The sequence below is a fragment of the Hordeum vulgare genome, chromosome 3H, assembly GCF_904849725.1.
Source record: "Hordeum vulgare subsp. vulgare chromosome 3H, MorexV3_pseudomolecules_assembly, whole genome shotgun sequence".
NCBI lineage: Eukaryota > Viridiplantae > Streptophyta > Magnoliopsida > Poales > Poaceae > Hordeum > Hordeum vulgare.
The window spans coordinates 179,663,541-179,735,629 of NC_058520.1; the positions used below are offsets into that span (position 1 = coordinate 179,663,541).

Consider the following 72,089-nt stretch of genomic DNA (forward strand, 5'->3'; position numbering starts at 1 on the left):
TCGATAAGTAAGAGTGTCGAACCCAACGAGGAGCAGAAGGATCTGACAAGTGGTTTTCAGCAAGGTAAAATCTGCAGGCACTGAAATTGTCGGTAACAAGTGATTGTGTGGTGAGATGATTCGTAGCAAGCAACAAGTAACAAAAGTAGAAACGGTGCAGCAAAGTCTAACCATAGCATTAAACTAGTGGATCCAAATCAGCCCCTTACGAAGCAACGCATAAACTAGGGTTTAAGCTTCTATCACTCTAGCAACCCATCATCTACTTACTACTTCCCAATGCCTTCCTCTAGGCCCAAATAATGGTGAAGTTTTATGTAGTAGACGTTCACATAACACCACTAGAGGAAAAACAACATACAACACATCAAAATACCGAACGAATACCAAATTCACATGACTACTATTAGCATGTCTTATCCCATGTCCTCAGGAACAAAAGTAACTACTCACAAAGCATAATCATATTCATGACCAGAGAGGTAATGAGTAGCATCAAGGATCTGAACATAAACTCTTCCACCAAATAATCCAACTAGCATCAACTACAAAGAGTAATTAACACTACTAGCAACCTTACAAGTACCAATCGGAGTCGCAGACGAAGATTGGTTACAAGTGATGAACTAGGGTTTGGAGATGAGATGGTGCTGATGAAGATGTTGATGGTGACGAGTCGCCTCCGATGAGAGGAGTGTTGGTGATGACAATGGCGATGATTTCCCCCTCCGGGAGGAAAGTTTCCCCGGCAGGATCGTCCTGCCGGAGCTCTAGATTGGTTCTGCTCAAGTTCCGCCTCGTGGCGGCGACGAATCCACGAAAAAGCTCCTCCTTGATTTTTTTTCTGGACGAAACCCTTCATATAGCAGAAGAGGGGGGCTAGTGGGCCAGCAGGCTGCCCACAAGCCCTCATGGCGCGGCCTGGGGGGTGGCCGCGCCGTGCAGGCTTGTGGCCACCTGCACGCGCCCCTCTGGCACTTCTTCGGCCCAGTATTTTTAATAAATCCGGAAAAAAATCCTCGTTGATTTTTACGGTGTTTGGAGTTGTGTAGAATAGGTATCTCAACTTAGCTCCACTTTCAGGCCAGAATTCCAGTTGCCGGCATTCTCCCTCTTCATGTAAACCTTGCAAAATAAGAGAGAAAAGGCATAAGTATTGTATCGTGAAGTGAAATAACAGCCCAAGAAGCGATAAATATCAACATGAAAACATGATGCAAAATGGACGTATCAGGCCCCTGACGCACCCTGGTGGGTAATGGGGGGCCTCACACACCTCCTCCACTGCCTCTGAGCTCAATAAATACCCAAGTATTCCCGAAACACTGAGGGAGTCAACAAAAAATTGTTTCAGTCGCTGAAAGTTCTAGAAGCCACGAGAACCAACCTAGAGCCCGTTCCGGCACCCTACCGGGGGGGACACGCTCACGTAGGGGTTCATCATCCTCATTGGTGCTCCTCCAATGATGTGTGAGTAGTTTATATCATGCCTACGGGTCCGTAGGTAGTAGCTAGATGGCTTTCTCTCTCGTTTTGCTTCTCAATACAATGGTCTCTTGGATATCTATTTGATGTAACTCTTTCTTTTGTGGTGTGTTTCTTGGGATCCTATGAACAGTGAGTTTATGGTCAGATCTTTGAAATTATATCCATGCTTGATTATTATAGCCCCGTATTTCTTATGTGATATTTGGGTTTTGTTTGGCCAACTTGATCTTTTTATCTTGCAATGGGAAGAGGTGCTTTGTGATGAGTTCGATCTTGCAGTGCTCAATCTTAGTGACAGAAAGAGCCATGACACGCGTGTATTATTGCTATTAAGGATAAAACAATCTGCATCTATTCCTACATGAATAGATCTTGTCTACATCATGTCATCGTTCATATAGCATTACTCGGTTTCTCCATGAACTTAATACACTAGATGCATGCTAGATAGCGGTCGATGTGTGGAGTAATAGTGGTACATGTTGGCAGGAGTCAGTCTACTTGTCTTGGACGTGATGCCTATATACATGACCATTGTCTTGGACATCGTCATAATTATTCGCTCTTCTATCAATTGCCCAACAGTAATTTGCCTAACCATCGTTTGTTATTTTCTCGAGAGAAGCCACTAGTGAAACCTACAACCCCCGGGTGTGCTTTTGTCACGCCCAAGATGCGACCCTATCCTCAATTTGGCATGGGGGCCTCGTTAGGGATAGAAGCGCATCTCGTAGTGTCGCAAGAATGGATATCGTTACAAGTACATGTACTGAAAAGAAGAGATATATAATAGAATTGGCTTACACTCGCCACAAGCTACATCAGAGTCACATCAGTACATTACATAATCACCAAGAGTAAGAGCAGGGTCCGACTACGGACGAAAACAAACGACAAAAGAAGAGCGACATCCATCCTTGCTATCCCAGGCTGCCGGCCTGGAACCCATCCTAGATCGATGAAGAAGAAGAAGCAACTCCAAATGAACAATCAATGCGCTCACGTCAAGTAACCTTTAACTATACCTGCAACTGGTGTTGTAGTAATCTGTGAGCCACAGGGGACTGAACAATCTCATTTCCAAAGGTATCAAGACTAGCAAAGCTTAATGGGTGAGGCATGGTTAAGTGGTGAGGTTGCAGCAGCGGCTAAGCATATGTATGAGGTGGCTAAATTACGAGTACAAGAAATAAGAGGGGGAAGATCTACGCATAATGGATGAGAACTACTGATGATCAGAAGAATGATCCTGAACACCTACCTACGTCAGACATAACCCCACCGTGTCCTCAATCGAAGAAGGAACTCACGAAAGAGACAGTCACGGTTACGCACACAGTTGGCATATTTTAATTAAGTTAACTTCAAGTTATCTAGAACCAGTGTTAAACAAAGTTTCCACGTTGCCACATAACTGCGGGCACGGCTTACCGAAATATTTAACCCTGCAGGGGTGCTCCAACTAGTCCATCACAAATTACCACAAGCCGCATAGAAATCCTCAATCACGAAGCTCGCGATCTCGTCGGATTCCCTAGTGGAAAAACATCAACTCTGAGATTACCCAAAGCATCACCGGAATCCCGATGCACAAGATATTTCGTCAAAGGTAAAACTAATCCAGCAAGGCCACCCGACATGTCGACAATCCCGATAGGAGTCGCGTACCTCGTTCTCATGACACGACGGATAAGTGACGCGTATGGTGGCCTGATAGAAATCACCCAAGTTGCCCTGGGTTGGCCCCGCACAGTGCTCTGGGTTCGACCAACACTCATGAAAAGCACTGGCCCGGGGGTTGATTAAATTTCCTCGGGTTAATTACTCCCTATGCAGTTCATTAGTTGCTAGGCAAATGTAGTACCAAAGTTGGGCCTTGCCAGACCAGCTTTAATCTAAAACGAATTATCAAGGGGGTCCCCATAACAACCCCAATCGTGTTAGGAGCGCTCATTTATGGAACATAACACCGGTAGCCGAAAACTAAGGGGGCAAAGGTGGAACAAAACACATGGCTAGAAAGGCTGAGCCTTCCACCTTTTACCAAGTATATAGGTGCATTAAATTAAATAGCATAAATATGGTGATATGACAAGGGACCCATGTTATCACATGGAAGCAACTACACCTGCAACTAGCAACGCTAACAACTTGGTTAAGCAAGCAGTACATAGCCAATCAGTGGTTTGCTAGGTTGAACAGGTTGAAGGTTTTCATAGCATTCTTGAGAGGCTCATATATAACATGTGGTAGGCAACGAGACATAAGCGATAGAAGCGATAAAACTAGCATGGCAATGATAGTAATGGTATCTGGGGAAATGGTCAACTTGCCTGAGATCCCGCTTGGAAGAAGAACAACTCCATGAAGTCGGCGAACCACGTAGTCGAACGGGTCCTCACATTCCGACACGCTTGCGGAACTCTATCGAGACAGAGCAAACCGAAAACAAACATCAACACAAATATTCACCACATGATGCACAACCTAATATGATGCATGAACAGATCACTCATGCAGGCATGGCATGGCAATTTACCTCACACAAACACTACACATTAAGTGAAGCTCGATATGCAACGAGTTTCATATCGACGAAACTCCACGATTAATTATTTATGTTCACTCCCGGTTATTTACACGGCAATATTAAATGTGGTTAACATGGCAAGGGGTGGAGCGAAGATCCCATATGACATCCTAGTCGGTTAACACGCGAAACATAGATTGGAGCTACGGCACAAGAGACATGCAACACTAGATAATATGCCATGAATGCGTCATGCATGCAAGATCATCAACATCACGGCAAGAAGAGAAAGAAACAGGTTTCGCCACGGCGAGCGAGAGGGAACCATGGAGGCAAGTTGGAAACGATGCCACGGCAACATTCCTATCCCGATAACTCAACGGGGTATCGGAGCCAAGGAATAGGGAGCGTGTGCGGGAACGCTAAATAAACAATGGGGTGATCCCGGTTACCGGGTTCCCATGTGTCGGGGCACAACAAAAGAGGGACAACGTGCAATGGTCAAACATATGGTGCAAACATACATTCAACTCATACATCACATTCGTTCGGTTCACGACAACGTCCCATCGGTATACCTCCGAGGCGTGCGAATCGGAGAGGATCGGTTCGTAGCGGACGTCGTGGAAGTCGTGGTACTCGGGTCTTGTCAACGGTAGTCGTTATATTGCATCAGTAGACGATCTTCGGCGTCGGGAGTCGAACACGGTTTTCGAAGATGGTCGGGGTCATCGAGGACGTCGTGGCACTCGCGGCGAACTTGTCTGTTCCATGAAGGAGGGGGGTTGGTGCACGCGGCGATGGCAAGCGGCAGCAACACGGCTAGCAAAAGCGGGCAAACCGCAAGCCACTAGCAACCTAGACTAGCATCTAACAACAAAAGCTACTAGCAGTGGCAATGCAAAATACGGCAAGCAGCGGCTATGGCACAACAAGCAACCTAGCACTAAGCAGCAGCTAGCTTGCAACAAGAGCAGCACCAGGCAAGCAGACATCAGGCACACAGCCGCACAAACAACAGCAACTACAGCAGCCTAGCCGCAGCTACACGGCATGGCCAGCAACAGTCTCGGCAAGCAAGCAATGCCTAGCTTCAGGCAGCAGCAATGGCACGCACCTGCATCTACCAGCAGCAAAACGCAACAGCAACAGGAGCAGCGAGGCAGCACAAGCAGGCAAGAGCGACAGGCAGCAGCAGCTAATCGGCGACAGCAACAGCAACGACACGCACCAGGCAGGCAGCATGCCGACAGGCAGGGGAGCTGCTGCAGGCGGCCGGGGCGAATCTCCGGCGAGAGGAGCTCCTGCAGCAGGCGGCGGGCGGCCATGGCGAGCAAAGCGGCCGGCGCGGGGAGGCGAGGAGAACAGCCAGCGCCATGGCGGAGGTCACGCGGAGGAGTGGGAGGCCGTGGCACAGGGGCGGCTCGGTGCTGGGCATCTTGGGCAGAGCTCCTTCGCGTCCATGGCGGCCATGCTCGAGGGAGAGGAGAGGCGAGGACGAGGGGAGCACGGCGGGGCGCGGCGAGGGTCTGGCTGTCACAGCCCTAGTTTTCATTTGTTTGCCAAGCATTCATGCATGCATTATAAAAACTTTGATGCTTGAAATAGGAAGTGATCAAAATCCCAATGATTTGAAAAATTGACAACAAGGCAATAAAATTAATACCTTAAAAGGGACCAAGAAAATGTTCCAATTACTTGGCAAAATAGTGACATAAAATAAATTTGTCAAACCAAAATTCTAGGTCATAGGAACTTTTGAAAAAGGATTTTTGAGTTGACCAAATAGCTAATTGGAATGGAATTATTTTGATTCCTTCGATTTTAAAGTTTCAAAAATGTTGAAACTTTTATGTGGCATTGGATATTATTATCTGTGTCACATAACACTATTTTAGGGTTTTATAAAATAGTTAAACATTTTATTTAAAACCTAAATCTAAATGCCAAAAAGAAAAAAAAGAAAAAAAACACAGGGAAGACTTACCTGTCGCCTACCTGGTCGGCCCAGCCCACCAGGGGCACCCGTGTCTTCTACTTCTTGCCAGAAGGCAGAGGAGAAGCAGGGGACGGCGAGCTCGCGAGAGCGCCACGCCTCCTGCCTGCCTGGCCTCCCCGCCGACTTGGTGAGTGGGATAGGCTCAGAAGAGTCGTCCCGATCTCCTCCTCCTCTCCATTTCTCCCTCTCTTCTCTGTTCCCTCTCTTCTCTCCCTGCCATGGCCGAGCTCGGCTTGAGCAGGCCGTCGCCGTCCGCGCAGCTCCGGCCACCCCTCGCCTCCCTGACGTGCTCTTCACCTCCGCCTCCACGAGCAGCCCCTGTTGACCAAGAGAATCGAGCCGAAGCCCTTGAATCGAGCAGCCACCGCCGTCTTCCCCATCTCCGGTCACCGAGATCAGCCGCCGTCGATCCGCTGCCAGAGAGCCCCTCCAACCTCGCCGATGCCAGGAATGGAACCCCTGTGAGCCTCCGATGCTTTCCCCTCTCTCTCCCGCTCGATATCCCCCTCCAGAGCATCTCACCGATGAGCTCCACTTCCGGCCACCGCGCACGCTCGTCGCCGGCACCTCTCCCGGCCACCCTAGCCCTCTTGCTACCCCCTGCGAGAACGGCCGCTTCGCCAGCGTCCCGTAGCCGCAAGCCGCGTCGCAAATGGACCCCTGTAGCGCGTTCTAGCACAACAACGGCGAGCCTCCGCCACGCCCGTGGTCGCCGCCGGCCAGGCTTCGGCAGCCCCTGACGTGGCCAGCCTAATTAACCTACTAACCCCCCCAGAGCCACTGACAGAGAGCCCCACGCATGGGTCAAACCTCGCTTAGTGCGGGTCAACGCGGGATTAGCCCCTGGTTCACTGACCAGTGGACCCCACTGGTCAGGTTTGACCTGGCCCAGGCGCTGTTGACTGCTGACGCAGTGATGACATCACAGTGACGCGGTAATAGCTTCTGATTTTATTTAAATATAGGAAATTGCTAAAACTTGTAAAAATCATAGAAATTAAAATATAACTCGAATGAAAATAATTTATATATGAAAAAGGATTATAAAAATCCAAAGAATCTTATTATGGCATTTTCATGCTGGTTTGAGAAAGTGAACAACACCAAATAGGCAAAATGATGAATAGGGTAAATTTAATAAATAGTTTGGAGTTGGAATTTGATACCTATTTGAATTCCACTTCAATTACTATGATCAAACATTCAGCTAGCAAAACCAGTACCTCAAATTGCCATATTCATGCATATTAAAACAAGTTTACCTGAGCATCAGGTCGAATCAATTAAAAGGGTATCCAGGGAAACTACCTTGCTTGAAGTGATATTTGAATTCTAATTCAAATCCAGCTTCAACCTAAGAATTGGTAGCTATTTTAGCCCTGCCACATTTCATCTCCATTTCTTGATCATGCATCATAGTGTTGCATTTCCGTGAAGTAATTATTGTTCCTTTCTTGTTTGCCGGTGTTGTTCCCTCTCGATAGACGATGGTTCCGACGATGTGATCGTTGACATTGATGAAGGCTCATTGCTATCTTCAGACGTGTCAGGCAAGCAAACCCCCTTGAGTATATTGATATAAACCCACTCCCTCGCTCCTGCTCTCTTTTACTGCATTAGGACAAACACGATTCAACTGTACATGTTATCGGTAGTTGAACCCATTTCTCTGCATGACCTGATTTTGTCATAGTAAATAGTTGAAACCACTTAGCATGAGTAGCAACTGCTTGAGCCTTGTTGTGCTTACTCATCCATGCTTGCTTACAATGTCTGCTATGATTAGAGTCGTGTCGGGTCTGATCCATCTGGATGATGAATCAGAATGGTTGTGTTCATGTCCTATAGTGTGAGAGTAAAAGTGTGAATCCGATTTGGTAAAGGTAGCGATGAGAGGCCATGTAGGAGTACATGGTGGGTTGTCCCATTGGGACCGTTCTTAAGAACTGAGTTATGTGTATGTTATCCAAGACAAGATACTACCACACATTGGGATACTTAATTGACCCTCTTGGCTTATTAATCGCCTAGATCTCTGTCCAGGAGTTGCAACTAGTTTCTGGTGTTTGTAGGAAAAGTGTTGGCGGCCGTGTTTAGCTCTGCCCGACGGGGTAGGCTTCTCTACGGTAGATACACAGTGGCTTGGTGTACCAAGTGGCACCCGGATGGTGGGCTTGGGAACCCTGCGCACATCGTTTGGGGCCGTAGAGGAAACCTCGGCCGGACTTCCTTGCGGGTTCAGCCTCAAATAGGCGATAAACCTGGACTAGGGTCTTGTGTGGTTAACGGTCGTGGCCGACACCCACGCCAGTGCTTCCGCTTGAAGGTTGCCGAGATGCATGACGTGCACATGGTGATAAGTGGTGGGAGCGTGTGTGAAGAAGTATACCCCTGCAGGGTGAATCAATCTGTTCGAATAGCCACGTCCTCGGATATGGACTACTTGGGAACATTACGTGGTACATAGACAATTTAAATGGATACTCTAAAACATGCAAGATAAGTGTGAGTGCTATGGAAGGCTTTCTCGTAGGGAGACGAGAGTGGATCCATAGTGGTGTATTGCATTGGTGAATATGTGGACTCGTGTGCGCTATCCCACCTCCAAGAAAGAACTTGTAGTCGTAGTACAGGTTAGCCAAGAGTCAAAGCTGGCTTACTGCAATCAAACCCCACAATTCTTTCATTGGTACATGATGCATATGTAGATAGTTCTGATGTAAGTCTTGTTGAGTACCTTTGTACTCACGGTTGCTTTATTTATGTTTTGCAGAGTCTCTTTAAAAGGTTCTACGCGATGTGTTCAATGTTGACCGGAATAGCTTGGGAATCCCAGACAGAGGTCTGGCTCCTTTGGTAGGGTCGTAGTAGCTTTTCAGGCTCTTCCAGCCACTTTTAGTAGATGTGTGTACCCAGACATGTTTTGCTTTCGCTTGATGTTTGTATGACTTGAGTGACGGGTCACGAGACCCCTGTTTGTAATATCATACTATATTGATTCTTATGAGTCCTTAATAAAAGCTTGAGTCATAGAGTTATGTTGTGATGCCATGTTGTATCTACACATATCGTGCATATTGTGTGTATGTTATGAAATGCATTATATGTGTGGGATTCGACACCTAGTTGTGTGCCTTTAGTAGTACTCTTTACAGGGAAATGTCTCTTTGTGCTTCTATCGAGCCTTGGTAGCTTGCTACTGCTCTAGACACATTGATTGACCGGCATGTATCCTTCTTTGATGTTGTGTCTGTCCCCTCGGGGAAATGTCACGCGGTGTAATGGAGTCCTTGTAGCTTGCTACGACTCGTCTACACACGCTGATGACTGACACCTGCTTTGTTGGGTTATGTATGCATGTCCCTGTACGGATGTACCACTTGCCTTTATAACTAGCCATGTCGACCCGGGTTCTTTGTCGTTTGAATGCTAGCGACACATTCATATACGTGAGCCAAAAGACGCAAACGGTCCCGACCAAGGTAAGGTGGCAGCCGTGGAGTTTACCGTGCATGAGGCCGCAAAGTGATGTGATGTGTTACAAGTTGGGTTCTTATGATTCAGGATCGGGGCCCGACAGCTTTGGTATCAGAGCTTGACTGCATGTAGGATAACCAAGCCAAACTGGTCGATGTTGAGTCTAGCAACTCTTTAGTTATATAAGGGAATTGTTTGTAGAAGGGAACATAAGGCTCCTTTTACTCCTTTCCTTCTGTCATTCTTATTCTGAGTCACCCTCTTCTTTATTCTACGGGGTTTAAGAATTAGGCTTTCTCATCTATTCATTAGGATGACGAGTTACTATGCGGGAGACTTATAGAAAAGTTGTTGTCTTCCTGGATCAGTGTCTCCATAAGAATTCAATTGTTATGTTGTTAGTTTTCTTGCAGGTTGCCTCATATTTCATGGCCATACAGCTGTTATGCTGTCCGAGTTTTCCAAAGTTCCCAAATAATCTGATGCAATTGCAAATTCCTTCCTCTTATTTCCAATGTCTTTGGACAGACCAAGCACACTAATCATCGTGACGAGGTACTCTATTACCTCGATGTTTTGTTGAAGTATTAGGAAAACATTTTACTCCGAAAATTACCCAATAGTTTAGATGTGTGCTATGTCTTCCATTGCGATAGTTCTCTCCATCATTTCGGAAACATCTCGTGATGTTATTTAGTTTTCAGGTATTCTATTTCTGGGTCTTTGAATCCAAGGATCATTCTGCTCATCTCTGTTGATAGTGTTGCTAGTTCCTTTACAATGATTAGTAACCTTGTTGTAGCTCCCAAGGTTCATGGTATATCATTCTTCCAACACCATGAATCATCTTTGGCAGAAGTTCTCCGTGAACTAAAGATCATAACAAGAGTGCTCGTGATGAGTTCTCTACTCCATATCGTGATTCTGCCTACTTCGCCCTTCTGCATGGGTTATCTGGAAGAATTATGTTGAACCCGTTTGACATGCTAATCCATGCATCCACAACTCAAGAAACCATGTGCTCCTAAGTTGGCCCTACCTAGTTGTATTCTGACCTTCATTTATGAAAGGATAGTCAAGAGTAGTTGTGCATTCATGTCATCGATGTCTTCTATTTCGTGGTCTCTCAAGTTGTTCTATTCTCGAATGACTGGGAGAAGCAAAATCTAGTACCACATCCATTTCTTGGATTGGGTCAAAGTAGTTGTATTCCGCATATCGAAATGCTAACCCAGCTTTTGTTCTATTCTATCTTGGAGTATTACCTTCTTGTTGTCAAGAATGTCATGAGAATTGCACCATCTCTTATGAGCTCTTGATGTAGTGATACTTTTCGCTATCATTTTTCATTCCTCGGTTTTCGTGTTGGTTGTAACCGGAATATCGACAAGTGAACCATGATGTGTGAAATCAATACTCCTAGCAATGTTATTGCTTGGTAGCTAATGGACAATAATTTCACTCTTATGGTGATGGTGATTGAATCGTCATCCTAAGATTGAGCGTGCTACCTAGTCCATGTTTCATGGTGCACTTTTCGATCAATGAGTTAGGATTTTGTCAATCCCTCGCTCTATTGATCACATCATCTTGCCCTGAAAAGAAAGATTGTTCCCGAGCTTAATAATATATCGGTGGTTCGTGATTTTCCGAATATCTTATCGGAAGTATTACCAGGTTGTTTCCTGACTGTTATGATAGAGATCGTGATCAAGTTGGTTTCTCTATAAGCCATCTTCTCCAAGAATCCGTATTGGATACCCCGAGCTAGTTGGTTAAGCTAAATAACAACTTGGAGAGTTGGAAGATAAAAGCTTCGCCCAAACTTAGCTCATTTAAAAAGGATATTTTCCTGTTGTGGGAGTCTTGAAGAAAGATGATATTGTCATCGGTTGATCCGTGTGATCAATTGGTGCATATATTATCTTGTCCAATCTTGATTTGAGTATGGGCTATTGTCAAATCAAACTCAGAACCAAAGATTTTCGTAACGGTGTCTTACTCATGGATTTCCTTGAGCCTACACTATTGTATTCTTTGATCTGACCAATGTTATTATCTTGCTCACATAGTTGTGGAAATCCATTTATATGGGTATCTTGATGAATTGTTGTTGAGCCCATCGGCAACATTCTCATTTGTTCCATGATCTATGTTGGACATTAAGCTAGTGCTGGAAACTTTGTAGACATTGTCTTCGTGTCTCGAGCACGAGGTATATGTTAGGTGTAAGAAGTGACTTCCTCTAATTCATGTGCATCCTATGCAAGTTGCCGCCGTGAATTCGAGAAAAGTTAATTTGTTTCTTCGGAATCATCCCAAGTCAATCATGCAAGTGGGAACTATTCTATGGTTTGATGGACTGATCATCTTCACTCCATATGTACCTCCTAGCACACCAAGCCACTGATTGATTTGTTCAAGGAAAAGAACTCAGGTGTTATTCCCGAAGGGCCCAGACGGACTTGCACATAGCTTCGATATCCGCAATGATGGTTCCCAAACCAAAACGGGGTAGTGTTTGTTGTAAGACTTTTTATGTGCTCATCATTGTCTTGGGCAGTGTGCTCACATGTGTCTTGCAATCCAGCTCACGTTTTGAGTTGTCTTCCATAGTTCATTTCCTGAGAATCTCGCAACATTATCTCGTCAATTTGTGTTGCAAACCTTCTTTTCACACGTGCTGAGTCTGAAGCATCGTGTCACCTACCGGAGCTGAATCTCGGGCAGTTATAATGGTTGGAACTTTCCCCAAGAATTATAATATTGGTCTCTATGTAACCCTAGTTTCTTTCCAACCCGAGTATGCCATTCTTTCAATTCCTTCAAACAATCATTTGTGAATTGCCTTCCTTGGTATGAGGAGTTTCAATGATCTTAGGATCAAAAGTAATTCTTTTTGCCACTTAAGGGAATAATTCTACGAGTCACCCTCCTATGGTGCCCCGTTATGGTACGAATAATTGCCTTCCTTGTTTGCTGTTGTGCCTGTCCCCTCGGGGAAATGTCACGCGGTGTAATGGAGTCCTTGTAGCTTGCTACGACTCGTCTACACACGCTGATGACTGACACCTGCTTTGTTGGGTTATGTATGCCTGTATGGATGTACCACTTGGGTTTATAACTGGCCATGTCGACCCGGGTTCTTTGTCGTTTGAATGCTAGCGACACATTCATATACGTGAGCCAAAAGACGCAAGCGGTCCCGGCCAAGGTAAGGTGGCAGCCGTGTAGTTTACCGTGCATGAGGCCGCAAAGTGATGTGATGTGTTACAGGCTGGGTTCTTATGATTCAGGATCGGGGTCCCAACACTGGCGGGCGGCACGACGCGCAGGGGAAGAGAGGGGATCGGGCGAGGGGCTAGGGCGCAGGGGAGGAACGGGGAGAAGAGGGGTCGAGAGGATGGGGATGACGCGCAGGGAGGAGGAGAGGGGATCGGGACTGGGCTCCCTCGCGCTAGGTCTAGTGGGGGTCCGGCTGGGCCTTGGGTTGGCTCCTCTCATTCCCTCCTCTCTTTTTTTTATAAATAAAAACAGAGAAAAAACATCAAAGGAAAATATGTTTTAACAAAACAAAAACAAATAAAAAAATGCCTTTTACTCCTTTAAAAAATATACCCCAACTTTAAAAATAGATTGGGCCTTTTAAACAAATAAAAATAAAACCCTTTTGAAGAATAACATAAAACCTCTTTTGTTTAAAGAATAAAATAAAAGCTCTTTAAAAGAGAAAAGAAAATGAGACGGTTTTAAAATAAAACAAAAGGAGAAATAAAATACAAACCCAAGGGTTGCCCCCACATTTAATAAAAGGACTTTTATTTAAAAGAAGACGAACCCTTTTTAAAAGAGGTTAAAACGGAAACTTTTACGCAACCCCAAAACAAATAAAAGAGAAGAGAGGAGGGGAGTTAATATCGCACCACGACTCGGTGAGCACTCGAAGCACACACACTCAAACACCACACGCGACAGACGATGCAAGATGCCATGCATGATGCGATGATGCAAACTAAATGATGATGCAACAAATAAAACTAACCAAACGACGGAAACGGAAATAAAGGGGGAATCTTCTGGAACGTCGGTCTCGGGCTGTCACAGCTTTACATCATCTATTTGCAAGATCTATGTTGCTATTCGCGTTTCCAATTTATTTGCTCTTTTATTTTTAGATCTATATTACCAAAAACCCAAAAATACCTTGTTGTGTTTTATTTACCATAAATTTATTTGCATCTATCAATTTATCGTTTTACTGTTTTGTTTTACCCACGAGGGATTGAAAACCCCTACACGCGTTGGGGTGCGAGGATTTGTTATTTGTGTGCAGTTACTGCTTAAATAGTCTTGTGGATCTTCCTACTAAATTGGTACCTTGGTTTTGTAACTCAGGGAAATAATTGTTGTCGCTGTGCTACATCACCCTTTAAGCTTGGAGGGAAACCAATGCAATTAGCGAGGAGTCAAGATTTATGGAGCCGTTGTCGGGGAAGATGAAGTCAAGATCTATCTGGTTCCCACACATAAACTCTCATCTCCTTGCAATTACATTATTTGCCATTTGCCTCTCGTTTTCCTCTAACCCACTTCTAAAACATTTTCAGAAAAACATAAAACTATTTTCCTTTTTTTTTGCCTTCTTTCTGTTTGCCCTTTTCTTGCTTGCTTGCTTCTATTGCCTTCATGTCAGCACTTGAAAACAGAAAAACAAACAGGAAAATTAATGACTTATGGATCCTCTTCCACTTGCTAATCATTCAAATGATCTAATTGTCTTGAACCAATTGCTAGTGAGTTGAGTGATGTTGATTATTTTTTTGAAGTTTTGCTTGAAAATCATGAATCTGAATATTGTGATGAAGTGTTAAAAGAACAAATTTATAAAGTGATTCATGATATCTCCTTGAATGAAAAGCATGATTGCAATGATGTTATTATAAGTTCTATTATTGTCAATCATGCTAATAATATGCAAAACTACAAGATTGGGGATGGCGATTTTTTCATGTCCACTACTCACTGTAATGATCATGATTGGGGTGATGCTTCTTATTATCTTGAAAATTTATTTAATCCTCGTGATGAATACGACAATGATAATAATGTTTGCAATAGTATTGAAAGTGGGTTTGATAAAATGTCAACTTCACGTAATAATGATCCCGCCATTTTGGAGAATTATCTCTTGTGATTTTTTTTGATAAAAGTGGGTTTGGAGTGGTCATGATTTTAGTTAATGTTAATTCCAGTACCTTGGAAGATTATAAGACTTTTATGCATGTTGATCATGAAGAGAATATTTTATGTGATAGTTATATTGTTGAATTTGAATATGATCCTATATGTAATTATTATGAGAGAGGGAAATATGTTTATAGTAATATTCAATATACTAAAGTATCTCTCTTCATGTTGAGATTGCTATTGTTTCTTTCTTCTTCCATGCATATGTTAGATATTTCTTTACTTGATAATTTGTTTGCTTATGAAATGTCTACGCATACGAAGTATGTTAGACCTAAATGTCTTTGTCTTATGCTACATGATGCTCTCTTTGTGTTTCAACTACTATCTTTCATGTGAGCATCAATAAAATCTCAAGCCTATCTTAGTGCTATAAAGAAAGAGCTTGTTGGAAGGCAACCCAAGGAATAAATTTTATTTTTCACTTTTTATTTATGTTCTTGAGTGTTTGCACAATTATGCTACTATTATGATTGTCTTTTTCGTGTTTTAATTAGTGTTTGTGCCAAGTAAAGCCTTTAGGATCATGTTGGGTGATAGTTGCTTTGATCTTGTTGGAAAACAGAAACTTTTGCATCGATTAGCAGAATTTAAAAAAATCACAGAAGCGACGAAAGTGTCTTAATTATTTTACAAAATATTAATATACAAATTGCCTACGTTGTCATAATTTTTGAGAACTTTTAGAGTAACATAAGTATGAGTAAAATTCAAGTCTTTACAAACTGTTCTGTTTTTGACAAATTTTGTTTTCTTTGTGTTTTGTGCTTATTTTGATGAATCTATGGATTGTATCGGGGGGTATAAGCCATGGTAAAGTTAGAATATAGTAGGTATAATGCAAAAACAAAATTGGAATGGGTTTTCCAAAGTACCTAAAGCAAAGATTGGTTTTCTTATGCTAACGGATCTCGCGAAGGTTTTATTGACTTTTGTGTGATTGAAGTTTTCAAGTTTTTGGTGAGATCACGATGGATGAAGGAATAAGGAGTGATAAAATCCTAAGCTTGGGTATGCCCCATGGAAGTCAAAGGTAATATCCAAAGAGTACCAAGCAACTAAGCTTGGGGATGCCCCGGAAGGCATCCCCTCTTTCTTCTAACAACCATCGGTAATTTTACTTGGAGTTATATTTTTATTCGTCACATATCATGAGTTTTTCTTGGAGCGTATTGTATTATATGAGTCTTTGCTTGATTTGCTTATTAGTTTGTCATAATAAACCTTGCTGGACACACCTATTTGAGAGAGCCAAATTATACTATGATTTGTTAGAATCGCTCTTTATGCTTTACTTAAATTTTTTAGAGCCATGGAATTGCTCTAGTGCTTCACTTATATCTTTTCGAGAACGGTGGTGCTGTTATTTTGAAGAAATTTGATCTAATGCTTCACTTAGATTATTTTGGGAGTTAGTAGAAATTTTGAAGAAATCCTCTCTTGCTTCACTTATATTATTTTGACAGTTGAAAATTTTATAGAAACTTGTGCTCTCGTTCTTCACTTATATTTGTTTGAGAGCTTGTTATTTACAATGACAATTTGCTTTAAATGAAATTAGTCCCAAAGTGATTGATATCCAAGGGAGATATAATAAAAACTTTCATGAAGATCATTGGATTTTCAACTTGATTATTTTCAATAGTTTTGCGATATGAAAATAGTGATATGTGAGTTATGTTGATAAGTAATTATTCTTTACTAAGAATATTGCTGTTAAGGTTTGTGATTCCCTATGCATGCACATGAAGTCAATAGTTATGCTATGAAATAACATCCTACTTTTGTTGCATTATTTGGTGTTTGTTATGTTTAATGTTGGCTTATGATGGTTTTCGTTCCATGGTGGGGCACTTCTCAATCTATTTGCTAGCCTTCACTTGTACTAAGAGGGAATACTGCTTGTGCATCCAAATCCTAAACCCAAAGTTGTGCCAAATGAGTCCACTATACCTACCTATATGTGGTATTTCAATGTTGTTCTAAGTAAATTTGCAAGTGTCAACTCTAATGTTCAAAATAAACTTCTGTTTTGTGTGCATGTACCGCTCATGAAGCGGCGAGTGGTGGCCGATATCTTCCATGTTAAATAGGTTATTCTAAAGATGGGTGTTTATTCACTTGTCATTTCACAAGAGAATGGTGGTAATAGGGATGCCCAGTCCCGAAATGCAAATAAAATTTATTTTATGTTGTCATTTAATAAATTCCTTGGAAAGTGTTGGTATGGACGGTACTCGTGGATGCGGCTAACCATGGAGTGTGAAAGAATGGTGGTGACGGGGATCTAGCCCTAGGGTAGGGTCATAGGTCTGACCAATATGTCCTACCCAAGGGCACCTCATTATTAGTCTAAGGACTACAAAGGAAATTCCTACTGGATCGTGACAACATCTAATCCACTCGGTACGGATCCACTCACACAAGTACATTCCATCCACTCGGATGACAGTCAACCACTCGGTCGTATGACTCACTCGGTCATGCAAATACCAACAGTCGGCAAGACATCTATAGTGGGCTGACATTATGGCACTAATGCTCCATCTTGTAACATAGGAGCTGAGGGGGTGACGCACTCTATATAAGCCACCTCCACCATGTAGCTTAGGATATAGTTTTTCTTCTCCCCCGGCGGGCTCATTCTTTCCCTCGAGCTCTGGCTCTCTCTATACCATGTAACTCATGTCCATGACAGATAAAACAAAGCCTCTCCGGAGCACGAGACGTAGGGTTGTTATCTCCACTATGAGAGGCCCGAACTCGCTAAAACCACCGTGTCACCCATGTGCATCTTGATAGATCATGCTCCGTTATCCTACCCCCTTTCTATTGTCGGAATCGTTACCACGACATTTGGCGCCCACCGTGGGGCATGGCGTCTATTCAGCCATGATGCACATGGTTTTTTCTTCAATCTCCGGCAACAAGCTCTTTTGGATGATCACCCAAAGATCAACAATTATTGCTGGAAATCTTGGCATCGGTTTTGTCTACGACGACGCCGTCAAGCCACCACACATATACAGCGACGCCGTTGCCCCGTCATTGTCACGCACGTTGAGGAGGCCGCCTTCGTCCGCCGTCGTCGTCATCGAATTGGGCACAGTCGACTACGCCTCATCTGCGCCTTCGCTGTTAAGCCGCCAAGCACAGCTACCGGCATCTCCCGCCACATCGTCATCACGCATGGCCACCGGCGTCCGCCTCAACATCGTCTCCAATCACGTCGGTGAGCACTTGAACCCCATGCACGGAAGCCGACATCATTTGCCTTGTCGTTGGCTCCAGCCTCGGGTTCTCGGCCGCTTGGCAGTAACCTCCGTGGTGGATGCGTGGGCCCGACATGGCGCAGGCATGTAGTGCTCCTTCCTCTGGCGCCGGTCGCTGGCAAGGGTCTCCTCAGTCGAGGCATGCTGTGATGACGAACTACGAATCAACCTCAACCCGTAACGGGTGGTCGTTCAATGCATCGTAAGTGTATGCATTACGTGGGTCTTTTCCTTGATTTATTAACCGCATGCAGGAAAAACAATAACGGAAGGACGTGGCCCTCATCATCCTTCGTGGGGTGGTCTGACCGTTTTCTTAAGGTAATGGCCTCATTAAATGGATCATAAGGTGAGGTATAATCACATTAGTTTCTTAATTACTGCAAGCAAAAATTCCGTCACACTGTTCTCACAGATGGTTAATATTGCATCCATGCAAGTATAACCATCTGTGGTCTTTATTCCTTGAAATTTAACATCCGTACATGACACTTAGTCCACCCAAAAATATTCGTAGCTATGCTTTCTACTAACTGGCAGGGTCACTCGTTCGTCATCGTCCCCGAACAACGGTTTATTCGAACGGACTGTCTATTTGAGTCAGACGCGTCATCATCACTCAGTCGCCTTGCATGCTGTCGCTCAGTCAAAAGCATCGTCATCACTCGGTCGCTCTGCGCGTCGTCACTCGGTCGGACGCGCATTGTTGCTCGGTCGGACGCGCGTCGTCATCACTCGGCCGCCCTGCACATCGTCATTGAGTTAGACGTGTGCCGTCATCACTCGGCAGCTCCGCGCATCGCCACTCGTCCGGACGCTCCATCGTCACTCGGCCACTCCGCGCGCCGTCACTCTACTGGACACGTCGTCATCACTCGGCAGCTCCGCGCATCGCCACTCAGCCAGACGCTCCATCGTCACTCGGCCACTCCGTGCGCTATCACTCTACTGGACACATCATCGTCACTCGGCCACTCCGCGCGCCATCACTCTACTGGACGCGTCGTCATCACTCGGCAACTCCGCGCATCGCCACTCAGTCGGACGCTCCATTCTCACTCGACCGCTCCGCGCGTCGTCACTCTACTGGACGCACCGTCATCACTCGACTGGACGCACCGTCATCACTCGACTGCTCTGCGCGTTGGCGCTCGGTCGAACACGCGTCATCATCACTCAGCTGCCCTGCATGCTGTCACTCAGTCGGACGCGTCGTCAGCGCTCGGCTGCCCTGCGCGCCGTCCCTCACTCGGATCCGTCATCAGCACTCGGTAGCTTCGCGCATCGACAGTCAGCAAGACAAGCCATCCTCACTCGGTTGGAGACTCCTTCGTCACTCGGCAGCTTCGCGTGTCGTCAATCGGCTGGAGGCTCCTTCGTCACCTGGTTGCTCTGCGCGTCGTCACTCGGCCGCCCCGCGCATCGCCACTCAGCTAGACGCGTCTTCATCGTTTGACCGCCCAACACGTCGCCACTCAGCCGGACGTGTCTACTTCGCTCGACCGCCCCGCGCGTCGTCAGGCAGGTAAGTCATTTTTCACAGACTGCATTCTATTAAATAATCGTTTCTACATTACCGAGTGTCGAGGAAGTGGCACATGACGTTCACTCGGAGGCCACGCCACTGAGTGTACCTCTGCACTCGGTTGTTTATTGTTATGTGGAACACTTCACTTCCGCTTCGTTTGGGTCCAGTACTCAAACGAGTTCAGCCAGATCCTTCACTCTTTTAGACTCTTGCTGGTTCCGAACCAGCAATCACGTGACACACCCAGTGGGTGTCTATGGGTGCAATTTACACGAACTATTACAGAAAAGATCATATTACTTTGATAATTTTTTATGCTGTCTTGTGCTATTTTTCATACACAAGTTACTCGACGCATCCGTGCGCCATCCTCGTCGCTGCTCAGGCTCAGTCGCCGCAACGATCATTCATGCGTTTTCACGTGTTTTTCGGAAGCCCCCGCAATGACGTAGTGGACACGGCCGCCCCGCGTCCCGTCAGTGGGTCGGACGCCTCCTCGACATACATCACTTGGCCGCCCCGCGCGTTGCCACTCAGCCAGAATAGTCTACCTCACTCGGATGCCATGCGCATCGCCACTCCGTGTGGCATGTCTTCATCGTTCGGCTGCCCCGCGCGCCACCGCTCAGCTTAGCTGCGACTCTGTGTCGCCTAAGTTAAAACTACTCCGAGTGCGGACACGCTCCACACTCGGGGGCTTAGCTGCGACTCCGTATCGCCTAAGTTCAAAACTACTCCGAGTGCGGACATGCTCCACACTCGGGGGCTTAGCTGCGACTCTGTATCGCCTAAGTTAAAAACTACTCTGAGTGCGGACATGCTCCACACTCGGGGGCTTAGCTGCGATTCCGTATCGCCTAAGTACAAAACTACTCCGAGTGCGGACATGCTCCACACTCGGGGACTTAGCTGCGACTCCGTGTCGCCTAAGTTAAAACTACTTCGAGTACGGACACGCTCCACACTCGGGGGCTTAGCTGCGACTCCGTATCGCCTAAGTTCAAAACTACTTCGAGTGCGGACATGCTCCACACTCGGGAACTTAGCTGCGACTCCGTGTCTCCTAAGTTAAAACTACTCTAAGTGCGGACATGCTCCGCACTCGGGAACTTAGCTGCGACTCTGTATCGCCTAAGTTAAAAACAACTCTGAGTGCGGACATGCTCCACACTCAGGGGCTTAGCTGCGACTCCGTATCGCCTAAGTTAAAAACTACTCTGAGTGCGGACATGCTCCACACTCGGGGGCTTAGCTACGACTCCGTATCGCCTAAGTTAAAAACAACTCTGAGTGTGGACATGCTCCACACTCGGGGGCTTAGCTGCGACTCTGTATCGCCTAAGTTAAAAACTACTCCGAGTGCGGACATGCTCCACACTCGGGGGCTTAGCTGTGACTCCGTATCGCCTAAATTAAAAACAACTCTGAGTGCGGACATGCTCCGCACTCGGGGGCTTCACTGCGACTCTGTATCGCCTAAGTTAAAACTACTCCGAGTACAGACACGCTCCACACTCGGGAACTTAGCTGCGACCTCGTATCGCCTAAGTTAAAAAATACACTCGGAGACTTGACTTTGATCCAGAAATCATATAATGCAGATTCAACAAACATTCAACATGACAAGCACTCGAAGTCTTAAACCCTCTGCCAGACTCATCTAGTCCGACAGAGGCTCGGGGACTACACCCAGTGGGTGCACTGAGCGTGCCCCCACAAAGAGAAATACAAAAAGAAACATTCTGCTTGGTCAGGTCCACCAACAACATCCAAGTTCAACAGATTCAACAGATTCCAACCGACTACCAGCAGTCAGTCAGAGTCTCAAGATCCTGTTGGTCACTCGGATCTACTTCAATTCTTAAGTTCACTCGGACGTACTACTCAGCGGAATCGATCAGGGCGAATGATGAAGACTTCAATCAACGCATAATTTTGCAAGGCCCTGAAGCACGTTCAAGTTCGGTCTGCTGCTACAAGATTTACATCGATACCTTCACCACTCGGACCCTGATCTCGGGGGCTAATGATGGGGATATAGCCCTAGGGTAGGGTCATAGGTCTGACCAATACGTCCTACCCAAGGGCACCTCATTATTAGTTTAAGGACTACAAGGGAAATTCCTACTGGATCGTGACAACATCTAATCCACTCGATACGGATCCACTCAGACAAGTGCATTCCATCCACTTGGATGACAGTCAACCACTCGGTCGTATGACTCACTCGGTCATGCAAATACCAACAGTCGGCAAGACATCTGTAGTGGGCTGACATTATGGCATTAATGCTCCATCTTGTAACATAGGAGGTGAGGGGTGACGCACTCTATATAAGCCACCCCCACCACGTAGCTTAGGATATAGTTTTTCTTCTCCCCCGGTGGGCTCATTCTTTCCCTCGAGCTTTGGCTCTCTCTATACCATGTAACTCATGTCCATGACAGATAAAACAAAGCCTCTCCAGAGCACGAGACGTAGGGTTGTTATCTCCACTATGAGAGGCCCGAACTCGCTAAAACCACTGTGTCACCCATGTGCATCTTGATAGATCATGCTCCGTTATCCTACCTTCTTTCTATTGTCGGAACCGTTACCACGACAGGTGGAAAAAGGAATAAACTTTATTTTTAGTTTGGGAACCGCCTATGATTTGTTTAGCATGGAAGATATTGGGAACTCTTAGTCGTTTTCGTTGAAAGGAAAAGCATACCACAAAAAATATTTTGTCTCTAATTGTTTTTTGCTTTGAGCTGTGGCACGACTACAAATCTCTACTTCCCTTTGCGAGGGGACCATCTATTTACTTTATGCAATTTTTATTTTGAATTAGAGTCGCCATCTTCTCTTATAAAGCACCAACTGAGGAACACTGTTATCATACTTGAGCATTGGATGTAGCTAATGTTTGGTGTGTTGCATGAATGGATCAGTGATGGAGCATGATGGGCTAGGGATAACGTTCTTTAGCATTGATATTTTGACAGTCTTGGTTGCTTGTTGACATGCTTGAGTATTGAAGTTTTCATGTCAAATTATAGACTATTGCTTTGAATCATGTACAATTCCATATGTCCATGCTAAAAAGAAAAGAACATGATGAACATGTTAGGCATCATTCTACATAAAAAATTGTGTTTTTTATCATTTACCTACTCGAGGACGAGCAGGAATTAAGCTTGGGGATGCTCATACGTCTCCAACGTATCTATAATTTTTTATTGTTCCATGCTATTATATTATCATTCTTGGATGTTTTATAATCATTTTATTGCAACTTTATATCATTTTTTGGGACTAACCAATTGACATAGTTCCCAGTGCTAGTTGTTGTTTTTTGCTTGTTTTTCCTTCACAGAAAATAATATCAGATGAAGTCCAAATGCCACAAAAAAATTGGAGATTATTTTTGGACCACAAGGGAACTTGAGGACCAAGGAAGCCAATGAGGGGAGGCCCAGGCATCTCACTAGGCACGAGGGTGCACCCTGGGCCCCTAGCACGCCCTAGTGGGTAGTGGGGGCCTTGGGCACCTCCTCATCTGCCTCTGAGCTCTATAAATACCCAAATATTCCGGAAACCCTGAGGGAGTTGATGAAAAATTGTTTCAGCTGCCACAAGTTTCAGAAGCCACGAGATCCACTCTAGAGCCCATTCCGGCACCCTGTCGGAGGGGAACATGGTCACAAAGGGGTTCATCCTCCTCATTGGTGCTCCTTCGATGATGCGTGAGTAGATCATATCAAACCTACGGGTCCATAGGCAGTAGCTAGATGGCTTTCTCTCTCGTTTTGCTTCTCAATACAATGGTCTCTTGGAGATATATTTCATGTAACTATTTCTTTTGCGGTGTGTTTGTTGGGATCCGATGAATTGTGAGTTTATGATGAGAACTTTGAAATTATATCCATGCTTGATTATTATAGCCCCGTATGTCTTCTACGATATTTGGGTTTTGTTTGGACAACTTGGTCTTCTTATCTTAAAATGGGAAGAGGTGCTTTATGATGGGTTTGATCTTGCGGTGCTCAATCTCAGTGACAGAAAGAGACATGACACGCACGTATTGTTGCTATTAAGGATAAAACAATGGGGGTCTACTCCTACATGAATAGATCTTGTCAACATCATGTCATCGTTCTTAAAGCATTACTCCCTTTCTCCATGAACTTAATATACTAGATGTGTGGAGTAATACTAGTAGATGCAGGCAGGAGTTGGTCTACTTGTCTTGGACGTGATGCCTATATACATGATCATTGTCTTGGATATCGTCATAATTATTCTCTCTTCTATCAATTACTCAATAGTAATTTGTCTACCCACCGTTTTCTATTTTCTCGAGAGAAGCCACTAGTGAAACCTACGGCCCCGGGTCTATTTTACATCATATGTTTGCAAGATCTATATTGCTATTCGTGTTTCCAATTTATTTGATCTTTTATTTTGAGATCCATATTATCAAAAACTCAAAATACCTTGTTGTGTTTTATTTACCATTACTTTATTTGCATCTATCAATCTATCTTTTTATCGTTTTATATTACCCACGAGGGATTGACAACCCCTACACGTGTTGGGTTGCGAGGATTTGTTATATGTGTGCATGTACTGCTTACATAGTCTTTTGGATCTTCCTAGTGGATTGATACCTTGGTTTCATAACTGATGGAAATACTTGATGTCGCTGTGCTACATCACCCTTTTAGCTTGGAGGGAAACCAACGCAATCAGCGAGGAGTCAGCCATTTCCATACAGTTATAATAAAACAAGCTAAAAAGGAAGTAATGGCGGACATTCGACAACAGTTTGCTCGGACTCCATGGTCAGCAAATAACATCAACCTTGCGACCGCTCACTCCTTGTGTCTGAACTCGCAACCATGGTACCCGTCTCTACCTGAACAACTCTTGGCGCTGCTGGTAGGCTCTTGGGGCTATTGGGCAACCTCGGCCTCATCCAGTAGAGCTTGAGAGCATGCAATCGCAAGCATGACATCCCCGCAGAACCACTCCATCTCCATGTCTTCCAACTGGTAGCGAATTCCACCCATGACCTGTCTCCATAATATTTCACGTTGGTATACCTCTACTTCATCGGGGATGCCATCTCCTCTAACGATGCGCTCGATCCTGGACACGTAAATGTTTGGATCATCGACGACTCAGTCGCCGCCGAGCTTGACGAACATGCACATAAACCCGCTCGTCATTGAATCACATAAGTATTTTGCCCAATCTTGGTGGGACATCAGGATGCTAAAGGGCACTAGTGACGAACACTCTTCCGGTGGGTCATCGATCATGCCGACAAGCGGCTCTGGAACTTCTATGTGGTGAATGGCAAGTAGCTCTTCATACATCCTCGGCAAGCAGACAATAAATCGCTCAAGGAACATCAGGCAAGAGTGGTGCCGATGGGCCACGATGTCTGCACCGTCTCATCCTCCTCCTTGAAGATGTGATCAATGAAGGGGACACTGTCAAACTTCAAGCTTTGGTTGCATGGCAAGGCGTTGACATTGACCTCCGATCTTTGTTTGCCTAGCAAGGGATCGTAGTTAACCTCCGAGCTTTGGTTACTTGGCAAGGGGCCGCCGTCGACCTCCGAGATTTGGTTGCCTAGCATGCTTGGAATAATTATTGGAGGATGGGTGTGACATAGATCTGTGCACAATGCCATTGCATTGCCTCAAGGGTCATATAGAGCTAGCCACTAGCTGGTGGAGGGAAACCGACTGAGGAAGAGGCAGGAAACATTGGTGTGGATTGCGGGACATGCGTATAATGCCATTAATTTTTGCACTAGGGCGTCTTTGTTTGTAGGTACGAGCTAGTGCACACCTTCATTGGTTTTACTGGATCCAATTACGGGGTTTCTCCTAGTTTATTATGCATGTAAATAGTTTATTGAGGTAGTTGGTTATGTAATTACATGTTTAATTTGGTTATGCATCTTGTATTTTTTTTGCAAATACGCAAAGCTTGCGTATCATTGCATTGGTTATGCATCTTGTATTTGTTAGCATTTATCTTATTATTCTGTAGACAGAGCAAATCACATCGCGAACGATTAAACCAACAAACACGACGGTGATGATTTGAACAATCACGGACAAGTGTTCACCAGTAAGCGTTTCCCCACATCACACACAACTTATTATCAGAAATCATGTGTACTATTATCGGTCTTCACACACAATTTAGATAACTGACCTGTTTGCCCGGTATACACACACCTAGCTATTCCGAATCATTTCTGTTGTTTTGGCTCATCACATCCAGTTTATCCGAGTGACCTGCATGTTGTATATCACACACAACTTGATATGACCAACCGTTTGTGTTATTTTGGCTCATCGCGAACAGTTCATCCGGGCAACGTGTTTGCGGTCTATCGCACACATCTTGATATGGGTAATCGTTTGTGTTATTTTTATGTTATCGCAAACAGTTCATCCGGCTGACATGTATGTCGTCTATCGCACACATAATCATCTGCGCAATTGTGTGTTCTACCTTATCAACCCAAACAATTTATCTAGGTGAACTGTATGTCGTACATCACACACACTTGTATTTTGTTAACTGTTTGCGTTATTTTGGCTCATCACAAATAGTTTATCTAGGTCAACAGGATGCTGTAGATCGCACACGCAACTCTTTTTTGAATCGTATTTGATGGATCCGCCATCTCACACGGCTCATCTTATTGACGATGAACCTTGAACTATACCGTATGCGGTTCATGTATCGCACACACTTTCATCAAAGGGTCTCTCATTGATGTGTCGTCTTAGGACCTTCCTGTAGTAGTGACCATAGATTCATGAGTACTAGTAATAGATGCAGGAAGAGTCGGTCTACTTGTTTATGGACGTGATATATATATATAGGGGTAAATTGTTTGGGGCATCTAGGTGCCCACGCACCTAGACACCATGCAACTATTACCATATGTGATTGATTTCTTTTCCAAGTATTGGTGTGAGTTAAACCTGCCATAAAAAATGCACATCATTATTAGTATCATGCCATTTATTACCGGATATGGCATGATGTCTTAGTTTCCTTGTAAATGTTTATATGTAATGTATAAACTATAATATTCTGTGTATCTTTTTTTTAGTTTTGTCTTGTATTTGTAACTGGAATACAATGCACACACATATGCTGCACTTATCTTTACTTTTTTAGCCATTAAAAATAAAAATGTGCATATACATGTACATATCCCATATGAAATTTATATATACATACATACAAATGTATATACTTCGACTTAAAATTTATGTGCATATACTCCTCAATGTACATATCCCTCCGTGATATTTATGTGTGCGTACATTAAAATTTACACACCCCAATATAAAATGTACATATTCCTACACGCATGATTTTTTTTCTTACGTACATAGACCCATCTATAATTACTTTTTACTTTTAGGAATGTATGTATTTATTTTATCGGGGTATATATTCAACTTCACGTCGAGGTATATAAATTCGATGAGTATGCACATACAAAAAAATATATTCCGTACTCTGGGTATATACCTACACAAAAATCTAATGGATACATAGTAAATAGGTGAATTGATACATACATAATCTAATGGGTATGTACTAAATATTGTGGGTATATACATAAACAAAAAAAAATGTGTTACATACTAAATATTCTGGGTATATATACATACTAAAAAAATCTAGTGAGTAGGTACGAAGTAAACGAATCCGCATACCTAATCCAATTGGTACATACTAAATATTCTGATATATTAATACACAAAAATCTAATGTGTACGTACTAAATATTATAGATATATACATAAAAAAAATTTATGGATACACTAAATAAATGATTCATACATACCTAATCCGTACATATATGTAATAAATGTTCATATGCCTAATGTGTATTTTTTTTTCTAAAGATATGATACCATGTATGACATGTTTAATGACATCCATTTAATGATTTGCGTCATAATTGTTTCCAAAATTAATTGTTTCAGAATTGGCAATTACTAGTGGATTGACTAGTCTGTTTACCCATGTATGTTATGTGTTTGAGAGAGAAGCCTCTATTGAAAACTATGGCTTCCGGGTCTACTTAAATCATACTGCTAAAAACCTAAACACCTTGCTGCAATTTTATTCTTTTGTTTTTAATTTTCTTTTATTATGACAATCATTATCAAAATTAATCCTTGCAAGTAACGAGTTCAAGGAGACTGACAACACTCTTGTCTGTGTTGGGTGCAAGCGTTTGCTTTTATGTGTGTAGCTACTGTTAACGGGAATAGTTGTGGTTATCCTTTTGGTTCAATAACCTTGGTTCTCACTTAGGGAAATACTTATCAGCTACTATATTGCTTCACCCTTCCTCTTCGGCGAAAGTCCCCGGGCAACTCAGAAGTAGAAGTGTGGAGTGGACTAGATCTGCGCACAGTGTCACTGGTGGCGGGAAACCGACGAGGAAGAGGCGGGAAGCATTGGCGTGGATTGCGGGACACGCGTATCACGCCATTAGTTTCTGCACTGGGGGCAAGTGTGATTGTAGGTATAAGCTGGTTCACGCCATTAATGGTTGGACTGGGGTTGGTGATGATTTGAACAATCACAAACAATTGTTCACTAGCAAGCATTTGCCCAAATCACACACAACTTATTAGCAGGAATCGTCTGTGTTATTATCGATATTCCCGCACAATTCTGATTAGTGACATGGTTGTCATCTATCACAGACATCTTAGTCTGTCTAATCATTTGTGTTATTTTGGCTCATCGCAAACAGTTAATCTAGTTGAACTGTATGTCGCACACATCTTGATATGTGTAATAGTTTGTGTTATTTTGGCACGTTGCAAATAGTTCATCCGGGCGACCTGGTTATCATCTATTGAAAACATCTTCGTCTCTCTAATCGTTTGTGTTATTTTGGCTCATAGCAAACAGTTAATCCGGTTGAACTGTATGCCATCTATCGCATACATCTTGATCTGCGTAATTATTTGTGTAACTTTGGCATGTCGCAAACAATTCATCCGAGTGACCTATTTGCTGGGTATCACACACATATTGATATGTCTAATCATTTGTGTTGTTTTGGCTCATCACAAATAGTTCATCCGATTTACCGGTTTGCCGGGTATCAAACACACCTTGTTACGCTAAACCATTTGCATTATTTTGTCTCATCGTAAATAGTTTGTATGAGACAACTGTATGCCACGCATTACACGTGCAAATCTTACTTGAATTGTGTGTGATGGATCAGCCATCGCACACATAATTTTTTATTGGTGATAGTTCTACAACCATACTGTTTGCGATTGGTGCATTGCACACAGTTTCGTCAAAGTGTCTCCCGTACACGTGTCATTTTAGGACCTTCCTGATGTAGTGGTACTAGTAGCTATGTGTTTAATCTCTCCTGCTCTCTCTATCTCTCTATCTCTCTCTCGTGATGTTGACACGGCATGATTTTGATGTACGATGAGCTTTGTTACTGTAGTCGAATCATATGGTGTTCTTCCCTTTGTTGTGATGAATTGAGTCATGCACTTTGAGGTTCCATTATTATTGGATTTAATATATGAGGATTTGATATGACTTGATGTATGTATTGCATGTGGATACCCGTGGTGACAATGGGGAATTTTATTGAGTCACTTGCTATATATTTTGGTAATCAACTTGTGGATTACCGTGATGACATTGGGGTAATCTAAGCACATAGGTTGATACATGCTTTCATCCTACTTTCTTCGATACAAAATTTGGGGTAACTCTTTGAAGTTCTTTGTGTTGGATTGAATATTATAGATCTGAAATTGTTTGATGCATATTGAATAATTAACTCATGGATACTTGCGTGTCATATGGTGTTATTGTATTACAATCTCTAGAGATGCATGTGGCACCTATAGGAATGGCTCAATAGATTGATCGAAAAGATAACTTTGAGGTGGTTTGCGACCTACAACAGTTTCATCTTATGTTCTCTTCTATTGATAAGATTTGGAGTGACTCTTTGTCACACATTGAGGGATTGATATATGATTCGGTTATGCTAGCATTGCTGAGAGATTACACTAGTGAAAGTATGAACCCTAGGCCTTGTTTCTAAGCATTGCAATACCGTTTATGCTCACTTTTGTTACTTGCTATGTTGTTGTTTTTATTATTTAGATTACAAAAACCTATATCTACTATCCATATTACACTTGTATCACCATCTCTTTGTCGAACTAGCGCACCTATACAATTTTCCATTAGATTGGGTGTGTCGGGGACACAAAAAAATTCTTGTATTTGATCGCAGGGTTGTTTGAGAGAGACTGCCTTCATCTACTTGAGGAAAGTTTTCTACCGTCTTACAAAACTCTACGCTTGGAGGCCCAGCATAGTCTACAAGAATAAAGTTGCGTAGTAGACATCACTAACATAATGTGAGGATTGTCCTCAAGATTGTTGAGAAGGATTTTGTCCTATTGCATACTTTCGGTATTCTCCCAGTGATGATATGGGTGATGTGACTCTTGTCCTTCAATCCAAAAGCTAGAGTTTTGTTACGGTCAAGTGCAGTATGTTTGCTCCCATGAGACCCGAACTTTGAAAGTTTACGATAGTTATGTGATATTCACAAAACTGAAAATTAGTTTTCAGAGAGAAACAAAGGCCAAAAGATTTGAAATATCCAAACCAATGTTTTGCTTGCACATATTAGTAAAGTATTTACCGTGCATTAGACCGATTAGAGATGGGATCCAGAAGGATAACAGTCATGTAATGATGGTAAATAAAACAACAACTTAAAGAGAAAGGACAAGTCTAAAAGGTGTTAGTGAGACTTACACACCTAGGAAATCCAGGGCTAACTCCACTCTTAAAAGTTAGGTGCTTCTTCTGTAAGAAGATAAATATTAGAAGTAAAACTATTAGAAGTGTGAAAACAAAAATAAATAAGACTGAAAGGACCAACTCAGGTATGAATGTCATACAAGTTACTGAAGTATAAGAGGCTGGTCAAAGAAGTAATTCTTGGAAACTATGATTAAACTATTAGTCCCTGATTCTAGGGTATTATGATTAAAAGTTAATCAAAAGGACACCCGTTCGATTTCATTCTGTTGCAACTCAATGCAATAACTACCACAACCTAATTAACATACTAGCCAGTAATGATGTTTTGGATACATGCTGAGAACATAGTGAAAGTTACTATACTTTTATTGGCGTGTTACATCTACATTTATTTTTTTAATTCATTTTTTGGAGTTTCATACACTCTAGCCCATTTGAAAGGACGTCGATGCCGCCTGGGAGGGGGGATAAATAGGCGCTTTAAAACAATTATGATTTAGGCTTGAACAAATATGGAATAAAACTAATGTTTAATTTATCAAGCATAAAATCTAAATATACTAGGCTCAACTATGTGCACCAACAAGTTATGATAGGCAAGAAAAAAACTATGTGATAAGAAGATATATAACATGAATCACTATGGCTATCGCAAAGTAAATTGCACAAGTAAAGGGTTCGGGTAAGAGATAACCGAGGCACCTAGAGATGATGATGTATCTCATGGTTCACAGCCATGCGGATTTTAATCTTCGTTAGAGCGGTGTGTAGGGACACCATATTCTCCTCATACCCTCACACAATGCTAGATGTCGTGATTCCACTAAGGGACCCTTGAAGGCGGTCATCGAACCTTTACAAATGGCGACCCTTGGCAGCGGTCACCGAACCCGTACAATTGCCAACCCTTGGGGGCAGTCACTGAACCTGTATAAGTTGCGCGGGGCAATCTCCACAACTTAGTTGAAGGCCGTGACGCTTGCCCAGAGCTTTACACCATAATGCACTACTACAGTAATGTCCTAAGACAATACATCTACCAAAGACCCTTCGAAAAAAGTATTGTGATGTCGTAATATCACACACATTTCAAAAACATAATTGCGTGCGATGTCGCGAAACAATTTTTACAAAAAATGTGTGTGCGATGTTGCCTATTATTACACACGGTTTACAAAAATATAAACCTATGTGATATTTTGCACACGGTTTTACAAATGATGTGTATGTGATCTAGTCTATCATTGCACATAATTATTATAATGCAACCGTGTGTGATGACATGCAAACATTTTTTTATAAAAAGTGTGTGTTTGTGTGTGTGATTTAGAATATCACTGCACACGATGCTAAAAACACAAACGTGTGCAATGCATTGCATATGTTTTTTTGCATACATTGCATGCGCTATAGGTAGTTTATCATCGCACATATTTCCATAAATGAAGCCTTATGTGATGCCTCAAGTTATTATTTTTTCGCAAGAATAATGGTTTTCGTGATAAGTTTGAAGGCGAACTAACATTTTGTTCATCTTTTGACTTTGATTTTTTTTTTCTACACTTAACATGCACGATAGAATCCCTCATGTTAAAATTTGGCACTTTTCAGAGCTAATTTGCTATATTTTAGTCATTGACTGCATTTCTAGCCATTTAATGGATATAATTCCGATTTAAACCATGAGTGCATGAAACAATACACAAAATGATTTGAAAAGCCAGATTTAGGTTATTGACTATATTTGTATGCCTCATATAAGAAACGAATATAGATTTATAAGATATAAGAATCAACTGCGAACAATGAATTTGTTGATATTTAAATTATAAAAATGTAAATGAAGTAAAAATATGGAACTTGACATAGTGTCATGATATGACCTAAGTATGATGTGGTAAAAAATTGAGAAGGTTTCACTTTTTTATGTACATCCTTTAGAAATAGACTACCTCCAAAGAACGACCATGGTTTCAAGAGTGAATGCATCAAGTTGGTGGTGTACTAATATTTTTCTTCGTCATTTCACCTTGATTTTTTTTCTACACTTCAGATACACCATAAATTTTCCATATTAAAATTTTGCACTTTTCAGAGGTCATTTGCTATATTTGAGTCATTAACTACATTTCTAGTCATTTAAGGGATACATTCAAGTTTGAACTACAAGTACAGAAAACATTATACAAAAATGATTTGAAAAATCATATTTAGGGTATTGAGTATATGTGTATGCCTCATACAAGAAATAAATATAAAGTTCAAATACCTATGTGGAAAGAATCAACCATAAACCTTAGTTTATTGGTATTTTAATTCTAAAAAATGTAAATAATGTCTAATAAATACGAAACTTGACATGATATTAATATATGTTAGCCTGGGCGTTCGGGTATTTTGGTTATTTCGGTTCGGGTATTTCGGGTTATGGGTAATTCGGGTATTCAAAAATGGAAACCAAATTCTATTTCTATCAAAAATATACCTGAACCCAAATTACCCAAAATTTCAGTTCGGGTTATTCGGGTACCCAAAAAACCCAAAATATTCGGAGCACACATCAACTTTTGGTATGAATAATTCAGATAGTGTGGGTATTTTGGACAGTATGGGTATTTTAGTTATTATGGGTAACATGTAAGTGTAATAATAGCATGAATAATTTAGCTAGTATGAATAATTCGGGTAGTTTGGGTATTTCGGGTTTTACAGACTAGAACCCGAACCCGAACCCGAAAACCGAATAGCTAGGACATGAGAACCGAACCCTAATCCGATACCCATATTACCCGACAATTCGATTAATTCGGTTCGGTTCGGGTTCGGGTAGCGGGTTAGGGTACCCAAACGCCCAGGGTGAAATATATGACCTTTGTATACTATAGTAAAATTTTGAAAAGGTTTTCACATTTTTTATGTGTAAGGGTAAAAATCAAATGGCAAAAAACACACACATATGTATGTTGAATTCTTATTGGTGAAAACATTAAAGTATATGTGGCCAAAACTCGAGTCGGATCGGGCCTAAAAAAGCCCATGGTGCAAAAACTCATGCCCGGGCCCTTCTCGGCCCGAATGTCGGGCCTAATTTCTGGGCCCAAGCGCTACCCGGCCCGACACAGGCCTAAAAGCTAGTTTCCACATGCCTAAGCTCAGGCTCGGATGAGGTTGCTTTCGTTTTTTGCCGAGGGCTATTAAAATGTTCAAATGATCTGAAATTTGGAGCGCAGATCAGGCACCAAAATTTCTATCATGCAATTTTTTTTGTAAGTTTTTGAATTTTTCTAGTATTTGTTTTGAATTTTTTATGCATCATAGGTGTAGATGAGCCTTATCACCAAATCACTCCTCTATGTAGTCATGTAATTTTTTTTATCTTGTTACCTTTTTCTCTTTGTTCTCGGGATGAGATACAATAACAAAACTTAGCAGATTTGGCAGTTGATATCATCGATGAACAAGAGACTAATGAAGTTTTACGACATAATTAGATGTGATTGCTAGCTATATGTGTTGGCTGTCGTGTGATGTAAGATAGTACGTTTGTACTTGTGTATGTTGTATGACAAAACTTGGAAAGAAATCATATAGTGGAATTTGAATGTGCATGTTTTATGTTATGTTTGTTTGTGAAAAGATGATCATAGTAAATAATTATTGTCTAGATGATTTTAGAACTAATTAATGGATCGTTCAGATCACACATTGCACACCGTTTGGGTAGAACAAATGTAAGAAATGACCCCCCCCCCACATTGCACACAATTTCCTCGATCCAATTGTGTGTTATGACATTTACATCACACATAGTTTTTGATTTTTAATCATGTGCAATGACTCGCGTGTTACATACAATTTTCGGGAAATAACCATATGTGATGCTAATCCAAATTACACACAGCTTTTGTGTTAAATTGTGTGGTATGTGCCCCTAATCACAAATAGTTTTGGTAGCGTGTGCGGTAGACCCCCCCCCTAATCACACACACATGCAAGGTGACGGTTTGGAACTTGGACACTCGAAGGGATTAAAATCCGTTTGTATAGGACCTTCATGCAGGAGTGATGATTGAACTCCGTGACACCACCAACCGTCTAGGGATCCCAACCACCCAAGACGCACAAGTTCTAGGGCGCCTAAACACCCAAGAGTAATAAGCTTCTCAACTTTCAGGTTCACGTATCATCGCACAGAACTCATATCGATGCAACTAATGCGATGACAATAACACACGAAGTGGTCAAGTCCCCCTCTCCCAAATCCAAACATAGCAACGAAAGTTATGAAGGAATATGAGAGGAAGAATAAGAAGAACACAAAGGAACACCAAGATCTAGATCCAAGGGGTTCCCCTCACTTAGATGAGAGATGGATTGGTGGAAATGTAGATCTAGATCTCCTCTCCCTTTTCCCTAAAAAATTGAAGATTCATGGGAGGAATGGAGAGAAGGCCAAGCTTTTGTAGGTCAACAATGGTGGAGAAAGCTTGACCAAATATGTTAGGAGCAATGTGGAAGAAGACCCCATTTTACAGTGGGCACAAATCCAATAGTTATGCACATAACTCGTGCTCAAACGGTATTTCAAGTGCTAGCCAATGTGTAATGTAGAGTACACGCACAATAGTACCTCCGGAGGGTACTACGAGCTACATAGAGCGATACCACTGCTAAAAGTCACTAGATACAAAGGTACCGGCGGTAGTGGAGCGATACCAAAGCGGAAGTACCACACGAAGCTGTATTACCGTATAACCAACCACTGTGCACGCGAAATGAGCAACAGAAACTTGCACACCCCCTCGAACACAAGCGCAAGTAGCAGTGCTAGTAATAAGTAGAAGTACCGTGCAAGCCGTACTACCGTGCCACTACCGCAATAATGGAATGGGCAGTAGAAACTTGCACACTACCTCACTATAGGTGGCAGTAGCCGCGATTGTTCACAATGGAAGTACCGCCTAAGTGGTACTACCCTGGAGCCAAGTGTACTACCGTCTCGGTACTACAAAAGTGCCCAAGAAAAAACAGATGGATAAGAAAGACCAAAACTGCCGTAAATTCTACAAATGAATTCTGATTTTGATGAACTCAAGCTTGATAGAAAGCTAATCACAAGAGTTGTCAAATCATGACTTTTTGATAAATAACATGTGCTTTGTTTTTTATGAAATATAAAAACTCTACATATTAATAAAAAAGATCATGAATTCGGAAAAAATACTTGAAAATGCTCGTGAATTTGAAGAAGGTTCACCGATTTGATTTTTTTTTTGCAGATTTGAAAGAGTTCATGAGTTGTAAAAGCTTTGTGGATTCGTGAAATGCTCATGGTTTTAAAAAACTTCATGGACTTATAAAAACGTTCAGGAAATTTTTAAAATGTTAACAAATCCAAAATAAGTGTTGACAATTTAAAAAAAAAACATGTGTTTGAAAAAGCACAGGATTTGAAAAAAGCACATATATTAATTTTTTTTGAAAAAATAGTTCATGAATTTGAAAAATGTCTACGAATTTAAAGAGAAAACATACCTACACTGTGCTACCGTGATGGGTCGGAGCACTTAGAAATTTGTACATAAGGGAGTGTGAGCAAAATCACTAATTGAGGGTACACCTTTCAAAGATCAATTTCATCATCCGAGGTTGCAACAAGTGGCGTGTTGCATGTGCATCATTTGTCGCAACCTGGGAGTTTTTTCCTTTTTTTGGAAGATCTGTTTATTCAAAAAGTTTTATCTCTTAAACCGTACGTTCAAATATCGAACCATTTTCACCGTTTGATTCCTTGCTCGAGATCTTCAAAACTAGATCCCGTGTTGATAGGTTTTGACGGACGTTTTTTCACGAAATAAACATGACGAAAAAATCAAACTGAGAGCACGTCTTCTTTCTTTTTCAAAAGACCCGCAGAAGCAAATTTGTGCATCTCGTGGAAGGAAAAAATATGTTTTTTTTTATTTCCAAGTTACATGGCTGTGCCTCTTAAGAAAGGAAAAAAAATAAAACGCGTATTCTTTTCCGTTTTTAAGAGACATGAACACGGTTTTTTTTCTTTTTGCGAGGCATGGCCGTGCCTCTCTCCAAAGAGACGCATTTTTTTGATTTTCGCACGAAAGCAAATCCATGTCTTTCATAAAAGAAAAAAAGACATTTTTTTTATTTCTCAAGAGACATGACCCTGCCTCTCACGAAGGCAATGTCATGCTGTCGAGAAAGCAAATATGTGACTCTGATGGAAGCAATGCATCTTTCATGTATTTTTTTTGTTCAAAAGCTAAGAAAGACCAACAGAAAGCTAAAAAACCACTAAAAAACCACAAAAAGAAACCAAAAATATGTGTGAAAATAATGAAAAAACAAATCCGAAGAAAGCGTCGTGAATACAACACATGACGGATGCTAAGAACACGTCAAGTGGCGCACTCTCAGCATGATCCTTGAAAGGCTTTTGAACTCACTAATTGCTCTCAGCAGCCATCAACCGTTTGCTGTTTAATAAGTGGCGCAGAATTCAGGGTTAGAAAACGTCCAAAAGTCAGCCCATAACTATTTTGCATTAAAGACAGCGAAGGGCATCTTAGACTAGATTAATATTGAGGAAAATGATACCAGTATAATGGATAGGCAATTTAATCAATAAATCATTATTTTACACAAGAAAGTATACTAGTACTTTTCTTCCTCACATTGTGTGTCCGATGGAGATTAAAAATTACACTGAATTAATAACAAAGAAAAAAACACACCTAAAAATGCTCTCGTCATACCAGACTTTAAAGACCGCAATAGCCATTCATCCATTTAGACGAAATCTATAAGCAGCTGAAACAGCATCGGCTGAAGCATGATCATGTGGAACTTGGGATCACCTATCTGCCGCCTTCTGCGATAGACTACCGTCAATTCGCACAGGGGCGATCCAGTGGGCCGGCTCATTGGCAGCGCACGAATGATAAAAAAAAAAAGAGAAAACTGTAGCAACGATAAAATTACTGCACATGCCTGGAGAATCGAAGGCGAGACCTCCCATTCAGGCCACTCGCGGCTAAACATTGCACCACGAAAATTTCTTAGGAAAAAAACACACACATATAAGAACAATAAGCCACGACAGATCTAAAGATTTCTAAATGTCTGAACACAGTTTGTTTTAAAAACATGTATCATTGTTTGAACACAGACAATTCCAAAATTGCGAATAATTATTTTAAAATGTGAAACAATTTTTTGGAAAACAACAAAGTTTTGTTGTAGTTTTGAACAAATTTTGGAAACACAAACATTTTTTAAACGTGTGAACATTTTTCGAAAAACGAGAACACTTCAAGAAAATTTGAATGAGAATTGAAAAGGCGAACTTTTTTGGAAAATAGTACCATTTTTTGAAACTTGGAACAACATTGGAAGAAAGAAAAACTTATTTTGGATCTGTCAACAGTGTTTGATAAAGGAAGCATTCTTTTGTAACTCTGAACAAAATTTGACAACACGAGCATTATTTCAAATTGTGAACATTTTTTAAAAATATGAGCAAATTTTGAAACTCGAACATTTTTTGAGTTAATGGAAATAAGATTCAGAACGAGAATAAAACTATGAAATCTGAACATTTTGTGATTTTTGTCATTTATTAAGAAACATATCATGAAAATCAGAAATTCGGAACATTTTTAAATTTGAATTTATAATAAAAACAAGAAATTATATTGTTTTTTAATTTATTTAAAATAGGAAAATAGAAAAATAAAAGGCCACAAACACATTTTTAAATTTAAAATTCTAAAGAAATTAAGAAATTATATTGTTTTTTAAGTTATCATGAAAAATATTATTTTTGAAATTTTATATTATTTTCGTGAAACCTTCGTTGTCTTATGTACCCTCTTCATTTTTATAAAAAAAGTCACAAACATATGTTACAGATACCAAGATAAAAGTTAATACATGCTTTCGAAGATAGCTTTTCTTTTTATTTATTGAAACCATTAATACACTTCATGCATGCAAGCAAAGTGAGTGTAGGAAGTAGCTGATTGTCATTATGACTGCATGGATCAATGGTGTATCCAGCGGGTGTGCTGGGGGTGCCATGGAACACCCAGATTTTTGGAATATATATTTTTACCATGTGAAAATTGCTGATTTTCAAGGCCCACAATTAAAATAGATCTCAATTTTTTTGAAGTGTGTGCACCCTCCAGTTTATTTCTAGGTCCGCCACTGGCATGGATGAAGACTTAAATAGGTTACTAGTGTGAGAAAATATCATTAATGTTTTCCTCAGTTATTATTGATGGACTTGTATAGATGCAAAATATATATTTTATAGTGGCTTTGTATAAGTATAAATGGAGGGAGTATTTGGAGAGGTATGTAAAAACAAAATGTATTTGGAGAGGATACCGGGCCTAAAGTCCCAACACTACACTCCGGCCCGGTTGGTTTGGTCTCGATCGAATTCCTCCCAGGCCTGTTCAGTACCCCACGTCACGAATGCACCAAGTCCGGCCACTGTCCGGCAGTCACCACCGCGCCGCAAGCTCTCCGCATGCCGCCTCTGTCCTTTGCGCTCCACCGCGCGTTCTCCCTCCTCAACCGACTCGACTCCCCGCGCCACCTCCTGCAGGCCCACGCCTTCCTCCTCACCCGCGGCGGCCATCGCAACGCGCGACTCCTCTCGGCGCTCCTCCTCGCCTCTCTCCGCCTTCCTCTCCGCCTCCACGCCCTCGCGCTCCTCCGTCGAATACATCCCTCCGTATCCCTCAACGCTGCCGCCCGGATTCCCCACCTGCGTGGCACTCTCGGCCCGCAGCTCCACTCCATTGTCGTCCGTGCCGGGCTCGCCTCCGACGCTCACGTCTCGGCCAGTCTCATCCAGGCCTACTTCTCCTGTGCCTGCGCAGCCTCCGCGCGCAGTGTGTTCGATGAAACGGTCCACAAGGACATCTTCTGCTGGAACGTTACCATCTCGGGGTATGTCAAGTCCGGCAACCTGGACTGCGCGCGTCAGCTGTTCGATGTTATGCCACAGAGGAATGTCGTGTCATGGACGACCTTGATCGGAGCGTACGCGCAGATGAAACGGCCAGCACAGGCCGTCGAGATGTTCCGGAGGATGCAGGTGGAGGAGGCCATCGAGCCTGATGGGATAGCAATGCTGTCCGTGTTGTCGGCTTGTGGGGATCTCGGAGCGGTTGATTTGGGGGAATGGGTGCACAGGTTCATCGTGAAGCGGGGGTTATGCTGGCATATACCGCTGATGAATGCCATAATTGACATGTACCTCAAATGCGGGTGTGTTGCCAAGGCTGTGGAGGTGTTTGAGGGCATGGGGCACAAGAGCATTGTGACTTGGACGACGCTGGTCGCTGGATTTGCTTTGCATGGCCTCGGTTCCGAAGCTGTTGATATGTTCCGCCGGATGGAAAGGGAGAATGTGGCACCAAATGACATCACGTTTCTTGCCATCCTGTCAGCATGTAGCCATATCGGACTGACTGATTTGGGTCGCTGGTATTTCCAAATCATGGTATCTCACTACAGGATTAAGCCACGAGTTGAACATTATGGATGCATGGTCGATTTACTTGGTCGTGCTGGTTGTTTGATGGAAGCTCGAGACTTAGTTAAGGACATGCCTTTCAAGGCAAATGCAGCAATATGGGGAGCTCTTCTTGCTGCTGCTCGGACCCATGCTGATGCTGAGCTTGGGGAACAAGCCCTGGTGCATCTAATTGAGCTTGAGCCTCATAACAGTGGGAACTATATTCTCCTGTCTAATATTTATGCAGAACAGGAGAGGTGGGATGAAGTGAGCAAACTTCGCAAGGCAATGAGAGACGGGGGCTTAAGAAATGTACCAGGGGCAAGTTCTATTGAAGTTGGTGGTGTGGTTCATGAGTTCACTTCCAGAGATGGATCGCATCCTTGCTTACATAAGATACATAAAATATTGCGTGAGATCACCGCTGACATGAAATCCATCGGTTATGTTGCTGTGCTCCCCGAAGCACCGCATGATATTGAAGAAGGGTAAGACCGTAAGAGCATTCTTCGAAGAGCATATGCGGTGTGTGTGTACGGAAGGTCAAAATTCAGATAGTTGATTCTTGATGGGGTAGTCGTTGCATGAGCGATTTGTTCTCATGATGAGAACTAACCAAGCCTTTGAGCTTTGCTACAGATAAGGGTACCATCTACCAACTACCAGGAGCCCCTTACCTGCTATTAAGTGATCAGTTGTTTCCCCTGGCTTCTCCTTTTGTAGAATATACATGCCACTCCTTTTTGAATTTTAGGTAAACATATGTAAGATAGACCCAAAGTGGTCGGACCCTTTCCCGGACCCTGCGCAAGCGGGAGCTACGTGCACCGGGCTGCCTTTTTTTTATATGTAAGATAGTACTTTAAGTTACTGTTCCGCAAAAGCCCTTATTGCATGCTTTACCTTGACATGTACTTAAATCAGCTAGCTAAATACGATCTCTGAATTAATATAGTGCAGTTTCATCTTTACACACTGTAAGAGCAACTCCAACCAGCCGACCCAAACGGACGGCGATTTTGTCCGCTTTTCGTCCGTTTGGGTCGTCCGCTCGCTTTAGGATTTGGGTCGACAATGCGCCCAACGCGCAGATCCATATTTGTCTGCCTGGCCGGCTAGCCGCCAGTTTTTAACAAATACAAACATTTTGCATATTTTTCAAAAGCAAATGAAATAGCATAGTTCCACAACCGAAATAAAATATAGCAAAGTTTTTACAAGCCTAATAAAAATTAAATTGTCTGAAAAAGATATATCTATTGGTTGCCAACATGATCCCACATATGATCAACCAAATCATCTTGCAACTGAATATGAGTTTCCCAATCACGCATTTCATGATGAAATTGGGTGAACTGTGCAAACGATGCCGCTCCTCCGCCATGCCGAGGCACCACATTGTCACCCTGAAACTCAAACCCTTGATCGTGGAGACATTCCGGGTGCTCATCCTCTACGATCATATTGTGCATGATCACACAAGCAGTCATCACTTCCCACAACTTCTTGGTGCTCCAAGTTCTACCAGGATACCGAACTATGCCCCATCGAGATTGCAGAACACCAAAGGCACACTCGACATCCTTCCTAGCACTTTCTTGTTCTTGGGCAAATCTTTTCCTCTTCTCTCCGACAGGGTTGGAGATTGTCTTCACAATAGTGGTCCACTATGGATAGATCACATCAGCTAGATAGTATCCTTTGTTGTAGTTGTGACCGTCGATGTTAACATTGACCGACGGGTTGTTGCCTTCGGCAAGCCTTGCAAACACCGGCGAACGTTGAAGCACGTCGATATCATTGTGTGATCCGGCCATGCCAAAGAAAGAGGGCCAGATCCAGAGATCTTGAGAGGCCACGACCTCAAGTGTGACAGTGCAAGCCTTGACATGGCCCTTGTACTGGCCTTGCCAAGCAAAAGGGTGGTTCTTCCACACCCAGTGCATGCAGTCTATGCTGCCAAGCATCCCTGGGAAGCTCCGGCTGGCATTGGTCACCAACAAGCGGACTGTGTCTGTAGCAGTCGGCTCTCTCAAGTACTCAGGACCAAACACTGCAACCACAACCTTGTAGAATCTGTACAACGACTCTAGGCACGTAGACTCACTCATACGGACGTACTCATCGATAAGATCATCGGGTACTCCGTAAGCAAGCATCCGGATAGCTGCAGTGCATTTCTCATAAGATGAGAATCCAATCTTTCCAATGGCATCCTGATAAGATGTTTGAACAGCGGATTGGTTGTGTCAAAGTAGTCCTTTCATAGAAGGAAATGTCCGCTCTCTCGGTTGCGATTCGACGCCGGAACATGCCCCGAAATCGAGCCCCGGAACAACGGCCGCTTCCTATTAAGGTGGTCATGGACCAACACGACAAGCAACATCTCCTCATCGTCGGAGTCACACAGAACATTATGGAAAAAGAACTCGTCGGCACAGTCCATTTGTACCTTGAGGCAAACTGTCGAACAACTTACGGGCGTGGACGACGAAGCTGACCGGTGACGTCGGATTGGGGTCGGGGAAGTTGCGGTGGCCTGGCGGCGATGTGGCCGGCGGCGTGGGTAGGTGTCGGCGTTTGGGGCCGAGGCACCGGAACTGGGCGGCGGGGGCGATGGGGTGGGGATGAGGCGAGGGCTAGCTGTCGGTAGGGGTGGAGAACGACCAATGTGCCATCGACTGGCGGGCCAGGGGAAGGAGTACGCGCGCGTCATCCGCGTCCGTTTTGTGTCCGCGCCGACCCAAATCGGGCTCAAAATTGGGTCAGGAATGGGTCCGCACGCGGACGAAAAGCGGACGCTCGTCCGTTTAGGTTGGCGCGTTGGGCCGAATTTTCTGTCCGCGCGGACCCAAACGGACGGCGGCGGACGAAATGGGTCGCCCCGTTGGAGTTGCTCTAACAGCTGCTGTTTCAGGATATGTCAAATTTCTCATTCATAGTTTGATCACTCTTACACTTGTTTACAACTTCCATTATATACCTAGAAGAATCCATCTGGCATCAAACCAACTGTTGCAGCAATGCAGCATCAGATCAGCAATTCAACTGCCGCTATGACAAACCGACAGTACATTTTCTGAAGTAGTGTACTCCCAAAAGTGACTACTACCTCTTACAAATAACGAGACTATGGTTACTTCAAAGTATCAAGCTTTGAAAGAACTCGTGCTCTAATCCAAGGCTGACAATGCCTAATCCTAGACGAACACAGCCCCATGCTGTTTGGAGAGCTTGAAAGAACTTTGTCAGCTTTCCTGTGCAAAACAGTAAAATCGGTAAACTATAGCCTCTGTAGGGACAATATGTACGTTGAAAGAAGTGTAGAAGTGGAAATTGAGACCACTAAAATTAATAACTATTTGTATGCTAATTGTGCAGTATGTGTTATATAATAATCTGGTAACAACACAAAGATTTACATCATTATTTCTATTAAGACGACAACAGCACAGCTAGTTTTTGTAGTATAACATAATTGCATTCATCATTATTTCATTAGTTATATAAACTATTATCCTATTAAGACTTGATTTGCTGAATTCACTGTTCTTCCTTCACAGAAAAGTCTAAACAACATCCTTAGATAACAATCATACAATCTCGTGTTTGTTTGAATTTCTTTTTATTATCATCCATAACTCAAGCTCTAGAATGCTTATTCTAGTTTCACTCTGAGATGCTGACTCTATAGCTCAGTTATTGGTTGTTCAGTTATTTGTTTGAACAGTGAACAATGAAGCTTACAACTTTGCCATAGATTTTTTCAACAGTCTACTATCTAAGCAGCAGTTACAGTAAACTACACATGGTCAACGAGTTTTTTCTAGTTTGTCTTAATGATGTTCTTCTTTGATTTTTTGCCTTCGATAGCTCGAGTACTTTTGCAGTAGAAGTACTATAAGAACCGTCGTACTATTGTCTTTCCTCAATCTGCCTTACCATTGCTAAATGAAGATGGTGGGTAAGAGGGAGAAAACAGGTCTAGGCCACATATAATTTAGGTTAAACCATCTGCAGGTGTTTGTAATAACTTGAGTAGATGTGGATACAGCAAAGTTTATTTATGTTAATGCATATGAAAGCGTCATGTGACTGGAATTTTGATCTTTTTGCCCACATTTGTTTTCTAAATATTCTACTTCTGTATATGCATACTCTAACTTTGTTTATGCCAAGCCATTCTCCTACATTGATTCCAAGTTTATAAGATATAACATCAACCGATCCAGATGTACTAGATGTATAATGCCCTTTTGTTGTCCAATACATTATCCCAAAAGCATATTCTCCAATGGTAGACAACATTACCTATGCCGTGTTCCTCTTCGTGGGACCTGATTTCAGGACTTGTTCTTACATCAGATTCTGGCAGCTTTAGCATGCAACCATCCAGCTTTTCTTGAAGAGATCTTCTGGATCTCCCCTGATATGCAAGATTTTCATTCATATGTTTCTTCGTCTCGTTGGTGCTGCAATGTTCGCTTGATGGAGGACTGCATAATTCTGCCGTGGCAAAATGATTAACTGCCTTGGATCGCTTAATATCCTTTGCATCAAGTGGTGGGGGTTGTAGGGTTGGTTCACTTTCTTCGTCCAGTGCTTGCTGACAACCTTTAGTCCTTTCAATCTTAATTGGTGAAGGAATATTGAAAGTTTCTTGTTCAGTTACATTGGGAACAGTTGGAACCCTTTTACTTTGGCATGTGCCAGCACTTTGAAGTATTTGTTGGTGGATCCAATTATCAATGTCTATAATGCTCCTTTCTTCAGTTTTGTTCTGTATATTCTCTGATTCTGTAAGTTGCCATTCTTTGAAGGAAATGACTTGACCCTGTGATGGTTTGTCATGTTCTGAGAAAATCACCTGTTTGATCTCGTACTCTGATGCATCTTGGCTACATTCAGTCCCATCTTGTATGCTTGGTGTCCAATTGATGTCACTTGTCATGGAGATACTGCAATCAGAACTGCATTCTGACTGCCAAGTATCGGCATTTACTGGAAACCTTACAGATTCTGCATAGACGGAAGAAGGCCTTCTCTTTGGTGGCACTGGTGGTTTCATCCTGTTAATGCTAGGAACACTGTTATTTAAGCCTATCCTGTGCTGGCTAGCAGCAGTTGGCTTCATGAACCTTGGTAACCCACGTGGAACTTCTCTGTGATTCTTCAGATTCCTTACATTGTTTGACATGTCAATCTTCATCTCCTGAGTGGATGGATGTGAAGTTACGAAATTTGTGCTAGCAGATGTCTGAGGCCCTCTCAAATGTTCCACTGTATCCTCAAGCTTCTTAATTTCTCTTCTAATATTTTCACATTCTTGTTCCAAATTACTGACAGTCTGTTCTAACTCCTTTAAGAGATGTTCCTTCCTTGTTTTTACCTCCTGATTGACATCAAAATATTATTTATCTTGTAGCAAGAGTGTTATCAAGTAGTAGATAAAAACTTAAACCCACATCTAAAATAGTTGGGTTACTCGTGGTGTATGCATGAATGCATACCATTGTGTTAATTTCTGGAATGTTCATTAATTTGACAGATCTAGATGACCTCATATCTGCTGAGTTATCATTTTATCAATCGAAATGTTTTGGCATTAGCTTAGCATTGACTAAACCACACAATGCTTGACTCATAGGCTCATAGAAATGATGAATACCATTATCTTTTTTCTTGGATGTATATTCATCTTAGTGATAATTGCAGAAACTTACTGGCGATTCTTCACTTTCTAGACGGATACTTCTCACTCTTGTTGCAAAACCCAAGGTACAAATGGTCTCGCACAAATCATTCTCATTTGGTCTAATATGGACAAGCATCAATGTTTTGGACTCGCATCCTGTGAACATGAATGCAGCATCGTGAGCTACATGAAATCTAGGTTTATAAAGCAATAATGTAAAAGCTTCCTTCAGAACATTCAGTGAGGCTTTGTTTACCTAGAGAATCTCTCAAAACTTGCGTAAGCTTACTATTCCTGCAAAATCAAAGAAGTGGAAAGTATCACTGTCTTCAACTTTAACAGTAAAATAACAATCATTTGTGCCAACTGCCAAACATGAGCATGATGAATTTCACATACCTGTAAGGTACATGAGGTTTTTTAGTCTGTAATGCATCAATCACATCCCCTAGGGCTGACAATGACAAATTTATGGCTTTGCCTTCCTTCAGCCTTTTACCAGTTGCTTTAGTCTTTACAAGTCTTTCACTTCCACCTAGATCAATCATCCATATTTTGTTTCTTGCTTTTTTTCTCTCAGGTGCATCAAAGGAGGTCAATGAAATGCGAATCAAACTGTTGCATAAATGAATACAAAAAAAACATAAGCTTCAGGTTAGCAATCCATCCTTCCTGTTCTCTTCCTAAAATCAGTCATTTCTCTTTATACAAGCATAGTAGGGTTTAGTGAGCATTTGTTATCCCCTTCTGATTCAGGACCTCTTTTAGCAGTGCAACCATGGTTAATTTCTTCTCTTATGAAAAAGAACACATGCTTTCTTCAATAAAATAAATAAATACTTTACCAGTGAGATCTACTTGATGTAGAGTTAGCCATAGTGGAAGCTGTTGATCTAAGACGGGTCCCCACACCATATAATCTTTTCACTTCTTGAAAATTATTCACGGTAACTGCCACTAGATTTTCAATCTCAATGCCACCATCAGGATCCGTTTTAATAGAGAGGCTGTATGCAGAGATGCATTAAACAATTTCCTTATAGAAATAAAGAAACTGACAAGGGTGTGAAGATATACATAAATTAGTTTAACCTGCAGTATCTGAAAACATAAGAACTACCCAAGCAATTCATGTAGATCAGTAAATGATGTAAGATTCTCTTTCTCTTCCCTAAATAAAAAGATTCTATTTCCTAGGAAATGACTCTCTTTCATTTTGGTCTCGAATGGCTCTGTATCATTTTGGTCCTTAATAATGGCATTAAAAAAAGTAAAAGTTGGATTCTCCACACGTATTTCTTGATTGACTATATATTTATGGTATTTATAGTGTTCAAGAAATCATGATAATGTTCATATGGTTGGCTCTATTGCACCATTATGCAGCATAGGAACAAAACAAGTACTCTAAGCACTCTGACAAAATTAATCGATCTAAACAATACCATACTGACATGATATATATCTTCGTAAGTTCATATATTTACAGGCAGCCCTTTTAGTATTTGTGCCAAGAACCTACACATGCATTTCGGTTTGATCTGGAAAGCATAGTACCACAGTTGATACCTGACAGCCCCATGTCATTATACTGGAAAGAAGGGTACAACTTATCCAGAAATGGCATGCAACATGATTGAATCGTGTCCAACACATCTCCTTGAAATATCAAACAATAACTATAATACATTTTAGTTATATGGATTTAACATAATTAGACAACAGGCACCCAACTGACAGTTGTTACTTGTGCATTGCTGTTACTACATCACAGTCAAGATTCAGGAGCTGGTTCCAACTTTCGTCGTCTTCTACTTTCTACAAGTGGGTGTTCAGAACTAGCATATCTTGATATTTAGTAGTAATATGTATCTTTAGCTATTCTGGTAATAAACCATACGGTAAAAGGAACACCGTTATTTGAAAGCAGTCCTTCATTCTCTTTCCATCAAGTTTAGGCAATTACCTCGGAACATTCTTTAGCCCATTGTTCTTGCTTCCTGGAACTAGTAGATCTCGTAGGTTTCCCATATATATCTCGAGCATGCTGAAAGTGAACTGAAATCTGTTGTTGCTCTCTGAAGCTCGATCGAACAGTACTTGAATCCCACGTGGTATGACACCCAAGTCGGAGGGCTTTCCTTCCTAATTCATATGGTAATGGATTGTAAGTAAAACATTAGCCTTTCAGTCTGTTTGGGGTGTTTGAACTGTGAACTTTTCATTTATTTTTGTGTCTGGAAAGAGGGAGGGCATAAAAGTGGCGGATGTAAGTAAATCTTACCATTGTATAAGTTTTTCCACTGCCTGTCTGACCATAGGCAAATATGCAAACATTGTAGCCATCTATAGCTGATTTTATCACTGGTTCGACTTCAGAAAATACATCACCTGGAGAAGCAAACTATCTTCAATAGAATTGAATTCAAACAATCAAGAAAGGATGGCTCTCATTAAAATTCTGATGAAATACCTTGTGTTGAGCGTGGGTCGAAAACCTTATCGAACTTGTATTGCCTTATCTTGGTATCAGCAACTTTTAAGAAAACATTACTCTCATCAAGGGTGAACATGGTTCTGGAACTGTAACTTTCTTCATGGTTGAAAGGCCTCATACGACAGAACACCCTTATACTTCCTGAGGAATAAGGCATGATAATTAACAGATAACGAAACCCAGTTTTCTTTCTTGAAGTGTACTAACCAAACACAATTAAATTCCTGGGAGTAGTAAATTCGACAACAAAGTTCTACCTTTCAAATCCAAATAGTTATTTAGTGACTCTCTCTTCTGCAGTGTTTTCTGCTTTAGTTGGGCACCCAGTGAAACCATTTCATCTGTCATATGTTTAAAGAAGAAGAATAGTTTCAGCAATGTATGGAGGTTTTGAGGGCAAGAATTTGAAGTGCATACCTTGAATCTTTGCAACTTTAATGTCTAATTCTGTGTCATCACAGTGATCACACTCAAATACATTATGAGCTTCCTCTTCCATTACTTTCTGTGGTTTGATTGGTGTCAACTCCTTGAGGATGTGGGACACTGATTCAATCCAACCGGGTGTGAGGTACTTGTTGAACCCCTTAAGGGATGACAATGTGTCCGGTAGACTCTGCATGGTTTTCCCTGACTGCCCATCCATGTATGTTGCCTAGCAAGTTGTCACCAAGAAACAGGATTGATTATGGCTATCCTGCTGCTCCCGCTCCATTCTTTGCTGGTGACACCGCCTGCCATTTGGAATGAGATTCTCAAATTGTACAGAAAAGAAAACAGAGTGATACCATGTCAAAGTCAGATGTAATTCAAACTAGACTGTTTCCGCATGCCGAGTCCTCTTGTTTTATTTTCTAATCATTTTTCTGACCAAGTATTTCGTTGCAGTTAGACTCGAGAAGCATGCAAAAAGAATGATGCGAGAAATTTCAAGACACCACATCTATAGACCATATGAACGAGACATTGGTAGTTCATACCTGCACTTCCATACTACGTCAAATGGCTAGAGTGTGCGAGAGCTAAGGGAGTTGCCCTCGGCGGAGCCCATACATTGCTTAAATCCTTGTTGGAGTTCCCAGGTCTCTATCACTTTTCAAGGAAAAAGGTCAGTTCTACTTCAGAGTCGCCAACTACTACATTTCCCAGGTTAGATAAGACAGAGACCATCATCATGAAGCAAGGCAAAAGAAAGAATACATTGCTTATTCTTGCAGTATGACTCAAGTGTCAAAGAAGGCTTTCAAGCATTGGAAGAGAGGAAACTTTGCCATACCTCAATTCCTCAACTAGCTCTTTCGCCTCCAAGGCAGTCTATCGCCGTGTCACTATCGAAGATGCCAGCGCCCAACCACAAACCAGTGATTGCAATTCTACATCAGCATATGCAAGTGTGTTCTGGCTGTTTCGCCATTTTGAACCTTGACAGTAGAGTCCGCCATAGCTTCTACCTCCATAGAAAGTTCCTGCAGCTACAGATCAGTCAAGAGGACCTAGAGGTTGGAAATAACCATGTGGCTGCTGCTTCGACTGTCAAAAATGCACCATACCTGGTATCTTTTGGTCAAGGGAGCTCAAATCCAGTCAAAACCGATAGCAGCTTAGTAGCCCCTCTGTGTGTGCGTTTGAGTGTCTGCCTCAAGAGAGATGGAGAGGCAGGGGAGAGTGAGATAGAGGAACAGACAGAGAGACCGAGACAGAGGGAGGCGAGAGAGGGAAAGAGGTGATGGTGATTAAGTATGACAGATTCTGTGCTCTGGCGTATGGCGACAATATTTAATGGGTGGATGTTGTTTGGCAAATGAAATAATATCTCCTGTTCTGCTGTCATCGAGGAGCTCACCCACCATGTGCCATGCTGAGCTTTTCAGAGAGGCAGCTGCAGGTGGGTCTGCGCCTCAAAAATGTTGGGGCTCTCATCAATCTTGTGATCATCGCTCAAAACAAAAGGCCATGCTAGTATTTTTCAGCGAGCTCGTGCTACTGTGCTCGCAGCAGCACTATTCCCGATCATGTCAGCAGGAACTGATAGTGTGGTGCGTTCTGGCATTGGTTCATTCACGAGATACTCCCAGTCTTTGCTGATGAGTGATGACCATGTAGTACATATTTTCATCATATGCATGTATTCTTTTTTAACTCCGTTTGGACTTTCTATATATCGTATCATTGAACACTAGTCATTGGATTAGACAGCCTCACCAGTCAGTAGAGCCAGTCTTTTCTTATCTGGTTGTGATCATAAAATGATCTTGCAGTGTACATTACTGGTGCCTTCCATGGACCGTAGAGTAGAAATGAAGCAGCTACCCATGAATGTCTTGCAATATAATTCTTGTGTGCAGCTAGGTGTCTGTTGATAAAAAATGTCTCCTCCATTGAGGCAATTACAGTTTTAATTATTTTCTAGACAATCCAGTGAGGCAATTAAGCAAGGGCATACATGATTGTGTCGATATGTGGGTCTCAACAGGGAAATCTCACCGGTGGCCAACTCTGGACTAATAAATCACAAGGGACCACCACTCTTTTGGAGAGCTTTAGCTTGTCACCATCCTTAATTACCAAGGAATTGCATTGTATCCTTAATTACGAAAAGAGAGGAGAAATTACTGTGCAGAACCGACTACATATTGCTGGTACGCAAAGGGCACTGGTACTCTCTGAAAGTTTCCCCAACTGTGTAAGGACCTGTATTTGTTTTGTTTATTATGCATATTGCCATGTCTGTGACTGATCAAGCTCGGCCATTTCTTGGCACAGAAAACTGATAAATGATACACCAAGGATCTCTTTATAGATCCGGGGAGATAAGATGAACTGGAGGCGTGGCCATAAGAAATCGTATGATCATGAATAGTGTACTTGTGTACCCCTCTATGCATGGCCCAGAGTCTTCCTGGCTCCCTTGTCTCTCGCTGGCAAGCACGTTTGGAGCCCCAAGTGAGTAAAGACATGACCAGTTTTTTTTTCAAAGATAGGAAGAGGAAAGACACGAACATATTGATGGGCACATGTGGGATGGAGGATATGCCACCAAAATCGATGGACATCACACAAAGAGCAAAACAATAACCTTTAAGGGAAGTCGAAGTGACTTATTGAGACCATACCATGTCTTTAAAACAATAACATCAAGTAGAGAAGAATTGGAAGGTAACAAAAATGTCAGCACCAGCCCCAGGCTCATTTGGTGACATATCGGCAGTTGGAATGTTATATGTTTTTGCTTTTTTTAAACATATTTCCAATGATAGGCTGATATAAATTCTTTTATATCAGTAGCATGCATCTTTCTGTCAACCACCTTGTTAGCCTCATCAATGGATCTCTTTGGACCTTGCTAGCCAGCGAGAGTGGACCGAGGTGCATGCATATATGTTATTGTGAATTGCACGCACTTGGTGCCAGAGGTGCTTGCATTATAGTTTACGACATGCATCATGTATGTTGTTGGAGGGGATTTGTGGCAATGCAGGGGCGCCCCCCCCCCCCCCCCCAGCCGTCGAGCATGTGCCGCTGGCTGGCACAGTGCTAGAGGCTGCAGATGGCTTCGACGGGCTCTTCAACAACGCGGTGACCCAGCAGGTGCAGCAATGTAACGTCCAAGATGCGTCCCTACCCTTATTTTGGCATGAGGGCCTCGACAAGGATAGAAACGCATCCTGTCGTTTTACAAAAATGGGTATCGTTACAAATACATGTAAAGAAGAGATGAGTATATGGAATTGGCTTACACTCATCACAAGCTAATCATGATCATCTCAATACAAACATACATTCAATCACCATTCAGAAGAGCAGGGTCCGACTACGAACGAAAAGAAACGATAAAAACGACGTCCATCCTTGCTATCCCGGGCTACCGGCTTGAACACATCCTATGATTGACGAAGAAGAAGAACTTCAAATAGAACAATCATCGCGCTCACGTAAAAAATGTTGCTTTACCTGTACCTGCAACTAATATTGTAGTAATGTGAGCCACAGGGACTCAGCAATCTCATTTCCAAAGGTATCAATACTAGCAAAGCTTAATGGGGTGAGGTATGGTTAAGTGGTGAGGCTGCAGCAAGCACTAAGAATTTATTTGAGTGGCAAACTTATGAGTACAAGAATAAGAGGGGAGGGGGTGAACTACGCATAAACGGAATGGGTTAATAATGATCAAGAAATGATCCCGAACACCTACTTACGAGTCAAACATAACCCCACCGTGTCCTCTCTCAGATTAAGAACTCACGGGAAGAGACAGTCACGGTTAAGCACACAGTTGACATATTTTAATTAAGTTTACTTCAAGTTTGCTATGACTGTGTGTCAAACAAAGTTTCCAAGTTGCCACATAACCGCGGGCATGGCTCTCAGAAAGATTTAACCCTACAGGGGTGCTCCAACTAGTCCATCACAAACTACCACAAGCTGCATGAAATGACCTCAACCACGGAAGACCCGCAGTCTCCTTGGAAATTCCGATGGAAAAACTCAACCTCGAGATAGACAAAAGTATCCTTGGAATCCCGCGCACAAGATGTTTGATAAATGTAAAACAAATGCGGCAAGACCGCCCGACGTGGCGATGACCCTAATAAGAGTCGCGTATCTCGTTCTCAGGACACGTTGGATAAGCACATCATACAGTGGACTGATAGAAATTTTTGCCCCGGGTTGGTCCCACACACGGCTCTAGTTTGGACCAACACTCATGAGGAGCATTGGCCCGAGGGTTGATTAGTTATCCACGGGGTCCGGAAATTCCCTATGCAATTTTTATTAGTTATTAGGCAAATGTATTACCAATGTTGGGCCGTCCCAGAAGAATTTTATCCCAAAACAAAAATCAAGGGGGTCCCCATAACAACCACAAACATGTTAGGAGCGCTCAATTATGGAACATAGCACCGGTACACAAGTAACTAGGGTAGCAAAAGTGGAACCGAACACCGAGCTAGAAGGCCAAGACTTCAACCTTTTATCAAGTATATAGGTGCATTGCATTAAATAGCAATAATATTATGATATATCAAGGAACCCATGGTGTCACATGGGAGCAACTTGCACCCGCAACTAGCAATGCTATAAGAAGGGCTGAGCAACTGGTAACATAGCCAAACAAAGGTTTGCTGGGAGGTGGAGGGGGTTAGAGGCTTTTCATGGCAATGTTGGGAGGATGACACTAACAAGTGGTAGGCAGCAAGACATAGAGAGACATGGCGATAAAAACGAGACAACTAGCATAACAATGATAGTAGTGGTATATAGGGAAATGATCATCTTGCCTGAGATCCCGCTTGGAAGAAGAACAAATCCATGAAGTAGATGAACCGACGTAGTCGAACGAATCCTCACACTCCGAAGCGGTTCGGAACTCTATCGAGAAGAAACAATCCGGAAATAACAATCAACACATGATAAACACCACACCATATGCATGAAAAGATTCACAACACATGTGATGAATGCCGATTTAAATATGCATGACATGACGATGATAACAATCGAATGATACACATTAAGTGAAGCTCAATATGCAACGAGTTGCATATTGACGAAACTCCACACTAACATCATTTATTTTACTCTTGTTTAGGTACACGACCGTATTAAATGTTGTTAAACAAGGCAAGAGGTGATGCATAAATAAACTACACTATCTAGGCATTTTAAATGAGGTCGGAAACAACTTATAGTATTTCCAAAATGACCCCATATGTTAATTTCGAAATTAGTCCAGATCTGTACTAAATATGTTTTATATTTGTTAAACAGTAAAATAAAGTGGACCATGTGAATCTACACGTCATTCTAGTCGATTTACATATATAGATCATTTAAAACAAAGCTACGGTCTAAAAGATATGAGCAACGCAAGGTGATATGGTATGAATGTAAAATTTATGCAAATGACAACCGCAAACATGTTACAATAAGGGTGCAACTTGATATTGTGAAACTACATGAAATTCTAGACAAGTTTAAATGAGGCCGGAACAAAGAATAATAATTCTGGAAAGTCCCCATCTGCAAATTAAGATTTCAGTACGTTCTACCTATAACACAATTTTAGAGATGTTAAACACCAAAATAAATGCCACCATGTTGTTCTACACATTTTTCTAGTCAAGTTGCATATGTGGTCCATTTATTCGGAGCTACGGTTAATTAGTCATGAAATAGATCATTTTAACATGGTACTAATGCAAATTACATGAAAACATCAAGTTAAATATTTTTAACATGGTTGAAAGTTGGATGTTGTACAACTACACAAAATTCTAAGCATTTTTCATGTAGAAAGTTTTTAAATCCATTGCACGGTTATTTTTCTATGAAATAAAACATTTTAATATGGCATCATGCAAAACAATGCAAACAACATTTTTAAACATTTTAGCATGTGTGAAAGTGGGATATTATGAATCTACAAGAAATTATGTACATTTTATGTATCTAAAGTTTTTACATATGATGCATGCTTAATTAGATATTAGCATTTTTAAAACATGCATTTTTCTGTAATTATAAAATTCACTCATTAATTAGCAGAATTCACAGTAGCAGAAAAAAATGATACGGCCTAATCTTGCGATTGTTAAATAGCAACATAGTGCATAGGGTGCAATATAGAGGCACAGGCGAACTCGGCCAGGGGCTCACGAGAGCGGGCTAAAGGCCCAGGTTGGCTATTGTGGGGACGTGGGCCACGGGAGTGGCTGGGCTGTGGGTGGAGCTGTTGGACCGGCTAGGCCACACCGCGGCAAGGCGGCCCAGGCGCGGGGCAGGCCGACTGGGGCCTTAGCGCGGGACGAGGCCTGCTCGGTGTTGGAGGAAGCGGCCCATGCGAGGGTTACACGCGGCGAGTCATCCTCCTCCCGATCCCGCGTGTATCGAGAGAGGAGGGACGATGACGCCACGGCTTGGAACTCCGGCGGTTGGGATCGTGAGCCTTATGGCGAACGATAGATCTAAGGCCAGGGCGGATGGATCCGGCTGGGTTGGTGGTCCGGCGCGCATCCATCGTATCATGTGGTGGGAGAGAGAGAGAGCTCGGTTAGGGGAGAGAGAGCATGGGAGGAGGAGATGGACGACAAGGTTGGCCTTGTCGGAGAGGGTGCTCTGACAGACGGCGCTAGCGGAGCTCTCGCGAGGCAGCAGTGGGGCGCCGGGCAGAGAGGCGACGACAGTAGCGCACGGGCTCGGGGGCTCCTCGCCATGGCAGAGAGCTCGGGGAGGCGCCGGTTGACCCGGGCCTAGATGGGCTTGAGCGGGCTCAGTCCAGGCTCCACGGGCCAACGGCTAGAGGTGGGAGACAGTTTCGGAATCAAGCTGTGTGGACCAAAGGAAAGGTTCGAACACTTGGGTGCGCTTGCTCTTCTACCCTATTCTACCTCACGGCTTCACGGTGGCTCTACGGTAGTGCGAGCTAGGGAGATGAACTGAAAACACATGGCAGTTACCCAGGTTTGGGCCACCTTGCGGTGTGAAACCCTACTCCTGCTTGTGTTGGGATTGCTTGAGGTGCAAGATAGGTACAAACGTGGGTTCTTGCCCTAGCCCGTGGGTGAGGTTCGATCCCCTCTATGGAGGACATGCCTCTCCAATATATTGGCCTGGGTCCTCTTCCCCCGAAAACATTGGCGGGAAGGGTTTCCACAACAGCCATTTCAAAAGGGGACATGACTGCAATCTGCCCAGACAAAGGTGGTCTTCCCGTGCAAAAGCTCCTCTTCACGATGCACTAGTGGGCTCGGGGATGACCTCCATCCTGCGGGGCCTCCAGCTTTAGTCTCCTTGCACCGAATGGGAAACCCTTGGGGTCACTTAGGGAGCACGTCAGCCATCCCGACTTACTTAGCACGGAAGGGGAAACCCCCATACGCAATCGCTGGCATCGCTCCTGCGCAGCTTGCGCGGCCTGCCTCACTCACATGAAGGAGCTGGGTCGTGGGACCCAGCCAAGTCGCCTTCGGTGGGCTCGCTCCGTGGGGGCCTCAGGGGAAAACCTCGCGACGAGTGCCCTCCCGGGGCCCTTGGCAACGATCTTCAAACGATCACCTCGCGAGGCACAGGCCCTCGTGAGGGTTCTCCTTTCCGGTCTCGCCGATGGTCCAAGCCAGGCTTATCCCGCCGCGTCGCGTCTGGGGCCGTAGGTCGACAGGCCTGGGTACCCTCGATCCTAGCGGGGCGATAGTAGCCCCCGGGCCCGCATTGGGCATGCCTCCTCCCAACAAGAGGGGCGAGGTGATGTGGGCCCCAACAGTCAGCAAGACAGGCTCGATGCGTGGCGTACGGCGCGACGTGGAGCCCTTCCTTCCCGCGATGCTTCGGCAACCGCCCCATGCGGGCAGCGGCAGAGCATGTGTGCCACGCCCGCTATCATTGCTCCCGATCGACGACATCCATCCACGCCATTTTTCCTGCGAAGACAGACAACTGTGGGGTACGAGGCGACGCAAGCCGAAACTGCCCATGGGCCAACCACGGCACGTGGCGCACGTCGCCACTACTCCCACAATGCCTCGGGTGCCATGATCATGGCTATAAGACGACCACCCCCGGGACGTGCCACCACACCGCTTCTTCCTTCTTCCTGCTCCCGTGCCGCTCCTCCATCCTTGTGCAAACGCCGCCTCCTTTCTTCCCCTTCTTGTTCCATGGCGACTGGTAGGGGGGGTTCCTGGGGACGAGGCGCGTGATATGTCTCCAACGTATCTATAGTTTATGAAGTATTCATGCCATGTTTACAACAATTTTATATGATTTTATTAGAACTAACCCGGACTGATGATGTTTTCAGCAGAACTACCATGGTGTCATTTTTGTGCAGAAATAAAAGTTCTCGGAATGGGATGAAAATTTACAGAGAATATTTTTGGAAAATATAAAAAATACTGGAGCGAAGCGCTGGGCCACGAAGTGGACCAGGAGGTCACAAGCCTGCCGTGCGCGTCCACCCCCCTGGCCGTGGCCCTATGGCTTGTGTCCTTCTCGGGAACCTTCCTGGCGTGATACCGACGCCAAAAATTCCTATAAATACTAAAACCCCAGAAAAAAAAACCTAGATCGGGAGTTCCTCCGCCGCAAGCCTCCAGAGCCACGAAAAACCAATCAGGAGCCCGTTCTGGCACCCTACCTGAGGGGGAAACCATCATCGGAGGCCATCTTCATCATCCCGGCGGTCTCCATGACGAGGAGGGAGTATTTCACCCTCGGGGCTGAGGGTATGCACCAGTAGCTATGTGTTTGATCTCTCTCTCTTTTTCGTGTTCTTGAGATGGCACGATCTTGATGTATCGTGAGCTTTATTAATATAGACGAATCACATGGAGTTTTCCCCTCACTATCTTCTTGTGATGAATTGAGTTTTCCCTTTGAAGTTTTCTTATTGGATTGAGTCTTTAAGGATTGGAGAACACCTTATGTATGTCTTGCGATGGGATATTCGTGGTGACAATAGGGTGTTCTATCGATCCATTTGATGTATGTTTTGGTGGTCAACTTGCGGGTTCCATGACCTTGGAATCTATGCATGGGGGTTGGCACATCTTGTTGCCTTGACTCTCCGGTAGAAACTTTGGGGCACTCTTTGAAGTTCTTTGTGCTGGATTGAACATAAGAATCTGAAATTGTGTGATGCATATCGTTTAATCAAGCCCATGGGTACTTGTGGTGACATTGGAGTATAAAGGTCACATTAGGGATTTGGTTGATGTGTATCTTAAGGTGTTATTTTAGTACGAACTCTAGGGCTGTTCGTGACACTTATAGGGATAGCTCATAAGATTGATCGAAAAAGATAACTTTGAGGTGGTTTCGTACCCTACAATAATTTCTTCGTTTTTTCTCCGCTATTTGTGACTTTGGAGTGAACTCTTTGTCACACGTGAGGGATTTATATATGATTCAAATATGTTAGTATTGTTGAGAGAACTTGCACTAGCGAAAGTATGAACCCTAGGCCTTGTTTCTAAGCATTGCAATACCGTTTGTGCGCATTTTTATCATTAGTTACCTTGCTGTTTTTATATTTTCAGATTACAAAAACCTATATTTACCATCCATATTACACTTGTCTCACCATCTCTTCGCTGAACTAGTGCACCTATACAATTTACCATTGTATTGGGTGTGTTGGGGACACAAGAGACTCTTTGTTATTTGATTGCAGGGTTGCTTGAGAGAAACCATCTTCATCCTACGCCTCCCACGGATTGATAAACCTTAGGTCATCGACTTGAGGGAAACTTGCTATTGTCCTACAAAACTCTACGCTTGGAGGCCCAACACGAGCCTACAAGAAGAAGGTTGTGTAGTAGACATCAACACGCGCGAAGACTTCAGGGCCTTGGCCGGCCCCACAATGGGGATGCTGGGCCGCCAACGATGAGTAAGTACACCACCGCTATCACTTCTTCTCGTGTGTCTCGCTTGGTGTGATGAATCTTGATTGCTGGAACTTTCAGAGCGCCCGCGCCCTAGAGGCGTCGTGTGAATCCACTGGGGCATCCCACGCACCGCCTTCTGGGGAGGCCTCCTCCTCACGTGGCCTCATGAGGGCCCATGGGACCCGCAGCCTCCTCCGGGGCGCTGACCCAACCCTGGGAGCGCGTGACCCAACTTGCCATGTCTACCCCTCGAGGCACCGGGCATGAGGTGGCTCCGAACCGCAGCAAACTCGCTCGATAGGAGGATCGCGTGCAACTCAGGTGTGAAGCACTCGAGGCGGAGACATGCGCGCTCATGGCCGAGCTGTGGGATGCCCAAGCCGGACTTCAGGACACCCTCAGGGGCGAGGAGGGCACCAAAGAAGAGCTTCACGCGCTCCGGGCCCAGATTGAAGAAGCCTCCAACGCCGTGCAGGTGGCCAAGGATGACGCGACACATGCGTGGATGATGGAGGCGCAACGCATCAAGCAGTTCCCGCAGCTTGCCCTTCGTGCGAACGGCGCGCTGCGTCGCTTTGTCGAGGATGCCCCGCTGCTGTCTCACGCGCATGGTGATGAGGGATACCTCAAGTTCTTCACCAAGGTGTGGAGGCGCTCGAGTCGGGCGTCTCCAAGGTGGACGATGATATCGAGTCCAGCGTGCGTGACCCCTTGGGCGGCACGCTTACGTGGGTCTTCTCGAATTTGCGCCACTGTGATCCTGCATTCGACCTCCCCCTCGTGACAAGGCTGATGACCGAGGACCTCTGGGGCCCCCTCCTGGGCGAGGTGCGCGAGCACGTGGAGTCCCTCGTGGAGCTGTTCGTCCGGGCGGAGACCCCCGAAGCGAGCGACAACCCCTATGTCGGGGCCCTCGAGGGCCACGATGAAGACATCGTCTCCTCTACCTAGGCTTCCCTTTTCTTGTTGCATTCAAAATCACAGGGCCCCGTGTGCGGCAGCAGATGTCGATACGTCGCAAACGTATCTATAATTTCTACTTGTTCCATGATCTTTTGGGTGACATTGTTATATGTTTTGCTACACTTTCATACCTTTTTACACATATTTGGATTAACCTACTAACTCAGTGCACCCAGTGCCAGTTTCTATCTGTTGATGTCTTTTTTGCAGGGACTTTTACCCCAATTTACCGAGTCCCAAAAATCCCGAGAAAAATATATAAAAATCACCGTGATGGAAGCTTCCCGAGCAACAAAGGTGGGCCAGAGGGGAGCCAGGGCCTGCCCAGGCGGCCTCCCTGCGCGGCCTACCCCTGGCTGTGCCCACAGGTCGCCTGGGTGGGGCCCACCTCCTTTGGTGCCCTTCTTCGGCCTATATTTACCTCTCCGATAGGAAACCCTTCGAGGAGATCCAGTATCGTGAATTTCTCCATCGTTTCGCCGCCGCAGTGCTCCCGAGATCGGGAGCACTAGGAGGCCTCTTCCCGGCACCCTGTCGGAGGGAGGATTGACCTCTGGGAGCTTCTCCACCACCATGGACGCTTCCGGATGTGCCATGAATAGTCCTCCTTGCACCATGAGTCCATGACCAGTAGCTATGTGATGTCTTCTCTCCAATCTTGTGCTTCAGTGATTAGCCCTTGTGAGCTGCCCTACATGATCAAGGCATCTATGTAATTTTCCTGCTATTGCCATGCTTGGTTTGCTGGGATCCGATGGATTATGAGATTATGTTCCGATTGTGATGAGTTATATATTTCGTTATCCTTTTATATTATGTTCTTTAGTGATTCATGCATGTTCTCCGTTGCTTTTTATTACTTTAGCCGAGTAGTAGTTTGTAACTCCAAGAGGGAGCGTTATGCATGATTGTGGGTTCATGCCCCCTGATGTCTAGCTTGAGTGACAGAAACATGAGACTAGGGGATGTGCTGTTGCCACCAGGGAGAAAACAACGGTGCTTGTGACCACGGTTGCAAGTATTGTTTACCTTACGCAAAGTTCGTTAATGCAGTTGTCCGTTGCTTTGAGTTTACACATTGGGTGGGGCTCGCAACTTAATATCAGCGAGATGTTCTGGATATATATCTCAAGGTGGATGGTTAGTAAGTAGATGCTGATGAATAAACAGTCTACTTTCCTTGGTGTACCGCCTATTACTTTTGAGCCTCTAACTTTCTAGTAGCATGATTAGCATTGCGGTACGTTTATAATTCTGTCAATTGCCCAGCTATAGTTTGTTTACCCATGCATAGTTGTTTATCGTCTTTTGGGAGAGAGGCATCACTAGTGAACATCATGTGACTCCGGTCCATATTACCACCATTGCTTACAGCTCCATCATTTACTGCTTTTATTTACTTTTCCGTTTAAATCACTATCACTATTTCCGCTTGTGTTTTGATCCTTTGCAAACAACAAGGCCGAAAAGATTGACAACCTCTGTGTACTCGTTGGGAGCAAAGTTATTTGTTGTGTGTGCAGGTGCACGTCTTCTGCTAGCGCCAGAGTAGGGGACACCTTCTTGTTGATCCTCAGAGTCCTCCTGGATCGATAAACCATACAGTCCCCGTGTAAGGGAAATCTACTGCTGACTACATCTCCACCTTCCACTTGGGGTAACCAATGAGGGGCGAGAAGTATATCCATCAACTCGTCATCAAGCAAATTTCTGGCACCATTGTCGGGAACTCCATTCTTCCAGATAGGGGAGTTGCACACTATCTTTTACCTTTTCCTTCTAGTATTGTTAGTTATCTTTCTAGTTTTTGTTTTAGAGTCTTATACCAAAAACCAAAAAAAAAATTAGTTGCTTTGTTCTTGCTTGTTGCTGATGCTATGGGTTCCACTGAGAACACCAAGTTGTGTGACTGCACTAGTTAGGCTTAATGGAAAACAACAAAAATATGAGAGAGCTTTATAAACTTTGTCTTGAACTAGGACATGAAGTGTTTGAGGAGAAAATTTAAAAACCTATGGAACTTTATTATTTGCATAACAATTATGATGGTGGCAATGATATTAGTATGCTTTCTTTGAATATCAATATTGCTAATGACATGGAAAGCTCTAAGCTTGGGGATGACGGGTTTGATGAACATGATATTTTTAGTCCCCCAACTTTTGAGGAGAAAATTTGCTTTGATGATCACCATGATGATAATGATTGCTTTACTCTCACTATTCCTAATAAGAAATATTTTTCTTATAAGAAGAGTAATGATACTTTTATGCTTTTGGATCATGGAAATAATGCCTTATGTGATAGTTATATTGTTGAGTTTATCCATGATGCCACTGAAATTTATAATGAGAGGGTGTCAGCGATGCTAGGTCGACACCGATGGGGATCGACGTGATATCCTTGTGATCGTAGGGCGAGGAAAACAACGTCAAGAGCAGACATAACGATCAACACCCGACAAGCCTTTTTACCCAGGTTCGAGCCACTTACGCGTAAAACCCTACGTCCTGCTCGTCTGGTCGTATTAAGCCTTCTTTGTTGTTCGTTATAGTGATGATAACCGTCTTCTTGACCAATCTCCAAAAAGTCTAACCCCTTGTGAATGAGATAAGGGCTTCCTTTTATAGGCAAAGGGGTCACCTACAGTGCTCGATGGTAGGCTCACGAGATGTTGCAGTGAACCTAGAGCGGTGCTTATCTATCTACTGATGTTAGGTGCATTAAATGCACGTCTTGTCTATGTCAGCTAAGTGCTGGGGAAGACATGTGTCCAGGTGTTTCGACACCTGGACGCCCCGCTGGCGCATGTGGAATGTGCTGGAACTCGGGGGGGGGGGGCACTATGGCAAGGGCGTCCCCCCTCTAGTGTCTTGCCACGTCATCCCAGCAAGGGTGCTTGCCGGGGCCTTGGCGCTTTGTCCCGGCAAGGAAGCTTGCCGGGGGCTTTGATTATCTTCCCGGCGAGGGAGGCTCGCCGGGGTCTTGTGCTAGGTGCGTTCATCACGTCCATTAAACAGACGTGGCCTCGGGTGTCTTCCCGGCAAGGCAGGCTTGCCGGGGCCTTGGATTCCTTGGGGGTGCGTCTCGTCTAGACTCTGCCACGCCCTGATGTCAGGGTTTCTTCGCGCCCATGCACAAGTCTGGGGCACTAAAGACCCCAGTCTTTAGTGCACCGACAGAGGGGGGGACATGGTTCTAAATATCTAAAAAATAAGAAGTTTCTCCTCCTTATGTCAAAGGTTTTGAAGCTGCACTTGTTTTGCCTTCCTATGCTTATTGCTTTGTGCTTCAATGAATTATTCTATTGCAATATTCCTATGCATATGAAGCATGTTAGACTTAAATGTGCTTGGTATTTGCTTCTTGATGCTCTCTTTTGTTCTACAACTCTTATTCCTACGAGAGCATCATTAAAATCTTAAGCCTATCTTTATGGCTATAAAGAAAGAGCTCTAGGGAGAAAACCCTTGTTATCTTTACTTTGAGTTTTTACTTTCAGTTTTTAGTGGTCTTGATGTGTGTTACTACTTTAGCAACATCATGGTATCTTTATTTTCAAGCTTTGTGCCAAGTTTTAGCCTCCGATTGCAAGAAAGTTCAAAAGTTGTGACATGCTGTCCAGAAACAGATTTTGTCTGCTTGACGGAATAATTCGCAAAAAATTACCAGATCATCTTTTTGATCTGAAGTTTTTTACAGTATGCTCTATATAATTGTATTTCTGGCGTATGTTCTGATTTTTATGATTTGAGTTGCATAAGTGCTTTGAAAAAATTATTTACTACCTGTCGATTTGTTTTCCCCAGATTCTGCCACGTTTTGCATTTTCATCATTTTGCAAATCTTAAGGTTGCTTTTTCTTTGCAAAAATCTTTATAAACAGTATATCTTCATGAAGATATTTATTTCGAGTAGAGAATAAATTATTTTATCATGGGCACTAATCACTCTAATCAGCTTATGATGAGTTTCGTATGAAGGGAGTTTTCAAGTATGCGATGTAAGATGATGAAAGAAGATCCAGGAGTGTCAAGCGCTCAAGCTTGGGGATTCCCCCATGCACCCCAAGAAATATTCAAGGAGACTCAAGAGTCTAAGCTTGGGGATGCCCCTGTGCATCCCCTTCTCTATCAACAATCATCAGTTCGTCCTTCTGCATGCTATATTTTTATCACTTCATATGTTATGTGCTATGCTTGGAGCGTCCCGCTCTTTAATTTTTAGTTTGTTTTAGTTTTTCTTGCTGTTCATAACAAGTTGGAACCTAGCTTTCTTTGTTTGGGAGAGAAACACGCTCCACTCCACCCTAGAACACAACATAGGTTTTCATGCTTACCTTTTTTGTGTGTTCTTTATCATTTCATAGCTGCTGTCATGCTTAGCTCTTATTTTTCATGCTTTATCTTTTTAAGAGTTTTTATTTAGGTTGCTTTTGTAACTCTATTGAGTTATGATGCTTATCTTGTTTACAGTGTTGGCTTGTTGCACTGAGTTGTGTGTCTTGCATGAGTAGGTAATTGATGTTGCTATTTAAGTATAGTAGTAAGTTGCAATAGTTTTGAGGTATTGATTTTAGTAATGTTTGGACTATTGGTGCCAAGAGCTTGAGCCTATTAGTGATAGTTGTCGTATTTTGGGAAATCCGTGTGTTTTTCAAAAACTGAAAAATTAGTTGAGAACTCTAGCTACTAGATGGATCGCTAACCTCTGGAGGGGTTGGAATATATAGAGTACCCTCACGTTACCATGGGCCGAGGATGCGCAAGGATAACCAAACCCCCAAACACTCCTCCTCGGGGTGCTTGTCTCTTTGTGAATCTCATGACTAGATAGAGAGTTACCGATAATAAGTGCAAGAGTTCTTCGGACTAATGTGAGTATTCGATTGTTGGCACTTCCACCATCCATATTTTGCTAGCCTCTTCGGTACCGTGCATTGCCCTTTCTCATCTTGAGAGTTGGTGCAAACTTCGCTGGTGCATCCAAACCCTTGGCATGATATGCTTTGGCATCATAAGCCTCATTATATCTTTCCTGAAAACAGCCACCATACCTACCTATTAAGGCAATTCCATGACCTTTCCGAGATACATTTCCATGCAACATCCACCATCTCATGACTTGATCTTCATGTCATACATGCTTTTGCTTGATCGAGGAGTGATAACCCACAAGTATAGGGTATCAATTGTAGCCTTTCTCGATAAGTAAGAGTGTCGAACCCAATGAGGAGCTAAAGGCAGGACAAATATTCCCTCAAGTTCTATCGACCACCGATACAACTCTACGCACACTCTACGTTCGCTTTACCTAGAACAAGTATGAAACTAGAAGTACTTTCTAGGAGTGATAGGATAGGCTTGCAAGAAAGTAAAAAACACGTAAATAAAACTAGGGGCTGGTTAGAAAAAGAAACAAATACGAGTGTCTAACGAGTGTGGAAAAGTGGTGGTAGGAGTTGCGGAATTGTCCCTAAGCAATTGACTACGTTACTAGATCGATAGCAAGTATTGTGTGGGAGAGGCCTCTGCTAGCATGTCATCCCTTACTTAGAATTCTATGCACTTATGATTGAAACTATTAGCAAGCGTCCGCAACTACTAACGTTCATTAAGGTAAAACCCAACCATAGCAATAAGATATATTGGCCCCCCTTCAATCCCATATGCATCAATTTCTATGCTAGGTTTGAAGCTTCTGTCACTCTAGCGTGCCAATACATAGTCCTATCAACATACAACTAACCCTATGGTGTGATCCACGCGCGCGATCATATGATGGGCACCAAAGGACATCAACATAACCACAAGCAAATTAAACCAATCATAGCAATTCATCAATCACCGATAGGACAACGATAATCGACTCAGACATCATAGGATAGCAACACATCATTGGATAATAATATGTAGCATAAAGCACCATGTTCAAGTAGAGGGTACAGCAGGTTGCGGGAGAGTGAACCGCTGAATATAGATGGGGGAATATGATGGAGATGTTGGTGAAGATGACAGAGGTGTAGGTGTAGATCGCTGTCACATGATGATGTCCCGGGCGGCGTTCCGGCGCCGCCGGGAGAGAGGGGGAGAGAGCCCCCTCCTTCTTCTTCTTCCTTGACCTCCTCCCTAGATGGGAGAAGGGTTTCCCGTCTGGTCCATGGTCTCCATGGCGGCGGAGGGGCGAGAGCCCCTCCGAGATTGGATCTCTCTCTCTGTGTCCTTCTGTTTCTGCGCTCCCAGATTCTGCGTTTCATCGTTTCTTAAATTCTCGGAGATCCGTAACTCCGATTGGGCTGAAATTGTAACACTATTTTCTTTCGGATATTATATTTCTTGCGGCGAAAGAGGGGCACCAACCACCTTAAGGAGTGGCCACAAGCCTGCCAGCCGTGGGCCCACCCCCTGGCCGCGGCTGGTGGGCTTGTGGGCACTCCGTGCACCGTCTCGCGTTGATTCTTCTTCCAAAAAATCATAAATATTCCAAAAAAAAATCCCCGTAAATTTTTATTGCGTTTGGACTTTGTTTGGTATGGATATTCTGTGAAACAAAAAACATGCAACAAACAGGAACTGGCACTGGGCACTGGATCAATATGTTAGTCCCAAAAATAGTATAAAAAGTTGCCAAAAGTATATGAAAGTTGTAGAATATTGGCATGAAACAATCAAAAATTATAGATACGCCGGAGACGTATCAGCATCCCCAAGCTTAATTCCCGCTCGTCCTCGATTAGGTAAATGATAAAAAAAGATAATTTTTGATGTGGAATGCTACCTAGCATAATCTTGATCATATAATCTAATCATGGCATGAATACTAAAACACGAGTGATTCGAAGCAATAGTCTATCATTTGACATAAAGACAATAATATTTCAAGCATACTAACAACACAATCATGTCTTCTCAAAATATCATGGCCAAAGAAAGTTATCCCTACAAAATCATATAGTCTCACTATGCTCTATCTTCCCCACACAACGTATTTAAATCATGCACAACCCCGGTTTTAGCCAAGCAATTGTTTCATACTTTAGTGTTCTCAAACCTTTTCAACTTTCACACAATACATGAGCGTGAGCCATGGACATAGCACTATAGGTGGAATAGAATATGGTGGTCGTGGAGAAGACAAAAAAGGAGGAGATAGTCTCACATCAACCAGGCGTATCAACGGGCTATGGAGATGCCCATCAATAGATATCAATGTGAGTGAGTAGGGATTGCCACGCAACGGATGCACTAGAGCTTATAAGTGTATGAAAGCTCACAAAAGAAACTAGTGGGTGTGTACCCAACTTGCTTGATCACGAAGACCTAGGGCAATTTTGAGGAAGCCCATCATTGGAATATACAAGCCAAGTTATATAATGAAAATTTCCCACTAGTATATGGAAGTGACAACATAGGAGACTCCCTGTCATGAAGATCATAGTGCTATTTGAAGCACAAATGTGGAAAGAGGATAGTAGCAATTGTCCCTTCTCTCTTTTCTCTCATTTTTTTGTGGGCTCTTTGGCCTCTTTTTTTTTCTTTTTTTTGGTGGGCATCTTTGGCCTCTTTTTTGTAAATGGGCTTCGCTGGCCTCTTTTATTTCCTCACATGGGACAATGCTCTATTAATAATGATCATCACACTTACAACTCAATACTTAGAGCAATGATGACTCTATATGAAATGCCTTCGGTAGTGTACCGTGACAATGATCTAGCATAGCAATGACATCAAAAAACGGACAAGCCATGGAAACATCATGCTAGCTATCTTACGATCATGCAATGGCAATATGGAAGTGGTGGCACATGTCATGAGACGGAACGGTGGTAGTTGCATGGCAATATATCTCGGAATGGCTATGAAAATGCCATAATAGGTAGGTATGATGGCTGTTTTGAGGGAGTCTATATGGTGGGTGTAATGCACCGACGAAAGTTGCGCGATACTAGAGAGGCTAGCAATGGTGGAAGGGTGAGAGTGCATAAAATCCATGGACTCAACATTAGTCATAAAGAACTCACATACTTATTGCAAAAGTCTATTAGTCATCGAAGCAAGGTACTACACGCATGCTCCTAGGGGAAAGGTTGGTAGGAGTTAACCATCGCGCGATCCTGACCTCCACACAAAGGATGACAATCAATAAATAAATCATGCTCCGACTTCATCACATAACAGTTCACCATACGTGCATGCTAAGGGAATCACAAAACTAACACAAGTATTTCTAAAAATACACAATTACTCACTAGCATGACTCTAATATCACATATTCATGTCGCAAAACTGTTGCAAGGAATAAAACATATCATATTTAGTGATCTACAAGTTTTATGTAGGATTTGATGACTAACCATGTGAATGACCAACTCCTATTAACTCTCTAAATAGGTATAAGTGAAGCATGAGAGTTTAATTCTTTCTACAAAAGATATGCCCGCTCTAACAAATATAAGTGAAGCAAAAGAGCATTCTACAAATGGCGGTTTTCTATGTGTAGGGAAACAGGCAATCCAAACTTCAAAAGTTATAAGTGAAGCACAAGAAGAAATCTATAAAGCCAACCAAGTACTATCTCATACCAGCATGGTGCATAAAAGAAAAAGGAAAAATAAACACAAAAGACGCTCCAAGCATTTGCACATATCATGTGACGAATTAAAATATAGCTCCGAGTAAATATACCGATAGATTGTAGACGAAAGAGGGGATGCCTTCTGGGGCATCCCCAAGCTTAGACGCTTGAGTATTCCTTGAATATTACCTTGGGGTGCCTCGGGCATCCCCAAGCTTAGGCTCTTGCCTCTCCTTATTCCTTCATCCATCGTGCTCTCACCCAAAACTTGAAAACTTCAATCACACAAAACTCAACAAAACTTCGTGAGATCCGTTAGTATAATAAAATAAATCACCACTTCAAGTACTGTTGTGAACTCATTCTAAATTCATATTAGCATTATATCTACTGTAATCCAACTTCACCATGGTTCATACCCCCCGATACTACCCATAGATTCATCAAAATAAGAGAACAATGCATAGAAAACAGAATCTGTCAAAATAGAACAGTCTGTAGCAATCTGTATATTCCATATACTTATGATATCTCAAAAAATATGAAAAATTACGAATGTCTGGAAATTTGGATATCAATCAACAGCAAAAATAATCAACTCAGAATCTCTCCCAGAATAAATATGAAAGCAGAAAGTTTCTGTCTTTTCTCAGCGTGATCAAACAACTATCACCCAAACTAATCGTAAAGGCTTTACTTGGCACATTATTTTTAAAAACACAAAGGAATTGTACAAGGGTATAATTAGTGAGAAACTTCCATGAAAAATTCTACATTGTTTCCATGAGCATGATCACAAGTGTTCAAGGTCGACCCTCACTTCCGCAATGCATCACCTTTCAATCGCTTCTCTTTTTGAAAAAGTTTTAAGTTCCCCTCTCTATATTTTTTGTTTTTAAACTAAATAAAAGCACTCAATAGAAATAAATGATTCTCTAAAACTTCCGGGTTGTCTCCCAGGCAGCGCTTTCTTTAAAGCCATTAAGCTAGGCATAAAGTGCTCAAGTAATGGATACACCCGGATCCCAAGGTATATCAAAGCCAATTTTAATTAGCAATGATTTGAAATTTAGTAGTGAGCACAAGGTAACATATATCAAGCAATGACGAAGTCTAACTCTCTTCCTATGCATTGGCATGTCATAAAAGAACAATTCATGCACACCAAGTAAAGGCCAATACATAGCATAAGCAGTTTCTTGCAATTTTATCGTATTGGAAACATAGAGAGGTGGAGATGTAGTTCCTTTCTCATAATAACTGCAAGTAGGAGCAGTAAGCACATGCATATTATATTCATCAAAATCATCATGTTTAACATAAAGGACTATAGCTAGCTCATCTTCATAAGCATCATTCATATTGGCAACATGGCCACAAGCATAGCATGCATCAAGTTCATCAAAAAGGGATATTTCAAACGAATCCAAGGGATCATAGCATTCATCCTTCGGTAAGAACGAAGGGAAATTAAATAATGTATGAGTAGAAGAGTTACTCTCATTAGAAGGTGGACACGGGTAGCTAGTCCGCTCTTCCTCCTTTTGTTCTTCGCTCTCCTCTTCATCTTTTTCATCTAATGAGCTCACAATTTCAGCATTTTCTTCTTCCATAGTTTCCTGCAAAATAATAGTCTCTTCCTGGGCAGCATAGAATTTCTCCTTAAATCGTTCAATATGGGCATTATATTCATAATTAGTATAACAATAACGAAATATAGCCAAATTTTCAGATCGGTAAGGAGCATCATCATTATCATCACACCCTTTAAACACAACCTCATTTCATAAGCACCCATAAAAGCAACAAACTATTCTATTTTCTCCACATCATAGTAATCATATATACCATTACCATAAGAAGCCAAGGTTCTATGATCATTAAATTCACAAGAAAAGGGAAGGTGTGGAGCCTTCATCCTAGAGCAACATGTAACACCATATCTCATGCATAGTTCCCAAGCATACCATTTCAACAAATGGATTTGATCCCATAAAAGTTTCCCTTTTTGAGTCAAGTGATAATCCCTAAAGTATTCACGTTGATCCAACGTGTATCCCATTATATAATTGAATGGGGCTTTCTCAGGATTATTAAAGAAGTGCATAATATTTTCCACATAACGAGCCTCCAGGGTTTTAGGAGGTTCCCCATCTCCATGTGTAGCAAGTACACCTAATTTTTTTGGTATTTCGTGTTCCATATCCATAACTAAAGATAGAGAACAACTTAGAAGAGCAAATAAATCTACTTAGTGATAAAGCAAACAAGCACACATGATGATATTCACCCCACGCTATTGCTCCCCGGCAACGGCGCCAGAAAAAGGTCTTGACAACCCACAAGTATAGGGGATCAATTGTAGCCTTTCTCGATAAGTAAGATTGTCGAACCCAACGAGGATCTAAAGGCAGGACAAATATTCCCTCAAGTTCTATCGACCACCGATACAACTCTACGCACACTTTACGTCCGCTTTACCTAGAACAAGTATGAAACTAGAAGTACTTTGTAGGAGTGATAGGATAGGCTTGCAAGAAAGTAAAGAACAAATAAATAAAACTAGGGGCTGGTTAGAAAAAGAAACAAATACGAGTGTCTAACGAGTGTGGAAAAGTGGTGGTAGGAGTTGCGGAATTGTCCCTAAGCAATTGACTACGTTACTAGATCGATAACAAGTATTATGTGGGAGAGGCCTCTGCTAGCATGTCATCCCTGACTTGGAATTCTATGCCCTTATGATTGGAACTATTAGCAAGCGTCCGCAGCTACTAACGTTCATTAAGGTAAAACCCAACCATAGCAATAAGATATATTGGTCCCCCTTCAATCCCATATGCATCAATTTCTATGCTAGGTTTGAAGCTTCTGTCACTCTAGCCTGCAAATACATAGTCCTATCAACATACAACTAACCCTATGGTGTGATCCACGCGTGCGATCATATGATGGGCACCAAAGGACAGCAACATAACCACAAGCAAATTAAACCAATTATAGCAATTCATCAATCACCGATAGGACAACGATAATCTACTCAGACATCATAGGATAGCAACACATCATTGGATAATAATATGTAGCATAAAGCACCATGTTCAAGTAGAGGGTACAACGGGTTGCGGGTGAGTGAACCACTGAATATAGATGGGGGAAGATGATGGAGATGTTGGTGAAGATGACGGAGGTGTTGGTGTAGATCGCCGTCACACGATGATTTCCCGGGCGGCGTTCCGGCGGCGCCGGGAGAGAGGGGGAGAGAGCCCCCTCCTTATTCTTCTTCCTTGACCTCCTCCCTAGATGGGATAAGGGTTTACCCTCTGGTTCATGGTCTCCATGGCGGCGGAGGGGCGAGAGCCCCTCCGAGATTGGATCTCTCTCTCTCTGTGTCCTTCTGTTTCTGCGCTCCCAGATTCTGTGTTTCACCGTTTCTTAAATTCCCGGAGATCCGTAACTCCGATTGGGCTGAAATTTTAACATGATTTTCTTCCGGATATTATATTTCTTGCGGAAAAAGAGGGGCACCAACCGCCTTAAGGAGTGGCCACAAGCCTGCCAGCCGCGGGCCCACCCCCTGGCCGCGGCTGGTGGGCTTGTGGGCACTCCGTGCACCGTCTCGCGTTGATTCTTCTTTCCAAAAATCATAAATATTCCAAAAAAATCCCCATAAATTTTTATTGCGTTTGGACTTCGTTTGGTATGGATATTCTGTGAAACAAAAAACATGCAACAAACAGGAACTGGCACTAGGAGTGGATCAATATGTTAGTCCCAAAATAGTATAAAAAGTTGCCAAAAGTATATGAAAGTTGTAGAATATTGGCATGAAACAATCAAAAATTATAGATACGATGGAGATGTATCAAGGAGCCGCATGCTAGTTGGGCCTTGCCCTTATTATTGCTACATGACGCGTTAGTATCATTGCATATCCTGCTACACTGGCATAGGCATACATTTGCATACATCATGATAGTTTTCATTTGTCTTTATGTGAGTACTTATTATGAAG

At 42.9% G+C, this 72,089-nt stretch overlaps 2 protein-coding genes across 6 annotated transcripts; one reads left to right on the forward strand and one right to left on the reverse strand.

Annotated features, from left to right (window-relative positions):
* Positions 1–38,922: 38,922 nt before the first annotated feature.
* On the forward strand, positions 38,923–40,934 carry LOC123439767 (pentatricopeptide repeat-containing protein At5g56310-like). The gene has a single exon (XM_045116445.1). It carries the CDS (start codon positions 38,968–38,970, stop codon positions 40,453–40,455), a length of 1,488 nt encoding a protein of 495 aa, XP_044972380.1. The 5' UTR covers positions 38,923–38,967; the 3' UTR covers positions 40,456–40,934.
* A 1,940-nt stretch (positions 40,935–42,874) lies between these two features.
* Positions 42,875–50,483, reverse strand: LOC123443421 (kinesin-like protein KIN-14B). 5 transcript variants are annotated; one of them, XM_045119778.1, is made up of 14 exons: positions 49,706–50,483; positions 49,432–49,602; positions 49,136–49,247; positions 48,573–48,889; positions 48,413–48,496; positions 48,132–48,296; positions 47,943–48,049; positions 47,625–47,803; positions 46,504–46,665; positions 46,058–46,273; positions 45,915–45,952; positions 45,687–45,814; positions 44,275–45,355; positions 42,875–43,220 (listed from the first exon to the last, which is right to left on the reverse strand). In XM_045119778.1, the coding sequence occupies exons 4-14, from the start codon at positions 48,799–48,801 to the stop codon at positions 43,105–43,107; spliced, it is 2,505 nt and encodes an 834-aa protein (XP_044975713.1). In that variant the 5' UTR covers positions 48,802–48,889; positions 49,136–49,247; positions 49,432–49,602; positions 49,706–50,483; the 3' UTR covers positions 42,875–43,104. The 5 variants fall into 5 exon arrangements, with proteins under 5 accessions (XP_044975713.1, XP_044975714.1, XP_044975711.1 ...); XM_045119779.1 differs by having other exon boundaries at positions 49,136–49,241; positions 49,432–49,621; XM_045119776.1 differs by having other exon boundaries at positions 49,432–49,621.
* Between the last annotated feature and the right edge of the window lie 21,606 nt (positions 50,484–72,089).

Coding starts and splice junctions, on each gene's coding strand:
- LOC123439767 (XM_045116445.1), top strand. CDS start 38,968: ATGCCGCCTCTGTCCTTTGCGCTCCACCGCGCGTTCTCCCTCCTCAAC.
- LOC123443421 (XM_045119778.1), bottom strand. CDS start 48,801: ATGGATGGGCAGTCAGGGAAAACCATGCAGAGTCTACCGGACACATTG. Junction 48,050..48,131: donor CGACCCACGCTCAACACAAG/GTATTTCATCAG, acceptor TTGCTTCTCCAG/GTGATGTATTTTCTGAAGTC. Junction 46,666..47,624: donor GGGCTAAAGAATGTTCCGAG/GTAATTGCCTAA, acceptor CTCTGCATACAG/CCTCTCTATTAAAACGGATC.